We start from the raw sequence: 68,503 nt of genomic DNA on the forward strand, positions 1-68,503 counted from the left end.
AATATAGAACAAAGAAATACTTGTGTCTTAAATAATGAGGACAGTTAGCATGGATACATAGTGAGAAACTTAAAAAGTGATGAAGTAGTTTCTTAAAACCTGATAGAACATCGTTAAATAACTTTGTGACTCAATATTCGGAGATTCCTTTTCTTTTTTGGAGGGAATGGGCTTCTACGGTTAAACACTAGGTTACACAATTGGTGTACATGAAGGTGTTAAGGTGAGTCATTCATTCTTCACTATACCTATGTGTTTAACATTTAGGATGCGCTTAAATAGTAACTAAGCCTATTCAACACCCTGTGGATCCACACAGACAGACAGAGGGGACCTCCAGTGAGTGCAGGGCTGCAGGCTGAGCTGCGGGAGGAAAGGGTTAACGAAAGATGCAAGAAGTGCGTGAGTCTGTCTGAGCATGTGCTGCTGCTGCTGGTGCTGCTGCAGTGAAGTAAAATGTGTCAATTTCCACCGGACAGCAGAGACACGGTGAAGGAAGGAAAAGTCGGGGACACCAGACGAGCTGCAGACCAACACCGCGACATCTTGGACTATCTCCCCCGGTGGATGTGTATGATCCGCCGGCTTGAATTCTGAGGGAGACACCGTACAACTCAAAGGTAAAAAAATAACCTGCACTGAAGATGACTCATGTCCGTCTGCAGAGCCGACGTGAAGCCAACATGTTATCATGGCTTTGAATGATTTTGATATGTTGGTGTAGCTTTTAAAGTGATCAAATGTGTTCTCATTTGATCTGTATAGGAAATATTGTTCGGTTATCCTTAATGAGGGTTTGTTTGCAAGTTGGCGGCTTTAAAAGCATTTTTTAACTGTAACCAAAACTAACACAATGAATGCATTGCTAATATTTGGATGTAGTTTTTAAAAACGGGATGCATATCTCTTCATTCGGTGTGTTTTCCATGCACAGTTGGGCTGTTACACCTGTTCAAATATGGATGGGACAGGCGAAATAAGCTCACTAAGAGGACGCAAGCAATAACCTGGGTGTGTGTACTTGTGTTTGTATATGTTAACTGATGCCTTTTAAAGAAACACCTGTTTTAGATAACCTTTGGTCACATTTCAGAGGGCTGTTTTGAATGTTTTTTAGTGGATAATCGAACCGCACTGCTCAGTGGGAAGGAGTGTGATGCTGCAGCGGAGTCCCAGCAGCCGAGCATGCGCACTGGCCCCTAGTTTCCAGGGACAAAATATGATGACTTTGGCCATCCAGTGTAATTACAACCGTCTGCAGTCTTATTTACAGAGCCGGTTTATTCCCATGATGATTTCCTTTCTTGCTCACATTTATGAATGTTAAAACAAATGGTGCTATATGTGGGTGGGGGTTGGATTTTGAAATCCTTCATTGATTTATCCCATATAAGGCCTGCAGTTCACTTTCACTTGGTGTGAGATAATCCCTGCTGCTGCTGCTGCTGCTGCTGCTTTAGGCCTATATTCCCCCTCAGCTTTACACTCACTGTATCGACATGTTTGACCTATTTATAACCTAAGCTCCAGCGTTAACATCGAAGAATCCCAGATGAATCCCTATGACAGAGGCACTGGTTTAAAAAAACAAAACATTCAGCCCACCTCAGCTGTGTGGACACTTGGTCTGAGTTACTGTAGTATTACGTATGCCTGTCCTAATGCACTCATGCATGTTTTTCAGTTCCTGCTTCTCATTGTCACAGACCTTATAAGGTGTGTTGGGAAAGCCTTTTTGCACAGCAAGTTAAAGGCACATAAAAGTTCATGGTCGAAGCAGAGGAGAGATTCTAATCCAAAACGGTCCAGCTGATAATTCCAATTTGGAAGTATGGAAATGCTGAATATATGTCCGATGTAATTTGGAAACAGGCTGATATTAACTTTCTTCAAAAGAGGACTGAAAAGTTCAATTAAAACTGAGAAATTGTTATTCTAAGTACATATTGTTCACATTTCTGCCATAACCAAATAACATTTTATCACCCACATTGCACATCCTACACAAAACTCGTAATCTAAATATTAGTCATAGTAATTCTATTCTTTTCACTTTGATCATCATTTCTATCCTGTATTTGACTTTTTCCAGTGCTTTTCTTGTATTTTCTGTATTTAATTCCTCTTAAAACGTCTTTTTTAAATTATTGTATGCAACAAAACACCAATGCGTATTCCAGAAAAAACCTACTAGACAATAAACCTAACTCTGATTCAGAAATGTAGATTTTACTATATTGGACTTCAACATCCACTAACCGTCTGGCTTTAAAGATCTTTTTGTGTGTGATACAATTAGATTTTTCTCCTTTCTTCTGCACCTTTTAGGTACACACAAACACACCATTATGCTATTTACAAACCTTTTGTTTTCCAAAGATTTGTTTCCTGAATCTTTACACAGCATACTGTATAAATTATGCACTGAAAACATTGATTATAAAGCCTTTGTGTGTGATACCAGATTAACGATCACATGCATCCCTCCATTAGAGGCATTACTCTCCGCTGCACTATGATGACCATGTCAGTAAATCTCATGCTTTCTCTGTAGCTGCTCCAAGATTTTGTAATCTATGGGGCATGACCCGCGTGCTATTAGCGACAGAGGGCTTAGCTCCCATGTCTTAGGGTCTTTCATTAAACTGGAAAGAGCTCAAGAGCTGTAATGAGTGGGTCACGGAGTAAAAGAGCGTGAGGGAAAGAGAAGAGACTTTCCGAGAAGGTTTGAGACTGTAAAGGTCATTCTCTTTAAAGGTAATTTTGTGAGTACTTGTGGGTGATAAACAGGCTTGTAAAAAAAGCAGGCAGAAAGACAGAAAATGACAGAGAAGAAAGGAACAACACAATACCTCCCCACCCAAGCAGCTTAGATAACTCAGATAGATTAAAAGTCAGAGTTGATTGCGCCATCATGTGCACCTGCTCTCGTAGATAAGACAACATACGGACATCTCTCTGTTCCCTCAGTGTGTGCGATGTGAAGGTTGCAGTGACAGAGGGACTTTGTTGCAGCATCAGCAGAAAGTGATGCTTCATCAGAAATGCACGTCTCTTTTGAACAGCTTCAACACGCAGCACATTTTTATGTTAAATCTGCTTTAGTTTGAGGTTAACCAGTTCTTTTTCTTCTCCATCCCAGCACCTGTAATAGCCAGGAGTATATTGGATGATACTGAGTTCCCCTGTGAAACCATACTGGAGTTTTCTTTGTATTTGATTCGTTTTTCATCCTCTTTATTGATACACCAGCCAACCAAGTCACATGCTATTTATGTTATTTTCGTTTTCATTTTTCTGTCCTGAGAGAAAATATAAAAAGATACTTACATGTTAAACTCAAATAAATCATTTTATACTTAGTTATCTAATCGAGTATGATAGTTGTATATGTATATATGGGTTTTTTACCCAGTGGTGTTGCAGTTTGCCTGTTTTTAACAACACTAAATATAAAGTCTGATATGTTATATGTAGGATTAGCAATGTGCCATCTCTTTTTAAAGGTCATCAAGTAATATGAAAAACTCCCACATCTTGTATACAATGTTAGTGGCCAAAGTGTTATGAGTTTCAGTGGGGTATGCACTCTAGAGGGATGCCTCCTGTAAAGTCAAATGGGGCTCTGTGTGTTGGATGTGCTGTGTGCAGGCTTTTAGTCTCAGCCCTCACGGCGTCTCTCCAGCTCTATCAGGAGTTGTTCTTGTTTGTGACACTCAGATACTTTATGTGTCTCAGGGCGAGAGTCTGGATTCAGGATGGGGGCGTAGTGTGCTCTTTTGAAACCCTGCAAGGGCTGGGTGCTCGGAAATGGAATAAATACTTTATTATGAACTCCTTTTGTCTATCACACGTATATTTAAAATCACCTAACACTGAAGTTGTTGCAAGATGGCATTATACCATCTGACCAAATAACCATTTTGAAGACCTGTAACTGCTATTTTATTGAGCAAATTGTACAATTAACCCTTATTTTCATGTTGAGTAATCTGCTGATTATTTTCTCAATGAATCGTTTGGTCTAGATAATGTCAAATAATAATGATACGGGTAAATTCCAGTTTATCGAAAGTCCAACATGATGTCTTTTAAATATCTTATTTATCAGCTCAAAACCCAGAGATATTCAGATAATGTGATACAAACAGGAAAGCAGGAACATTTGAGAGGCAGAGATAATGGGCAGGTTCAGTTAGGAGACGAGACAAATTAGATTTTAGACTTGGCAAAAGTGCAGATATTTAAACAGTTATTGTGTCCCGTCTCTGTGAGGTCAGGCTTTTTGCCCTAACCTTAAAATTGTATTTCCTTCAGATGGAGAAGGAGACGTGATTCTATTTAAGATAAGAGCCAGGTGGCTGTTACTCTGCTTATTGACCCGTCTGCTGCGATTGATCGGCATCAGTTTATTTTGTGCTGCCTCTGAAAGTCCCCCTCCCCCTAACCTTCTTCCCTCCCCCTCACCTTACACTCACTTCTCCTCAATCACTAAATCAATTGCTCCTCACGCACCCAAAGGAAGCAAATTCAATCAGGATCAATTTGTGGTGACTCAGGAAGCCATAAACCTGTCTGTGCAGCACTAGGCTTTCAGGTTAGTAGTGCTGCTTGGAAGCTCATTTTTGGAATAACTGATTTGTAGATACAAAAGAAAAAAGCCAATTCCCGAGGCTAGAATGCACAAATATTTAGCATTTTTCCTTCAGAATCACTAAAACAATAAATATATTAGCAGATTTCTTGGTGTTCAGTCATCTGTCCGCCAACAAACGTATAAATCATCTCATATTTTCAACCACAGAAACATGGTTTCAGCTATCAGCTTCTGCTCATCCGTGTCCTGGCTTGTTTGTCAGGAAAATAAGGTACACAACATAAAAATAGCCCAGACAGATGTAACTGAACGGGCAGCGGCTGTTTTGTTTTCTAATCAAAGCTGACGAAGCAGTGGTTATGTCACCTTGGTCGCTGGTTACTATACGCCGCAGCGTCCCACAGCGACCTTCCAAAAGCCTGCATTGGCCTTGGATCTGTGCCACAGCCAGAGCCGGAGAGCTACAGTACATGAACAGGGATTATGGCGCATGTGAGGTCAGAAATGGGTTATGGGTGATTTAATCACAGAGTCAGAGTTCACAGCTGTCAGCTTGCCGGCGGCACAGTAGAGGCACCGCTTTGTTTCTGTTTGTTTTTTAATTTGACCTTGGCGGACTCACATGGTGTGTTTTCTCTATGCTTGTGTTTGTCTAACTGACAGACGGGTCAGCCTTATTTCCAACCTTAGTTCTTACACCTCTTACCTTTATCTGAATCTTACTCTTTATGTGCCATTTAACAAACACACTCAGTTGGTGTCTTCCCTCAGACAACCCTGCTCCTCCCCCTCAGTTCACCCTGCCTCTATCGTGTCTCCCCGTGGTTAACGTGAGGTTTACAAAGCAGCTCTGCCAAATTCACCACTCTTATGGCCCCCCCGCTGCGATGTCCCGTAGCGAGGTTCAATACAATGCGGTGGCGAGGCTGGTCGCCGCAGAAAAAGCTGCCAGGATCCTTGCCGGTCAATACATAAGAGCTGGGGGGTGCTGGGCGATATACTAAAACAGCTGCAACACCAACAACAGTATCAAACTGCACCCAGTGTGTGAACTGTGTCATGCTGAGACAACAGCTCGATAGATGTGCCTCAGTTCACACAGAAAGGGCAAGTGGGAGTAGGGTGGGGGCTTCGGGTTTAAGACACAGACCAAGTAATCACAGCAACACCACTTTGAGTCTGAGGAATTTTTGTTGTATCTTATCCACGTAAACATTCAATTAAGCAGTAAAGTTAAAGCAACCTATCAGAACACAGAATTAGAGTTTTTAAATTGATATATCTTTTTTTGTCACTGAGTTTTAAAATCACGTTTCAAATCTTATTCATATCAGAAGCAGAGAAGATGAACACTGGTTTCACTTCATTAAAGGTGAAATCCCTTTGCATGCTCTGTTACAACACGCTCACTTCCTGTTTACTGTGCATACCCTTTGCACAGTAAACAATGTGAGGGATTTCTAATGTAATCGGACCGGTTGTGTTGCTAATGTAAAGGGCAGTGTATAAAGACCGGGAGAGGTTTATCATATTACATCAGGATGACTCTGATACAAAGACAAGATGCTTTCTGGACAGGATTCATGTTTATTCAACATTTTTTTAAAAAAAAACGGCACTTTGTCAATTCTTGCAGTGCGAGAATACCAAAGAGAAGACCAAACATGAAAAGATTGACATTCTTGAAAGCATACAAAACACACACCTCTAAATCTCAAAAATTAACACATCTAATCTTGTGTATTCAATTTTTCCGCACAAAAAACGAAATGGTACTTCTGAGCCAAAACTTTGAAGTGTTTTTGTCCCTGTATTGAGCTGGTTAAACATAGTGGGAGAACAAGTATTTGATACACTGCCGATTTGGCAGGTTTTCCCACTTACAAAGTATGTAAAAGTCTGTAATTTGCATCATAGGTACTCTTCAACTGTGAGAGAAGGAATCTAAAGTCAGAAAAAATCCAGAAAATCACATTGTCTGATTTTTAAATAATTAATTTGCATTTTATTGCATGACATAAGTATTTGATACATCAGAAAAACAGAACTTCATATTTGGTACAGAAACCTTTGTTTGCAATTACAGAGAGCAGACGTTTCCTGTAGTTCTTGACCAGGTTTGCACACACTGCAGCAGGGATTTTGACCCACTCCTCCATACAGATCTTCTCCAGATCATTCAGGTTTTGGGGCTGTCGCTGGGCAATACGGACTTTCAGCTCCCTGCAAAGATTTTCAATTGGGTGGAGACTGGCTAGGCCACTCCAGGACCTTGAGATGCTTCTTACGGAGCCACTCCTTAGATGCCCTGGCTGTGTGTTTTGGGTCGTTGTCATGCTGGAAGACCCAGCCACGACCCATCTCCAATGCTCTTACTGAGGGAAGGAGGTTGTTGGCCAAGATCTCGCGATACATGGCCCCATCCAGCCTCCCCTCAATGCGGTGCAGTCGTCCTGTCCCCTTTGCAGAAAAGCATTCCCAAATAATGATGTTTCCACCTCCATGCTTCACGGTTGGGATGGTGTTCTTGGGGTTGTACTCATCCTTGTTCTTCCTCCAAACACGGCGAGTGGAGTTTAGACCAAAAAGCTCTATTTTTGTCTCATCAGACCACATGACCTTCTCCCATTCCTCCTCTGGATCATCCAGATAGTCACTGGCAAACTTCAGACGGGCCAGGATATGCGCTGGCTTGAGCAGGGGGACCTTGCGTGCGCTGCAGGATTTGAATCCATGACGGCGTAGTGTGTTACTAATGGTTTTCTTTGAGACTGTGGTCCCAGCTCTCTTCAGGTCATTGACCAGGTCCTGCCGTGTAGTTCTGGGCTGATCCCTCGCCTTCCTCATGATCATTGATGCCCCACGAGGTGAGATCTTGCATGGAGCCCCAGACCGAGGGAGATTGACCGTCATCTTGAACTTCTTCCATTTTCTAATAATTGCACCAACAGTTGTTGGCTTCTCACCAAGGTGCTTGCCTATTGTCCTGTAGCCCATCCCAGCCTTGTGCAGGTTTACAATTGTATCCCTCATGTCCTTACACAGCTCTCTAGTCTTGGCCATTGTGGAGAGGTTGGAGTCTGTTTGATTGAGTGTGTGGACAGGTATCTTCTATACAGGTAACGAGTTCAAACAGGTGCAGTTAATACAGGTAATGAGTGGAGAACAGGAGGGCTTCTTAAAGAAAAACTAACAGGTCTGTGAGAGCTGGAATTCTTACTGGTTGGTAGGTGATCAAATACATGCTTTGTAAGTGGGAAAACCTGCAAAATCAGCAGTGTATCAAATACTTGTTCTCCCCACTGTATTATGTGTGTAAGCATATTATATAGTGAGTTTAACAGGTGCTGTTACAGTCTACATGCCAGGCTAAGCTAACAGGTATCAATCTTCTCATTTAAATCAACATAAAAGGGAATAAGTGCATTTCTTAAAACAGTGAACTGTGGCTTTAAAGATCTTCATCGATACTAATGTGAGGTTCACAGCAAGTCAAAGGGAACAGTTTAGCATGCTTTACGTTGACTGGCCACTCATCTTAGATGTTCTGATGTAGTGAACCTATTTTACTGCTTGTAGTTCTCTCAAAAGAGTAAAGCATTGTGCTCAAAATATTCTGCAAAACACTGTTTGACCTGAGCGTTCTTTGATAGATGGGAGGGAGCGTTTCCCATGCCGGCAGTAGAAATATGGTGTGAGGGTTTACTGAGGTCAGCTGGGCCATCACTATGGCACAGATCCTCACATGAAACCCTTGTTCCTTGTTTTGGGAGAAATGTTCTAATCCCCATGGGCCCACTCTGCGCCCCAGCAGTTCTTTGAAGACAAAAAGATCCCCCCCCAAAAAATCAGCTTTTGTACTTCAAACACGCTTTTGTACTCCTAACCTCTCTCTCAGCTTTGTGTTTTACAGAGCGTTTATGATCCATTGTATAATGGTTGCTGTTATGACACAGTTTCCTCTGGAGGCATTGTATAGTAGAATATATACACTCTCAACCATGTGGTCTTTGAACTCCTCGGCATGATGCTGTTTGCCTCCAGTGTTTTTTATTAGACATGAGGCGTGATAAATACAGTTAGATGAAGGATCCAACCTTGCGTGGGCCTCCTGACACCAGATACCAAAGCCTGTGTGCGTCAAGCTGCGGGATTCGGAAAAAGAGCACATGATGTAGGCAGTCAGATGATAAAGCTATACCTTACATAAGAGACCCCCTCAGTCAGTCAGTAAATAGCATCAGGAGAGCCAAGGCCGTAGAGGTGAAGTCCTCTGAAGCCCCGCCGTCTCCAATTTCATCTTTGTGATGTCAATCAGGGCTTACTGCCTTGTCCTGAGTTCAACTTTGGTAACACACTGTTAACATTTCAATTTGTGGGGGTTAATTCTACAGCAAACAATCTTTAGGCAAGTACTTCTACAGGAAAGCAAATGTAGTATCCGTTTTCTGTGCAACCCATAAAACATATTTAATACAGGTCAATAATATGCTTTGTTCCTCGTTATCTCAACCGTGATGATCTCATTCTGTCCCGGCATAAGTTGTTTTCCACACAACAACACGCAAAGGGATTTTGTTACTAGTTGCGGAGTTGGAGATGTGCAGCTTTTCTACGCTCAACTAAACTGCTGTCATACTGTAAATACAGGGGTCTAGTTGTTGGATGCATTTTTGATGAACAAACATGGTTAGCAATTACAAAGATGACTTATTCTCGTTCTAAGTAAAAGTCACCCTAATGTGTTTCCATTGAAAGGCTTTAATGTGAAGCAGCAGCAGTAACTTAATACAGCTCTGACTGAGAGAGGGATGTGAATGAGATGAAATGACACTCGATTACATAGTACATCGTTTCTTGAAAAATACTTTATAGAGAGGACATTACCTAATGTAAAAACATAACATTTGTATAACAGAAAAAATACCCAAAATAGATTGCATTAAGAAATTGAAGGCAATTTTTAAAATTGGGGTCATTTTTCTTCAAATTTTAACAGATTAGTGGGAAAAAAGATCAAACATTTACCTTTATTTTAATTACTTTGTGTCTATTTTGCATCTAAATTCACCAGAAGAAAATGCCAAATTTGCGTATTTGAACAATTGAGAAGATTTGTAATACAAAAAGGAATGGTCTTAATATAAATAATACATTGGGAAAGTTTTGTGATGGTTTCCCTTGTTGAAATGCTGACACTATTCGCCTGCAATGTCTCCCCTAAAATGAAATTGGATGACATATTGTGTCCCTTTCTAAGAACCTTTCTTTTGCTCCTTTCTCCTCAGACCTGCCACGTGTTATAACAGATAGAACATCTGTGTGAAAGCAAGAGTAAGGATGGTGACCGTGGCGACCCCCGAGACTCCCGTCCCTCTCACAGCTCTGTCCCGCTGGTACCTCTACGCCATCCACGGCTACTTCTGCGAGGTCATGTTCACCGCCGCCTGGGAGTTTGTGGTCAACTGCAACTGGAAATTCCCGGGTGTGACCAGCGTGTGGGCGCTCTTCATTTACGGCACCTGCATCCTCATCGTGGAGCAGATGTACCTGCAGCTGCGCGGCCGCTGCCCTGTGCTGCTGCGCTGCATCATCTACACCTTATGGACGTACATGTGGGAGTTTGGCACGGGGCTGCTGCTGCGACAGTTCAACGCCTGCCCCTGGGACTACTCCGAGTTTCGCTACAACTTCAAGGGACTGATCACGGCCGAGTATGCCGTGCCCTGGTTCTGTGCCTCCTTCATAGTGGAGCGCTTTGTCATCCGCAAAACACTGCGGCTGCGATTCCACCAGGGGCCCGAGGACGGCTGGTCAGGTGGAGGTGGAGGGAGGAGGAGCAGAGGGACGGAAAATGACGCTAATGGGCACTTTAAAGGAGAGTGAATGAAGGACTTACAGAATCTGATCGCCTCGCCCATTAACTGTGAGGGGTGCAGACACACACACTGCTGTGTACTCTGGGCTGGTGTGCAGAGGTGTATCAGAACAGAAATACAACAAACTAACTCCTCATTCTCTCTGCTGTCTACAAGGACATGCTGCTGCTGCATCCCATAACCCACACACATATTTCCATGTGGGGGTGACCTTAAGGAGATCAAGGTCTTAAATGACCCAGATTACACACTTTCAATATCTCCTGTCCCACAGACTGCAAAGAACCTCTAAATAAAAAAAACACTGTTGCAAAGATTAGAGTTATCATCCGGCGAGGGAACACATTCAAGAACAATACTTTTGTCTTTCTAGGGCATATCAGTCTGAAAGCAGAACGCTTGCTGCATAGTATCCTAATAAAAAGTAGCTACGGCTGTAACACGTTCTTTTTAAAATGAACATATTGTACCTTTAGTATTATTCAAAGTACTGTAGTAATGTAGCTACATAAAGCTCTATAAGAACAAACCCTAGAGTGTCATGAAGAATGTTTTAGTGAATATCGACAATGCCTGGGGAGAAAATGCATGAAAAAAGTTGTCTTCCAATATAATATACATTTTTAGAATGTCATACTGTACCTCAGTCTGCTGTGTGTGTGTGTGGGAAGTAGAGCCGGTTGACCACAGATCAGTTCCTGGTTGTTTATGTCTTGAAAGCATGTTGGAATCTCCTCGAACAAGGCACTGAAACCCAAACTGTTCCCGGTGAGCAGCATCACGACCCTGCATGGCAGTATGAATGGGTGTGTGTTTAGGCTAATGTGAGGTATTTCTAGGCACTAAAATGATGCAGTCCATTCGCCATAATAGCAGGGGCGTTTTTTATTTTATTTGAAATGATTATGAGTCATGAGCAGCAGCATAAAGCACCAAAGAAAAGGTTTTCATGTCTGGATGTCCAATTGTCATTCTGTGAAACAATTGTGTTGTTTTTTTCTCATGCTGGCTGCCACCTTTAACAAAAGCGTTTGCCCATTGATGAAGTAGCAATAGTACATTTTGAGTGACACACTAAGACAATTTTTCACGGTTGCTAGATTTTAGTTTTTCCAATTTAAGAACAAATGTCCCATTCACAAGTTTTCCCCCTCAAAGTGTTGTTTACTACCCCCATTCTTTTTAATATTATTATATAATAGTTAGTTGGGTGAAAGACATGTGTGTGAGGAAATATGCAGCCGTGTGGTTTTTTCTTTTTTACTTAATTAATTGAAGAAAACCCTCTTTTTTTTGCATATATTCTAATTTGCTGCTCATGTATTTGTAACATAATGATCTGTGACTCTCAATCAATTTGGTTTCCTTGGTGAGCAAGGAACTTTGTGATATTTTACCTGAAACGACAACCCACAAATGCAACGGTTTATCCATGATATGATGAAAGTACTCTGAATGCTCCAAATAAACTCAACCACACAGAGATTATAAACATAAGATTATAAAAGCAACCCTAGATCAACTGTAACTGGATTTTTGACTTTAAAGTCAAACAAATAAAGTAAAACGGGTACTAAACTCTTTTCACATGGCATCCAAGATACCAAGGGATTGAAATTACACATTCATTTGAAATGTGTTTGCTTATTCACTATTTATATTACTGAGTCAAGCCTAACATTTAGTGTAGACAATAGTTACATAATTCAAATTCAGCTTTTCCCCGAATCCTCGCCTCCACAACACAACTGGACGTGGCTGGATGGTGGCTTAAGTGGATGGAGGGTTGTGGCTGCAGTGGCATGCAACGTTTTCCCCCCTCACTGTCTCCCCTGCAAGTCCAGAGGGTGCGTGGCAGGAGGCTGTAAACACGTGACAAAGTGCTGCCACCCTGTGGACACTCGAAAAGGCAGCTGTGTGAAGTATCCTTAATAGGTTAAAAAAAAAAAGGATTTCATTGTATAGTTGTGTTATTATTATTTATATATGTATATGATTTTGTTTGTCATACATTTATCAAAAGGCCTAAAAGCAATAAAGGGTTCTGACCCAGCTATGATTTCTTAGCTGCAGGCCCTTCACTTTTCTCTTAAAAAATCTAATAAACTACATTTTGATGACTGACTGATATGCAGCTAAAATCTCTATCTACTTGTACTGTATTTATGTATTCCTGCTTATAGTGGATGTGCATGTACCGTTATAAACTTCTGTTCTGGTATTTTTACCTTAAAGCTATGTGTCCAATTCTTCCTCCAAACTGGTATTATCAAAACACAAACAAATAATGCTCACAATTTGTTCTGTCTGTCTGTCTGTCTGTCTGTCTGTCTGTCTGTCTGTCTGTCTGTCTGTCTGTCTGTCTGACTGTCTGTCTGTTGTCTGTCTGTCATAAACATAGGTCTATTGATTTGCTCAGCTATTCTTCTGATCATTCATTTTCTTGCTCATCCAATAATGCGTTTTGCAACTTGTGACAGCAGGGGCTGGCAGCGAAGCCATAACCTTTCGATTGGTAGACAACCACGCTAATACACTTAAACATTCAGAATCAACACATTTGGAAACACATGGTTTACACTGAACAGAGTACGATATTCCCATTTGATGTTGTGGAGTAGAAGTACAATGAGGCAGAAAATGGAAATACTCAATTTAAGTACTGTAAGTAGGCCTACCTCAAATTTGATCCCAAAAATCCTAGTCTAGATTATAAATAATTGTTTTTCAAATAAACAAGGTTTTGGTGCTTCTGGAAATTAATCTATTTATGTTGTCTGCTGAGGTGTTAAAAAGTGCACTCAGTAGGTTAATAAGTGTCCCCCCCGCATTTGGTGCCAGTAAATCCCATATTTATTACTCTTAGTAGCCTATTGGGGTTTGGTGAAAGGGGACTTAAATGTATTACGACAATTATTATAATGCTAGGGCACTGTTTTATAAAAATAAAGGACAAAACATAAAAAAAAGTTTCAAGTTTGAATTAATAGTTTGAATTCGCCAAATCCCCATCATAACAAAGATGGCGGTCCAACGGCAGGAAATAGAACTGCAACTTTGGGATCTAAATATTTTTTTAACGGAATGGTTTTTCATCCAGAGGTTCCGAAAAGACTAAAAGGTATCTAAAAAGTTTCGTCAGCGCAGCAGTAAGTGTTTGTAAAATAACTCCTTTGTTATATTGGAAACAACCCAACAACTTTAGTTTGTCAACGTTAGCTTTCTAGCTAACATCTGTTGCGTAATAACTGTTGCTTAACCTGGCGCGAGTAGCTTCGTTAGCTTGGTAGTTAATTGGCCTAGCATAACACTTAGAGAAAGACAACGGTATTTTATTTTATATCTGATCATTTGATGATGAACTTGACAAACACAAACTCGAAATTAAAAGTCTGCTGGTGTAACAAGGGTTTTTGTTTACCATAATTGTTAAAATAGTACTTAGCAGCAGACACATGCTAATAAGACTAACGTTTGACTGACATTGACATCTATAGACCAATGCAGCATAACTAAAAACAATAAGATGTAATTCTGATGTGGGGGCAACTAATAGTTAAACATTCTAAACATATCTTGTCGTCTTTCAATTTATGTGTGAGTTGTTGTTCAAATGTGTCATTACAGCAAGAGGTTTTTGTGATTTCAAAATCTTTATGTGACATTTCCATGATTGATTTGATGACATTTTCAGGTTTTAACTCATGAATTCTGTATATAAAATAATACTTTTGTCATTTTCATCCATTAGCTTTCGAAAGGACATAACTAAAACACAGCTCCTATACCTCAACACATAGGCAGTAATAACTTAAGCTGCAGGACCTTCTTTTGGCCACTTGATGGCTCTTTTTCACCAGAAAAGACAAACCAGCTGGATTCATTCAGCATGAGGACACAGGTTGATCCTGAGTCATCAGTCTTCATTTACAGGATAGTTTGTTCAGTAGGCTGTTTTTATGACTGGGCTTACTAAGCAATGAGACACAGATTGGCTTACAATATAACATTGTATGTAGGACAGTTGTACCTCTTTATGTGAACTAACGTGCCTGCTCACTTCAGTCAATATGCAAATGTTACGTGTCAAGCATTTGACAGGTTATGAGTTCGCGAGCATAATAAAAAATCAATTCATTTAATTTCATTAATGCTTTTGATGACAGATATCCATTTGTTTTACAGTATAGGCCTCAAGCTAAAACTTCCACCTCCACCCACTCCTACTGCCACACCTTGTGTCGAGTAGTGAGAAACTGGGTTACGTGTCTTGGCAAATCCTTTAATTGGCTCAGAGTCCCCTGTGGCCCTGGAACCTTCCTCTAAAGCAATGCCTACCTACAGTACCTGCGTGAGGGTGTGTTCACTTCACACACTCGGCTGCACTAATGGCATGAACCTGCTGTGGCCCTGCCTCATTTGGCACTGTCAACATGTGGCTTCATCACGCCTCCTCCAATCAGTCACTCGCACTCCAAATATGGAGATTCACAACCTGTAATCTGTTCTGTGGAAGTGTCCTCCCCGAGGCAGATTTTAGGGCCTGTTTTGTGGGAGTGTGTTGTGTACATGCTGTAATGTGTTTTTAGTTTCACCAGGCTTTTCTTGTGTGATTTCATTGTTCTCATTGTCAGGTTTTCAAGTTGCGTAACAGGAAGTGCAGATGGATAGATGTCTAGGGATTAATATAAAATGTGTTAAACAGTTTGACCTCATTCTGACTACATGTTGAGGTGAAAATCCAAACATTTTTAACACATTCACACATTTTTAGCTTCACGTTATGATGCCTAACGTTACATCACTTTCTTTAAACCTTTACAAACTGAACTAAAGTTACTTTTTAACCAAATATTCTCTGGTCTAGCTCAAAACACAAATACACTGAATCTGTTAGTTCCGTGTCAAACTGCCTGTTTGTTTATTCAAAGGCTACCAACGACATTATCTACAATTCACCTATTAATTTACTTTAGCAGTTTAGACCCTCTTCTGTCCTGCGTTATTACAGACCTGTGAACTAACCACGAACACTTTTGGATAGGAGTATAGCAAAAACACTGAAATGGATCTTTGGCAATATTTTGGGGGATCCTAGGCCTGTACAGTTATAGGGAAAATACTTTTATACAAATATATCCTCAGACTTAACATACTTGAATTGTGATATTAAATTTGAGTGTGCAGGTGTGACGGCACGATGATGTTTTTAAGTCTTTCGGACAGTTGAATGTCAGGTTGGCATTGGAGAGTGGTGGGGCGAGTGACGGCGTCATGGTGCATTTGTTGAGCGTCAGTGAGGATGTGTTGGTGGTGGTGGTGGTGGAGGGGGCGGTGTGCAGAGGTGGACTGTAAACTGACAAAATGAAAAGTTCCGTCAAATCAGGTCAAGACCTTAACATTTGCATTTCCACTGAATCAGAGCCGGCGAAGAAAGAACGCTCCATTGAGGGGAAACTTGTTTGACGTGTGAATGGGCGAATGCGTCAGGCCTTCGCCGAGCACATTAATGGCTTCACAGCTTTGGACAGAGTCTGGGTCTTTTGCTCAGATCCTGCTGGAAAACTCAGGCCTTTTTTAGTCACTTTTTCCCCATGTGTAGGCTGCTTGGCAGGCGGGCCCTCCTGCAGTCAGGGTTGGACTCGCAGTGGAGGGAGAATTGCTCGTTGATCACGCTCTCTTCTTCCTCTTGACCTTACTGTACTGTAAGTCTTTATGCTCTTCTGGGAGGCAAACAAATCTTCTGAAGAAGCCACCAACCACCAAATGGGTCATGACACTTCTTTGAACCGGCATGTCAAAGAAGACCCAAACCCACTTTTGGCCAGCTTTTTACAGTACGGAGTGCATACTTGTGTTGTAGTTGAATATTGTTCTTTTCATCATCAAATATGAGGCTTCTGTGGCCAACCAATATTGTGTTGATCATTCTCTCTTTGGGGAAACAAGAAAAGTTTTTGAACCCTTTTTTTATAAACTTTCATCTTTCAAGCATCCTTTTAGACATCTGTCTGCATGTGTTGTGACAACGTTTAACTCATTTGTGTATATTCCATAAAACCAGACCAACAGTTCTCATGTCCCTGTGGATCCCAAGAGGTTACTTTAAATCAGTCATTTCCATTTCCTGTCTCAAGACAAGTAAAATGTGGCAAAAAGATGCCATGAGATGACAGAAAATGTAAATTGTCCATATTTGGGATACCTCTCACTTATCTTCTCAACATGTCAGTTAGTAAAACGAAACATGATATGTGGAAGTGCTCCTAAACCCACAACAACAGGCAGCAGGTTTGTGCCCATTGGTTATTGACAGTTTGCAGATGTAGCGCTGCCGTTTGGTTAACGGTCACAGCTTATCTCCTGCGAGGCTTTTGCATATCGAGAAGGAGCAGCTCTTTCCCACGCTGCTTTACAAGCATTTGCTTCAGGAGTAATTGTTTCAGATGGAAGTGTGTTGAGTGGGAGTTATCACAGCTGCCTCTAATGTAGTATAAATCACTTAACCTGCGGAAGATAAAGTGCTATTACCAAAGCCTTAATTGAGATATTATTGAGTATAAGGTACATCTGACTCAGAGGAGTTAAGAGGGCTGCTGCAGTGATCTACAACATAAACAACTCCACAGCCTTATTTTCCTTCCAATATCAGTTTAAAGCTCTTGGAGAAAAAAAAGCGCTTTCATAATCTCGCAGCATTAAAGCACAACGGATCTAGGCCTGGGGTCAACACGGAGAGCCTGCCAAGAACAACAAATGTTCCCCCGCCCTTTGTGCTAGCTCCTTTCCATATTCAAACTTTGTTGGCAGTGTAAATAATTAACTTATAACATCCTGGATTTGAGTATATCAGATAAAAGGCAAATGTTTTTGATGCCTTGTTTCAGTTTGATTCTCTGGCGCCAGCTGTTTGTTTTGATGCAACCTACTGTTAATATTCACAGAACAGAACAGCATTTGTTTGAAAATGTGGTTAAACTTAGTGCTACATTTTGATGGAAACTTGGCCTGTGAGAGCAATCTAACCCTAGAGAGATTACTCCTCTAAACCTTTCAGATGGTTTTATTTAAACACGTTTGAAGTCCAGAGAGGTTTAATTATCCAATTGTTCAGAATATATATAGAGTCCAGGAAATTAGATGAGCGTTTGTACAGCAGGAGTGTTCTTTCTCCTTCCACGTTAAGCAGGACAAATATTTGTTATACACTTTGTAAACTTTGATTATAAAAAGTCCTCGACTTCTACTTCAACTGGATACACACGCATACAGTGTAGGAGTTTTTCTTGTAATTTATTAGTCTTTTACTTGAGTAAATCATCTGAGTCGTTCCACCACTTATTATCCATCCTGTCCACATTCTTGTGTTTTCCAGGATTATTAACAGCAGCTCTGCTCTCCAGGTACGCAACGTTGCGTGACTTATTGTAATAGCTGCTGGCAGGAGAGAAAATAAGAGCAGTTATTAAAATGAATGTGCTGCTGCTGCTCCTCCTGCAGTCCAGGAGGAGTTTGAACTGGGCTTTGACGCATTGGGACCAACATTTATCCTTATTCTCTGTCAGTGTGTGTGTGTGCGCTGTGTGTGTGCACGTGTCATCCCTGCTTAATCTCAAATCCAGCCTCCTTTCCATTCTGGCCTTTTCAGATGTTTCTTGTGTTGGGCACGGATCAGAGTGTCTTATTTGTCCAGTGCCAGCTTCCCCTCAGCCCATCAGGCCCGGCGGCCCCAGCCTGCGTTGTGTCTGAACATGGTTCTCTAAGCTTCAAACAGACGCCACACTGTACTGGAGCCCCATTCCCTACTTTGAAGTGGGAATCCTTGCACTTAGCACGTTCTAACGTCATCATAGTTTGGTTTTGATGGGATCCAAATGCCGAGGCTGGCTCTGTTATGCTGTCTCCTTCTGAACTACACGCTTTATTCCCGCTGTTTCTCTCCAGTAAACATGACCTTAGACACTGATTTGACCACCTAAGCTGCAGGAACTGGGTGGTGATGCTACCGATGTGTCCGTATGTCTGTCCGCATTAAGAGCAATTAGTCCCATTTAATAATCTCCGGGCTGGGGTAGGAAGTGAACATTTAACTGTACATAACTCAAACCTAGCCACCTTTCAGCAGTAACATTTTCTGGGAAATGATTTCAAATGTTTTTAAACTATTTTTCAATTAAATAAAGTTGAAAGAAATTGGATAAATGAACGTAATGTTTGTGTTAAATGGTTAAATGGTTCTGTTGGTTTTTGTGTGTTTTCATAGCAGCTCAGGATTTAAAAGGTCGTTGGAAGTCTTGGCAGAGGTAGATTAGTATAACAGTTTCCAGATTTACTTGATGGATCAGCCTAGAATTGGGTACAGACATTCATATTTCCCAGACAAACCATCCTACTGCCTTTTATGATACAAACTTTTCATCTAGGGCCTCAGTGAGGTTGATATTTCGCCGATTATGGATTACCTGCCTTGTTGAATCTGCAGTCACGAAGGAAACTAAATAACACTAGTTTATTTCTGTGTGAGTGCGTGTAAGTTTGGAAGGTTCAAGCATAAGGAAACACAAAGCGATGAGTCACATGTTGCTGTTTTGGATGGTTTAAGTCCAGGCACATTTGTCAAAAAAGTTGGAAAATAACATTCATCACGGCTGTATTTGATTGAAATTACAGACTGAATCGAATGTAAGCGAAGCAGGAAGTGGTGGGTGTATTTTCCCGCTCATTCCTGCCTCTGTGTAACTAAGGTCTGTCAGTATCTCTGTGAACAAATTTGTTTCGGGTTCAAATGTTCATCTCTGAGTTTGTGCCTAACCGCATTTAACGGATTACTGTTGCACCAGCTTTCTGTTTACACTCTGGAGAGCTTCGGTTGCTCTCACCTAAGTGTCTGCAAACAATATTTCATAATTCCAACAAGCAAAGATAAGAATCCAACAGTATTACTCACGCCCTTGAGCTAAACTGCAAACGCTTCTTGTTGCATAAGCCTCCCCAGGCATGATCTGCCTGTCATGTTTTCCGACTGTGGGAGAAAGGCTCTCCTGTAGAGGGAAGTGTTTGGGTTTTCCACGAGAAGCTTCCAAGCCTCCCGCAGCAGTGTGGTGGCCGAGGCTGACACAGGCCTCTTGAAGAACTCCAGGATGCCATTAGTTTGAGTGACTGGCTGCGGCTGCGAATGTGTTTGGGTCTCTGTACCTTCCACTCTGAGCAGCAGTGGGCTTTTTTTCCCTACCTGATGGGGGTTTAATATAGAAATAGACCAACAGCTGTGTTACTTCAGCTGTGGAGAAAGTATAAGCACAGTGGCGGGGGGGGGGGGGGTAGCTTTAACTAATTCTGCAATAGCTGATTTGATTGGCTACTTGGGGGCAGCTGAAACAAATTGTGGGCACAACAATGGCCTATTATCTCCCTTTAAGTTTATATATGAGTTCTTACTGCTGTCGCCTTGGTTCTGAAATAACTCACGGACATTTGTTGCATGTCATCACCTCTCTTTCCCATTTATTGACTGTCTTTAAAGGTCCCCTATTATGCAAAATGCACTTTTTGGTGTGTTTTATACATAAATGTGTGTCCCCGGTATGTAAGGAGACTCACAAAGTATCAGAAAATACAACCCTCTTTCTTTTCCTCCTTACTCACATCTCTAAAAACGGGGTACAAACGAGATGATCCAGAATTTCTGCCGATATGACGTCATATCCGAAATGTGGGCCGGCTTTACTTTGAACTCCTGGCAACGTCCCCTCCACGTGACACGTCCCAACCTATCGTCCGCAATATACAGTCGTGAGCTGAATCCCCTCCACAGCACCTCTGTGTCTCTGTGCAGGATGTCTGCAGGAGGGACTGAGAGTTGTTGTTTATATAATACAGATAATGTCTCTGTTCTAGTGGTAAACACTGAGAAGTGTTTCAGAAATAATGCTTGATGTGGTTTGAACATAATATGGGGTTTAATCACAGCAGCGTTTAGCTCAGTATCTCCTTAGAAACTTCTCTCTTCACAGAGAGCTGCATGACATCCAAAGGGGCGTGGCCAGCTTCAGCTCAGCTCAGATTTAAAGCGACAGTCACAGAATCAGCACTTCAGGAACAGGGCTGAAATAGAGGGGGATGAGGCATGGCCACAATGCGTGATCTGTTTGGTATTTTGAGCAAAACACTTCACACATGCATTTTATAGATATCGCCCTACAATATATTGTTGAAATATAGCATAATAGAAGACCGTTAAAGAAAATTACAGCATTTGTATTATATAACAAAGAGAAAATACCCCAATAAAGTGTTTCTGTTTTTAGAGCTTATTTCCTGAAACCAATTGCCTGGTGGGGACAAAGAGTGCTAGGAAATCTCTGAGCGTGAACTAAGAGTGTAAAGACAGATAAACAATGAGCTGAAAGTCAATTAAAAGCTCTGAACCGTTGGGGATTGTGGGATAATTCATTGTTAATTAATCACAACAAGCGGCTGTGCATGTCATTTGATATTGTTATAGTGAGCACCAGCTTTCAATCCTTCCATACTTTTAATGGAGAGCTGTTCTCCTGAAATGTATTGGTACTTTTACAAGCAGAACCCCATCTTCTTCTTCTACGCCATTTCATAGCTTTTATCTCGGTGGGCGAGCACTGCAGTTTCAGAGCTCGGCAAACAGCTTTTTCTCTTTCTCAGTGTTTAGATTTCAGTTTTATATGCAAAACGTGCGCTAGGTCAAGCATGGTGCGTCCTGAAGCGCCGAGGGGCTTGTTGCTGTGGGGATGGCGAGCTGCTGTACAGGGGGCTACAGTGCGGCGGCTGTTTGTGCAGGTGTGCTGCAGTATGACGTCTTATTATGAAATATATAGGCCTTCATAGAGCTTTTGTTTTTTCAACCATTTGGTGTGTTCAAAAAAGCCCCCATTTGAGAGTCATGGAAAACAGTGATTTCCGGCTCGGGGCTCTTCTGTGGTTCTGCCCCCACCTCCATCACCCTCGCTAACTGGTGAAGCTGAAAGCAGAGGGGGCACGGTCAGCGTTTATTTATAGAGAGGCTACTTTGATGTGTGGACTGACAGCTGATATTTCCAACCTCTGAGCTCTGCAGAGTCCCACCTTTGAGCGCTGCCCGGGTTCTGCTCCTCTCAGCGAGGGACAGCTCCTACTGTAGCCGCCACATGTTCATCATCGAGGCAGATGTCTTTATTTGGGTTATAATACTTTGTATCATCAAATCCCTATAGGTAAACCACTAAAGACTGGATACTGATTCACTTTGTTCTTGAATAGTAAAGTAGAAGAGTTTATTTGAATCCCCCACTTTGACTATAACGTTTGACAAAATACGTTTGAAAATAATCATTTATCAGTCCCAGCCCAAGTTGTAGACATATCAAATATGTGTTTGTTATAGAAATATAAAGAGTATTAGTTAAATGTGTTTTATAAATGATCCTTTACTGTCATGACAACAAAGCCATCTCCGTCTGCTGATGAAGTTCAGAGGAATCCCTCGAGCTCTCATGATGGGTTTTTAAAATATTTATTCAAGGTGCATTAAAATGCAAGGTTGGACATGTTTCCTCGTCTACAAAAAGGGTCAAGTAGCAAATAAGCGTAATTTGGCAGCAACAAAAACAACATCTGCTCGGTGCATTCATGTTGATTTTGGCGCAGAGCTCAGAGGGGTTTGTGTAGTCCGACTGTGGCCCTCATGGGAGCTTCTCCTTCCTCTTACCCCCTCCTCCCTTCTCCTCTTTTGCACTTTATGAAGCAGTTAAGTTATTTTACATCATGTCTGCTCCCCACAACAACCCTCCCCCTTTCTACAAATCTCTCTTGTCATTATGAAATAGTCCCGTGCTGCAGTGTTGCACGCCAGCGTCTGGAGGCAGAAAGGCCCCTCTGTGGATGTGGTGTTTGGTGCGGCGTGTTCAAAAGTGTGTGTAAAGGTGTGTGTTTCATGGAATAGGAGAAGGGTGATTGCTCGCAGGTGACTTCAGCACAAGTCGCTGGATAGGAGTCGTTTTGAGTGTGACAGGAAAAGTTTCCAACGTCAGGTGTAATTATGACAAACGGCCGGGGTCACAGCGCAGGTGTTTGTGTAAAAGGCCTGAAAGGAGTACAGATCAATACCAATGCAGGTAGACTATAATGTGTACTCTCATGTCCGTACTCTACCAGAAGAAGGAACGTCTATATCAAAACCAGCAGCTCAGCTTGGCAGTTTTATCAATAAACACTGGCTATTTTATTCTCTATGATACTCCCTTCAACCAACACGACTGAAACAAAGAGTATGAAAAATCACAATTTGTCTCTCTTGCAACTCATTAACAATATTTTTAAAAACCATCGCACGTGTATTTTATTTTCCACTTTAATCTGCAACAAGTGGTCACGATTATATACACTGATTAATCCACACCGCTGTCATCATAAACATAAATATTGGAACAAAAGAAAAAGTCTATAGCCACGACAACAGGCCTGTGTTTAGTAGACTATAGAACTGCTCTGTGGTTTAGTTACGATATAGAAAATTATAAATGAAGTTTGTCATAAACCTCTTTTTCATGACTAGGACGAGAAAGGCTTGACGTCATTAAACCCTGACAATATTGATATGATATTGTCGACAAAAGACAACACGGAAATATAGCTACACTAATTAGTGTCAAAGCAAAAATGAGTATAATTGAATGGCTTTTTGATATTGATGAATAATTGTATCGTCAGGCCTCTTTTATTTTTGTTGGATACTTTCATGAAGCAACATGGTATAACCGCAATATCATCCTCTTTGTTACACGAGTAAAACATTTGATTGATTGATTCAGGAAATTTGAACTTTGCTTGTAAGTATTTCCTCTCCAGTTAAAACTATGAAACACTTTGAAGTTGTCCATGTCAAAGGTATGCAATGGTGGCATTAAATCAGAATGGTATTACTTTAAATGTTAGGTTGACATATTTTACACAAAACATACTTGAAGATAAGGAAACTCTTTACTATTGCTGCTGCCAGTAAATCATTTGAAGCCTGGTTTAGTACATTTTATCTGTAACACTTCCTCTCATGCGGTGCATTAGGCCTACGTCACAAAATCTCTAAGCTCTCACTAGACAGGAATTGCAGAGGCATGATGCGACCTGTAAGGTGAGCATGTGTGTGCGCGATGTGTTTTTTCCTTTTTTCTTAATTGATTCCAGTTCCTAATCGTCTTTAATCCCTATCCATCATCTTGGCAGGCCCTTCCCTTAATCCCCTCTGTGATTGGCTGAGAGCCAGTGGCCAGACAGTGCTCGGAGTTCACAGCCATTGTGATGTAACAGTGGGAACTCACCTGAGGGCTCCCCTTTGTCTCACCGGGGCTGCTTTTGAACTGTTTGAGTCAGCATGCTCTGCTTACTGATTGATATCTTCGGCACACACACAAACACACACCCTTCAACCTTTCATTAGCGCTCACAAGCCTGCTTTAATGTTTGCTTGGGCTGTTCTGACTTGTCAATCACACAAGCTGGCAGGCATTCTCACACAGACAAACAGCACACACACGCACACATGCACACACACACACACACACACACACACACACACACACACACACACACACACACACACACACACACACACACACACACACACACCGACTTTGACAAGTGACAGAGGTGGAAAAATAGGTTGTGCAAACTGGTATTGCAGGTTTTGTGGCGTTCAGCTTGCAGCAGTGAGTGTGAGAATGGCTGTCCAATGGTTGGATGAGTAAGCTGGTCCATTGTCTGTGAGTTCATCACTGACCTCATTCTTTAATTTCCCTGAAAAACAACTTGGTCAGGCTCATATCGAGCCAAGATTAGCAGGTCTAGACAATGACTGTGAAACCAGCAGGATCAAGTGGTGCTGCAGATTACATAGAAGCCATTAATTTGATTTAAAGAAATGAAAAGATTGAGTTGAGCTTCTGTGGAATATAAACTTTTAGTGCAAGCCCACAGCAGTGAGTAAGATCCATATTGGCCTCAGTTGTTTTCCTATTAAGTTGTTCCATTCCCTCTCGTTAAGTATTTAAAGATAATCAGGACTTCAAAAATGGCTGAAAGTTTCAGTGAAACCAAAAAACCCTAAGTCCAATGTTTTGTTTAAAAATCCAATTGAAATGATGGAATAAAAGAAGAGAAAGCTGTGATAGGACTTTGTTGGTTAGCTTGCGTTTCCTGATCATTTCTACACTTGAAAACAAGTCGGAATTTCTGTGTTAGTTTAACAAAATCTTTAAAGTTAGTTTTTGTGTTACCCTCCAACCACAACAGCTCAGAAATGTAAATATGTAATTGATTTACAGCTAACTGGAGTTAGCTTGGAAGATTTGAATTGATTTGAATAACTGTGGTCTACTAAAACCTCTGTTTAAGTAGAAGCTATGGATTTAAATTACCATCTTTTTGCTAAAAAATGTAGAAACAGTTACACCAAAAAAAAGTGATCTTTTGTGAGTTTGACTTATTTATCATTATTAGACCTTGGATGAAGACGTGGCTGGTCCCTGTTTCTGTTGAAGGACAGAGCTACACTGGTGTTACAAAGGTCATAGGGTCACAGGGTTAGGGGTTCACACACACTCCCAACTGCCCCTCACCCTCCCTCCCTCGTAGTGCTGTCCAGTAGGTGCCACGATGTGACCTTGACTGGGGAATCTGGGATGCTAGGAATGTGAGTGTACGAGCACTGGTCCTCCGGGGACGGTGTGAGGCGGATCTGTGACAGTGCGGCTGTGATCTCAGCGGGTCGGGGCTACTGAGGGTGACAGACTGAGCCAGACTGGACCTCGGGTCACTTTCCACCACACGCCCGACACCCTTTGATGTCTGCTCATCCCTCTCACTGACAGTTGGTGCCTTTCTACATCCCACACTGGCAGACCACCCATATCTGAAAAAATGTGGTGGCAGGTTTAAGTTCTCTCAAGAATGTGGCCCATCTGAGCGTCCTCCGGCCCATCTGGACCCCTCTAAACCTGGGAAAACCCTGCAATGATCGCAGTCTTTGGTGTGTGTGGCCCCATCATTGGGGACAGTTGAGAGCCTCTGTAAACTAATTCCAAAGTCTCAATATCATCTAAAGAAATTCACATGTGCTCGCTTGTATGGAGTCGATAAATTCCACAGAGATTGATTTGCACTGTTCTGAGAAGGAATTTGTGCAACTGAAAATTCATTTTGGCTTTGATAAGTTCTTTTCTTTGCCTTGTTTCATACTTGGCAAATACTTGGAACCATCAGCTAAATAACGGGTTGATTGATTTGTTTGTTATAGGTACTTTCCCTTGATTTTTCCTGGTACGTGGATTGGACTACTTAAACTGCTATTCACCGTTACTCATAGGACAAAGTCTTCTTGCACTGTTGTTTATTCAGACCAACGGCAGGTGATTGGCATTGATATGTAAAGCATTCGATAGTGTTTATGAGAGTTTGTCGGAGCAGATGTGAAATGTTAAGGGCTGTTAAAGAAGTAGATAAAGGCAAAGGGCCTGTCGGAGCAGATAAGGCAGGGAGAAGGGTGGGGAAGACGGTTATCTCAAACAATCAACCCGACTGTTTGGGTCATGCACCTGTCTGAGTCAGTGTGACGTTCTGAATCAGTGTGTGTATGTGGGTTTGTAATTTTTTTCTAGATTAACCTGATACGACAGTTTTTGGCCAAGTTTTCATTATTGATGTTTCTTTTACCGTAACTGTCGCTACATAAGGTCCGATTTGTATGAGCCCAAGACTTGTAGAAGCTACACATGGTGTCGAGATCGCTGCATTGTTGTGAAAACTAATCTTGTGAGACACGTTATGTGTTGGTTAAAGTTTGCTTCTCATTAAAAAAAGCTGTGAAGATGTCAAAAGGCGCTGATATTCCAGTCTTATATCTGCCCAAAAGAGACTTTAATCAGTGCGATTTGATCATTTTGGATAATGGATGTCACCAGGGTGCGATTTGTAGGGGGGGATGGTGAGGATTTCCCCCCCTCTGGTTTTCCTATCCCTACCTCTGCTAAATTATTTTTATCTCCGGTGGGGACAAGGATTTCCCCCCCTTGATAGCGATGAATGCAACTTAACTGCTAGCCTACTTAAACTCTTGAAATCTAACGATCTTCAGTGTCTTTACATCAGAGTAGGCTATTCAGCAGCCTTCTGGCAGACGGTGCATATTTCTGAACGTCATCGAACACAAAAACATTGTAACATTTTTGTGCGGGAACTTCGCAGGAAAAACAGCGCTGAACCAAACATGAAACGCGTTCAGAGCAGCATATCATCTTACTTTACAGGACCCATTTGCAGAATTGTGGATAGAAGAGGGCCGAAATGCTGCAGACAATGCCCCGATAGGAAAAACGAAAAAGCCACCACAAATTTGTCACCAGAGCCGACTGTTTACTTTGTCTAGTTTTCCAGACCTGTCCCTGAGTGTTGACAGCACGTTGTGCTATTTAGTGAATTATTTTGAGTGTTTGATTTAAGTTAATTGGAGGGTCTTTTCATGGAGAGCATTGATGCTTTTCTATGGTGCTTTCTGCCTGTTAGTGCGTACGCATGTTTTTGTGACGTTGAATAGAAACATGTATGGGTTATTAAAAGTTTTGCCATGTTGTGATGGGGACTAATCCACGGACCCGAAAAAAGGGCCTGTCTACTTTTTGCGTTTTTTTCTCCCTAGTTATGCAAGTTAAAAGTCCAATGTTCTTGTCTATGAATAAATTAAAAAAAACATCCCCCCCTCTGTTTTTTTGTCAAATCGCACCCTGGATGTCACAAGAACCACTGTTTTGATTCCAAGTCGGTGACAAAATTACAAAACGCCACATTTCAAAACTACCTGGTTAGGCCTAGCAAAAGATTGTGGTTGTGGTTAAAATAAGTTATAAGTCATTCACCTAATAAAGAGTGAAAACCTGGCAACTTAAAATGTGTAATCAGTAATGTAGGTCTAAAAAAAGCATCAGTAAATGATTGTTCAACCACTAGTACAGCAACAAGTAACACCTTAATATGAGTGACTTGTTTAAAATTGGTAGCGTTTGATGTTGGGCTTTACGCTTTGACACCTGCCAGCCAATCAGAAACAATTATTTTCCTTGATATAACAAATGTGTACCCATATGCTTACAGTTTCCTTTACTTAGTTGCTTGTCACTGTATCTTGGAGTCTTTTGTTGTTCTGAAATATGTCTTTTTGGTCAAAACACATGTTTAAATACCCCAAATAATTGCCCTGCTGCCAAACCCATTCATGTTGATTATAGGAAGAACAGGTGTATTATCTCAAACACATAAACTACTGTACTAGACAGGTAATGAGTGGATTATGGTGTGAGTCAGAGGTCATTGTCTGTGACTTTTATTGCCACCGTTGTTTTGTTGTGGCTGTGCCTTTGGTTCTTAATGTGCGTTTCATGTGGTAAAGACGGTTTTCGCATTATCACTGGCCCTTGTAAGCCTTCAGGTGGAGCGTAGGTACCGACAAAATGTTTCAGGCAGCAGTAAGACAATGAAACACAATCCATGATTTGTGATGAACAGACTTATCGAGCACCAAAACACAGCAGTAGTTTATAATATCATGAGGCGGGATTTCACAAACCCTGGAAAGTTATGCAACAGTTTTATCTTTCATTGAGGTGACTCCCAGGGGAACGATGGAAACATGGCATTTGCCTAACTAGGTAATCTAGCAGGAATGTGTTATTGGATGTATTTTATTGGCCATTGATGTATCTGCCAGGAGACTTTGCACTGCTTTATGGCAAACGTTGATCCAGGATGTGCAGACCATTTGAAATAAATAAATAAATCATTTGAGTAGGTATCGTTGTTTCAGGTACTTGTTGAAAGGGTAAAACATCTAGGAAGTCTAATTTAGGTAATAGTTTCAAGGCTTATCAGATGGAAAACACTGAACAGCTGGGATTTTATTACTGTTGCGAGTTATAAAGAGGCCCATCATTTCATCTTTCTTTGATGTCTCTGAAGTTAACATGAGAGATACAGCCTTTGTAAGCCATAGAAATAATCTACCAGGAGTGTGAGCTTGCACATACTGTAGAATTGCCTTGCTCTTTGCCTGAACTAGGGCACTTCTGCATTGAATCAATTTAAGACAGTATTTCACGTTTAGAGCTGATACATTGCTTATCGCTGCCAGCTTGATCATCTCTTTACCCGCCAAAACAGCTGTTTTTAAGCATTCAAAAAATCCCTAGATGGCTAACCAGCTAGTTGGCTAGCACGGTCAGTTGAATTCAGTCTTCAGGTGGACTAATTGACACATATTTTTACAGCTGTTGTTTATTGTTTAAAAGGATCCCCTTTAGCTGTCACCAAAGTGGGACAAGCTAGTCTTCCTGGGGTCCAAACACAAAACATAACAACACACAAGATACACATCGTAATTCACTTAACAATGATAATCTAAAAGCAGTAAATCATTACAAACATCATCGGAAATTATTCAGAAAATGATTGCATTCATGGGTATCACATTCATTATTGGATTCATGTTCATTCATATTGTCTTTCCGACAAAAGTCGTGAGATGATGCAAAGCTTTCGATCAGACCAGCTAGCTCTTTGCGTGATGGATCAGGGGGCGGCGCACACTCTTTATAATTCATACACTGTTATTGTCGCTACATGAAGTCTCAGCGAGGGATACAATTAGTTGTCATTTATTTGCTTTCTTAATCATAGTCATCTAAACTACACCCCTTTTTAATTACAACGTGCTACAACATGTTTGCTAAACTAACCTGTATTAATTGCTTGTCAGTGTCTGTACTGTATATTACTTGTGACCATGCAGCGACAGAATCAATACATTAAAATGCATTACAAGGATCTGCGTAGCTCCGAGAGTTACAGTATATTTCCTTTAAGCCTGTAAGCTAAATAGTTGTGTGTCTTGGTTTTATAAGTGAATTACCCCACACACTGTATATGTTGTTTAGAGTGTGTAAAAACTACCCTCCTGCGTAAAACCAACCCTCCTGTACAAATCCCACATCACCACCACACACACTCGTACACACACCCTAATGTGGCTTAATAGCGGTTTTAAAAGCCTTTTTACAATAATGCTCACTCCGCAGCTTGCTCACAAAGCTGGCAGGTCCGAGCTTGTGATTGAGTCAATGAAAGCATTATGTTCCCAGACTGCAGCCAGAGCCCATAACCTGCTCAACCCACAGTGCTTATGGGCCCATAGGAAAAGCAGAGGAAGCACACACACTTGTTTAAATAAGCACACCAACATTGGCACCTACAACGTACACCTACTTAGACGAAAAACACTTTACATTACAAATAGAAAAAAGTTTCAGGGTTGTGTGGAGTCAAGTTCAGGCCCTCTGAGGTTGTTGATTATCGCTACGGACCAGATTTTCTTTTGGGTTAGATAAGAAATATAAAAAACAGCCTTATTTTAAGTGAGATTGTTATTAATCATAGGGAAACAAATGTACTGCCTGGCCTGAGGGTGGCACCAGGGTAAAAAACGGGTCTTCTGCTTGTAATGACCCACTGCATGGGAGACCATCCCGTTTTCCTATTAAAATGTTCAAATTGAAATACTGTGCTATGCTTTTTATCTGAGCTAGGGAAGAGAGTTCTGCTTATTGATATCGGTTTAGCGATTCTTGATCTTGTGTTTATGAACACTTTTACACAAATAGTATTTATTCATAATCATTTCATAGAGTTTCTGGAGGTTCAACATTAAATTCAGCTTCATTTGGTTGCTGTTAAATAATAATATTCAACCCCATTTATGTTTTTGTCACACAGTGTCCAACATACGACGGGCCAGTAAAATCAGCTTGGTGCTCTATTAGGCTATTGCTCAAAGGAAAAAGAAACATACGTACCTGACTGGACAATCCTATCAATCTCCCCACAGTGATTTCAGCTGACAAAAACAACATTTGCACAGCGACATACAGAAACAACAATAAGGTGTAGTTTGTTTAGGAAACAACCAGTCCAGGAACCTAGGTACCTGATACGTGGCATTCTGATCTCTGTTCTAATTTGAAATCAAGTTTCGGTTCCCAACCCTATATATTAGTATGTTCTCATGCCAATATTTGGACAACCAACGCAACGATAGAACAATGGCTGTCGGATGAGTTTTCAATTGGCATGTTTTGGTTTTGCAAGACTGATGATAACTAACTGAGTGGTTTGGCAAACGAACATGGTGGACCTTTCTACCTCAGATAAACATATTTACTAGGATTAAGAATTATAAGTTAATTGTAAGACTTGGATAACACCACCACTTCTTCCATGCTACCATGCTAATGTTAGCTAGTTAATGATAGCAGCAGATCAACGTTAAGATTAACCTCTAGGCAGTATGAATGTCGATAGTTGAACAAATATTTAACAAAGCGTCGGGCTACATTGCTTTCTCTATAGCTATATCACTATCCTGCAGCTAAATGATTAAGTATTCAAAGCTAAAGGTTTGCTAACAGGCTATGGATAAGTTACAGTTTGATTAGCTCTGTGCAGAGTATCTGGAATATTACCATGGATCTAGAGCCGTAGGATTCCCAGGTCTTAATTCCCGCCAAATATTGTTTGGTTCTGCCACAGGTAAAAGGTATAAGATTCAGGTTTGGACAGACAAAGACTGTTCTTGAATAGCAGATTCAATGCCCAGTGGTAATCCTCATTATAATGTAAGTAACGCTGATTAGAATACACCACTATGAGTAACTGTCACATATTTACATACAAGACAGACGCTCCAATGGCAGTAGGATACACACAACCATGGCACAAAGGCAGGCCCCAGGGTGCGGGAGCAGTCTCAGGTAGATCATATGTCATTGCATGCTTTAATCAGGTCATAACCTAGTTAATGTCTTTATGATATCATCTGCTGCACTGCAGGCGAGTACATGTGAAGAGTATAGAGTGGCAGGGTGTCGTCGTCACACGGGGGGAACCCGGCAGCTCCTCCGACTCGAACCTGAGCGTGGGCGAGCTATCCTTTTATGTAAAGTATACACATTAGCGTCTATGTAATTACAGAACGAGTGTGGCGTATAATTTGAGTCATCACAGAGAGTGAATGAAGGAGAGCCTGGTGTCAGTGCAGTGTGGGAAAGAGGTGTGTATTGATGGGAGGTTTGTGTAGGACACCAGCAGGGGGCAGTAGAATAGTTCCCACAGGACTGTCAGGATGCAGGTCACACTTATCTCCCCGGTTTCCTTCTCTTCCTTCATCTATCTTTGCTTTTCTTCCTCTCATCTTGTTTCCTTTTCTCCTACTCAGCCTCCCCTTCTTCTTCACTCGCTGCCTTCTCATTTTTGTATCTCTAAGGTCACACAATTGAAATATTTTCAGTACAAACACCTCAACTGCTAACCAGATTACTGTACATGTGTGCAGGCCCCCTCACAGAGAGATGTTTCGTAGGCGGAGGATGGAAGAAGTGAGTAGACTACAGTTTAAATGGAGGCATAAAACAGACGTGGGGGTGAAAGATACACCAGAGAGGATATGCTGTGTTTGGTGGGAGAGTGTGTGGGCTGTAGTTGAAGTGGTCCCGTTCACGTTGTGTTGACTTTGAAACACAAGATCACATGCTGAGGGTGGATGGCCAGAAGCGGTGTCTGGCCAAAGCCTCCGTTTTCTCCATGATCGCTGCTGCGGTCTAGGGGAAGCTGAAAAGTGTGATGGGGGAGGAATTTGTCTCTGTTCAGTTGTGGTCATTTATGAGGAGAAGGGTGTGAGTGTTTGTGGCTTTTTGTATGTGTGGGTATTGTGCACTATTAACCTTGAGATTTAGTTTAAGCAGTATAAATCAGATGCTTTACTTAAGTAAAAGTACCAATTAAACAATGTGAAAATACTTGTATATCGTAAAAGTCATACTTCAATAAAGGTGCATAATTTAGCAAACAGTGCTACGGATTTTAGACGTAAAACTATTAAAGGTCATGTATCATCAGTGACTATTCGATTTTTTAACAATGATGCAGCAATTGGTTTGTGACATTTTACTTTACTTCCATATGTTTAAGCTAGTTTCTACTCTTTATACAGGTAGCCTAGTGCAGTGGTTCCAAAACTATGGGTCAGGCCCATATAAAGGGTCACAATATAAATCAGAAGGGTCATGAACTAATAGAAGGACAAGGAAGGTATGCTACACACATTTGAATTCATGCGTTCTTCTTATCCTGTGCTTTTGATGGAACTTCTGAAACAACGAAATACACATTTTAGTTGTTAAAGCCATAAACCAAACCAGTTTGACCCCCCCCCCCCCCACTGTTAACAATATGTTGTGTTTCACATGATTGTCATGCATTTTTTCATACAAGTAACTGGTAGTTACAGCTGTCAGATAGATGTGGCTGAGCAAGGAGCACAGCATTCCCTCGGAGTCGTAGTGAAGTATGAGTAGTGCAGCCGTGTAAATTGAATACATGTACTTCGTTACTTTCCACGACTGAGTGCAAGTCAGTCTGGAGGCACGTACTGTAGGCCTGTCAAAGTTTGGAGTGCAATTTCTCAAAAGCGAGTGGTGGTGCGTTTGTGTCTGAGTCGGTGGGTGGGTGCGGGTGATTTTTTTGGGGGGTGCTTGCATCCATTCCCTGCTGGATGGTGAAAAGTGCAGCGCAGCAGAAATGCATTCCAAGGTGGGGGGAGAGCTGCATGGGTTCCACGACTATCAGGTTCTTTGGCTGGGCTGCGGGTTTGGCTCCATCGCAGCTTAATGGCAGGAAAAGAGGGGAGAGTGTATAGATGATTAGTAGTGAAGGGGCCAAACCAGAGAAAAATGTTTTAGCCCCAACCTTTTATTGTTTATAGATAAAACGCTTTGCCAAAGCCATTAAAAAGGCGAGCAAAGGGGAGAAAAATAACAGCATTGGACCATTAAGAACAAAAACTGATTCACTTTCAGAAGAAAAAAGTGCCTGTTATGTGATGTTCAGTGTGTCTTTGCATGCTGATACATGTGTGTGTGTGTGTTTAATGCGTAGCTGTGGAGAAGCCTGCAGCAGGCCCTGTAGCCGGTCTGACTGCTAATGAACTTGGATCGGGGTCCGTGAGCGTTGGGGCTGAAAGGGCTCTTTCTCCCGCTCTGCCACAGCCACTCAGCTGTCACTAGCTGACCTACAGCTCTCTGATTATGTCACTGTCGCTTAGAAGGCTCCGCATTCATCCATCATTAGGCTACAAGTCTGCACACCCCAATCAAACGGCCCATTAAAACCTTCTACTGGTCCCTTTCAGTTTTTCCCCCGCTCGCAGCTGCTGCTCTGCACCAAGAAAAACCAGTGTGCCAAAATAATCCTATTTTTTAAATCTTATTCTTGGATCAAATAAAGATGAGGTGTAGAAATGTACATAGGAAGTGTTAAATATTGCTAAAACTTAAAGCTCAATGTCACATTTCTGCTCGCTCGTACACCAGAGATCAGCACGTTGCCATTGATTCCGTCAGAACATTTATTCACTACCATACTTTGTCTTCTACTCCATCACCGTATAGAGGCACACATTGAACTGCGTTTACGAGACAGCTTTAATTGCTAGGGACTTTGCAGAATCAGATTCATCGCAAAGATAATTTGGCTAGTGGTTTCCAGTAATTTTTGGCTTGTGAACCCTTCAGCCAAGTTAACACTACACCATTTTCAAAGTGTTGAAATTGATTTACTGTTTACTCTACACAGCTTTCTGTCTTGTAATCGGAGGTCTTAAAGTCATTGTGGGTTTTCAAACTGCATCACTGACCGACAACATGGGGTCACACTCTCACCAGGCAGAATCTCCAATGAGTACATCTGGTCTCTAAACTACATTTTGTCACGAAGACGCTCGCGATAAAGTGACTCGGGTGCAGTCAGGGTTGGTGTTGGAACACACAGTTCACAAAAAAGATACTTTTACTATTTCCTGGTTGTAGATTAGTCACTATGTTGTTGTCGTTCATCCAAACAAGTGCTATACTGTAGATTATTAACCTATATTCATATAAAGACACAGCAAGATCAGGCTTTTGGTCAAAGTAAAACATTTTGTACTTCATGAATCATCTCACGACCTTCCCGATTTACTTTGTGAGTCTTTTGAAGGGGGCTCAACCCATAGTTTGGGAAACGCTGTACTATGCTAAGGATCTACAATAATAAAATGCTGCTGATGCATTAATACAACAAATGTAATAACCTAATAATGCAACATACATCAAAACATCAATCATAACAGTTATTTTGCTCCTAAAGATAAAGTTATCTTGAATACTTTAGTACATTCTAAAAGTATTACTCATTTACATTTACTCAAGTAAGATTTAAAACCCAGCGGAGTGTTTTGACAAGGTTGTGTCAGTTCTTGTTGTTTGAATTGGATCTTAATACCCTGCCCTGCATGCTGTGCGTGTTCGGCCTCCTGGATTCGGAGGAATCCATTGAACGGCGGTCGTCAGGAGCAACAGGCCTTCGGGAGGAGGAGGAGGAGGGGTCTGGTGTCCACCCGTCCACACCTCCTTCTCTCTGTCTCTGCCATCCTCCCCTCCCTCCTCTCACATGGGCTTTGCCTTTGGCTGAACGCTGGGATTCTTTCACAGAGGCTGGCGGTTGCCAAGAGAGAAAGAGCCCCAGAAAAGCTGGGCAAATGTATGTGGGTCACTGCGAGTCAGAAGGGGGCTTTTCATTCTCCTCTTCCCTCCTTTTTTCTTCTCCTTTTTGTTCCTTTGTTCTTTTCGGGCTCTTTGGCTCGCTCCTTGCACCCCAACGAGTGAAAAGTACTTTGATTTGTGTCAATCCCGTTCGTTTTTTCCCCCAACAGGCCGCTAAGACAAGGCCCAATAAGATATGGAGATGTGTCCTATTGACTTATTAACTTCTCTGTGAGTGCACACATCTCTGAGCCTCTCTTTGTGTGTTTGGCTTGTCTTCCTGACCCATGGACAAACAAAACGGCCCACGAGAAGGGGACGGACTCCACTAAAAAGGATCTGGAGCAGATGTTACGCTGGCCTCACTCTCACTTCCTTTTACCAGCTTTCCACTTCTTCTTTCCCTTCCTCTTTCTCGCTGATGGATGCTGAGTGGTTTGAGCTGTTTTTGTGGAAGCCGATTGGTCAGGCCGACTGCAGAGACGCGGGAAAGTAATCCAGTCTTTTGACACGCCGGGGACAGATCAGAAAGACAGCTTGTGCTGTTGGCTTTACATTAATGTGTCTCTGCCTGCCATATGCGCTCCCCCCCCCCCCTCTCTATCTGGCTGTCAACCACTATATTGGCTATTATCGTACAATCAGAAAAACAGCTCCCAGGGAGAGATGTATTTATATTGAAAGACTCAAAGGTTATATTGTCATATGTAAAATAGAGTTGTTGTTGGCAAAGAAATTCCCAGGCTCGGCCAACATACAAAATACTTAGGACATAAAAGAAGAGAAATAGTGCAATATAAAATGGTGCAAGAGACAGCAATAGGTGTTGTTTCTGTAGAATATAAAGAGAATAAATCAGACGACAGTGCAAGTGAAATGCAGGAATAAGTAAATAAGGTAAAACTGAATATAAATGTCTGTACGAGAGAACAAATACTGCATGCTGTAATGATTTATAAATGTGTAGAATAAACACATGCTGAGCTCAGGTGATTGACAGTCTTACGGCCTGTAGAAAGTGTCCCTGAGTGTGGCCCGTGATGTTCATCAGTGCCACTTCAGTCAGAACTTTGAAAGCTCTTCCTGCCGTCACATCGACAGAAGTTTCAGGTTCTTGTTTTTTATGTGACATGTGTCCTCTCATTTTTTCGAGGCAGTGAAAGTGAGTTTGTGCACAGGAGTTCACCGCCTCAGTTCACTGTTTCACCCTCTTTGTGTCTGTAGGCTTCCCAAGGTCGAGAAAGACTTTTATCAATGGGGTTAAAAGTCTAGATATCCCAGATATCCACATCAGAGCGCTTGCTATTATTTCATTAGATTGATATCAGGTTGTGTGACACCACCCTCTTTCTCCCCCGTTCGCCCTTCTGCGGCAGAGTTTCTAATTTCAGCAAAGACAATGGCCTGTCTATCCCGTGGTACTAAGTAAATGTCAGGTACTGTCTACCCTCCTCCTCATCTATTCACTGAAATGCTCTAGGGGCTGAGGGCTAGATATCCATCTACCAGGGTCTGTATGTGTGCTACATGGTATAACTCGAGTCAAGTCAGTGGATCAAGTTTCCCTACATGTATATGGTTTACAACAACTTACACAAGCTCAAGGGTGGATTTCAGATGTCTTTTATTGAATTTGATCAGTGTGTTTCATCTTGTGCGAGCTAAATAAGCAGGGATGTAGGCAGGAATTATGGAGGCTTTTACAGAGCCCATTGGTAAATTATCAGACAAAACCCTGCAATGAAATGATGAGCTTTATGAGCCAGGCGAGCTACCCGAGCACCCCATGTACGCAAACCCGTTGCCATTTGCTGCATGAAGTCTGCTCTGTCTCGCCTTTTCCGCACTATCTGTAGTGTCCATCTATTCAGAGCGAAGAGGCCAGAAAGCTATCTTTTGAAATGAAAATATGAGCTCCAGGCTCTGACCTAAAAGTAAATGTTCACCTCAGTAGAGCTGAAATGATAGTGGAGTAGTAACTCAGTTCTTTTTACATTCCATCATTTCGTGCCACATCACTAATGGCTATTTGATTGAATTGTATTGTATAGTTTGCAGCACATCGCTATGAAAATCTACTAATTCATCTCCTGCACTAGCAATGTATAGTATTTACAGTATTACCACACGGGTATACCTTATGTCAGATCAAGACTGACATTTCTCTTGCATTACAGCAGCTCAATTTGCCACATGATACAAGGAATCAGACATTTAACATTACATTACAATCACTGAAGACAATCTGTTCAATACCGTTTAACTCACATTTTACCTGGGAATCGACAAGTATAATCAGAAGGCGGATTCATGAGAGTTTCTCACAGGGTTGACCTACGATCTCTGAGCAGATTTTCAATTGGTGGAGCAGTTTTGACTTTAAAATAGTAGACAAACACTTCTGTACTCGCTCTGAAAGACCTAAAGCGGCGTGGAAAGTACTCACTGTACCCGTCATAATATTTCCATTTTTGTGAAATATAGTGCACTTATCGTTGAGAATACTACTTTGTGAATGGAAAACAAGATCGTGATGTGATCTTTTTGTACTTTCAGGTACAGCCCAGCGGTCTATAAGTCCCGGATGGAAAAAGAAAATCCTTGTCATCATCTTCCTCCTCCTGCTCCCCCCCCAAAAAAGGTCAGTTAAATGAAAGAGACGTGGCTCTAATATAGATCGGGGTTTGTTTCTCCTGGAGGGACTGACGGCATGTGTTATGTTATATCATTAGGATAATAATTCCTCCGATATAAGACACCTCTGGCACTCTTCAGCCCTTTCATATGCCCCCCCTCTCTGGACATCTGGCAGACATACGCCTCGGGCTCATGGTGAAGGGAGGATGTGGGGGCAGGGATCGATTCCATAACTCTATGGACTCAAAATGTCAGTGTAGTGAGAAATATGGCTCGTTCAGGTGTGAGGGTATTTGTGCCATTTTGTCTGGAGCTTATAACTTGTTTCTTAGCCAGAACTTTTTCCTCCGTAACACTATGAGGGGGAACAAAACAATAAAACTCCAGTCACCTGATTTCCTGCCTCTCATGTGAGCTTTTTCATACTCACTTCCTGCTCGGCTGGTTTCCACTAGATATTTCTAGAAGCCCTGTCTTAGTGGTGATGACAACAGCATGTGTGCCGCAAAGTAGTTTCATGCTTCAGTGTGATACGAACAATAGGTCATACGTATTGTGACTGACTTGTTTATGGAGTCCTCCGATGCCTAATTGGTATCAGACATCATCCGGGGGTCTGCTTGCAAGGATATAGAGACAAAGGAGGGTGGGGGGTGGAGGAGTTATGAAAGAGATATGGGATTAGGAATTCCTGCATGATTTATCAGATGACAGAAATGTTATTGAAAGCACCAGGAGGAAACTTAGAGAGCCACATCACACGCAAAATATGGAACAGCGAAGAGAAGTTTTAGATATCAGAGGAATGATTATCTCCCCAGCTATAGTAAAATGCAGAAACAGCCATACTTTATCACAACTGTGCATTATCTTATCCTTCCTCTCAGCATCCCTCTGTGGCCCTGGCAGGAAGCTGGGCCACCTCCACTGGAGCTCGATTCACATCCCCGGTTATTTTCTTTCCAGTGCTAGTGTCCAGGGAGAGCTTTGCGAATGACCTAGTTTTATCAAGACTCAATAGGGGAACGCGGTGCCAGACAGGTGCGGGGACAGGACACGGCACATAGCGTGAGAGTGGAGAATCCCTCAGTTTCCAGAACCTTTAAAATGAAATAAAAGTACTCTACCATACTGTAAAATACTCCTCTCAAAGGTAAAGCCATGCATCAAGAATGTGATGAGTATTGAAAGGGAAAGCACTCAATGCCCGAAAATGCTCCCTTTGAGGGTTGGGGCACACATGTACAGTAGCGGGAAATAAAGAATTTCAAATAAAGGCAAATTTGTACTTAAGTTCAGGACTGTACATTTATTTGGTAACGTTCCAGCACTGTGTGCGTCTCAGCACGTGATTTGGAAGTGTGGTGGTAACCAGAGATCGATAAATAAAGAAATTCACGAACAAATTCATGTTTGATCGTTACTCCCAGCATTTAAAGCCTTGTTAAGCCAACAGCTCTAGATTTCCGGCTCTGTATCAAGCCCTTTGACAGATAAATTAGAAGTTTATGGTGCATATAAACTAGGGGGGAAAAACGAGATCTGCGGATCATAGCGGGGTCTATTTTGGTCGTTTTGGTATTTTAATGTTACCATTCTCATCAGTGATGTTCTGTTTAATGCTGCAGGCTACACAGCAACCTACCTCATGGAAAATGTGCATCATTACCACACTCGGCACAACAAACATGCCGGCGCACAAGGACACACATTCAAGCAAACACACACACACACACACACACACACACACGCAGGATCCGTTAGTCGAGCCTGACATAAAATAGCAACTTTGTTCAATGCTAGCATACCATTTTTCAAATGTCTGATCCATCACTTCCTGTTTTAGTAAGAGTGGAGGCGATGGGTGCTGGGGGTGAGGCGGGGAGGCGGGCGTTTTTTCTGGGCAGCTCCGTCTAATGAGCAACTCTTTCACCAAACCAGACAGTTTATGGGGTGGCTGCCAGCCTCATTAAGAGCAGCTCTTAATTGCCCTTTTCTAGCCAAAACCCAAAAGCTGAAACATCTGCTGGCCCATGAACCCTGCTCCTCCTCCCCTGTACCCTCTTCCGCCCTTCATTCTGCTATGGCACTTGTTGATCGCTCGCTACCAACACCGCTGACTTCCATAACAACAACAGCATTTAGGCAGCAAGTCCCCCTACAGAGCTGAACAATACACTTACAGTGCCCCATTCTGCGGTATATAACGTGTGCAGCAGGATAGCCATTTAAAAACAAGACGTTAAATAATAAAAACAATAATGTATGACCAATTAAAAAATGAAGTTTTGATTATTCTACTTTAATGGAATTATATTCTGCTGTTGGGAAACAAACAGTTCTATATCACTGTTATGTTCACATATATTTAGTGACCTTTTTATTATGTATACATCTACGCTCTAATGCAGTCCCAAACAACAGTTCTGCCATAAAATGTAGCTTCAGAAAATCACATATCAGTATAGGTAATGGTAATACTTAACATAAATATGTGTATTCAACTATATTTGCTTATTCTTGATGTAGTAGTTAAAGTAGGAGTTGACCTGGACTGCATCCAGTCCTTACTTTTACTTGGTGTTAACATACATGAGGGTTTCTGAGAATTGGAAACACCTCTAAATACAATGCAGTCCACTCCAACCACACCAATAACTATGACCTCAGTGCTAAAGTATACTCCTGAATAAACACCTATATGACAGTAAAACTGAATATTATAGTTACCATAAAAGCAGACTTTATAGCAGAACTGTTGTATTGGGTTGCATTAGACTGTACAGGTGTACCAAATAAAAGTGTTTCTCGCCAAAATTGCGTTTCCCGCGGGCATAATAAAGCTCATGAATGCATTGCTACATTTCATGATGTGTTTTCGTCACCAACTTTGTCAAAAAGCTCAAATAAATCCACTGTACACAAAGTCAGACACTAGCTGGTGAACACAGTGGACAATTTAGAAGCTAAAAAGCCAGACGTTCCACTGAGGGATCGGTGGAGCCCGAAATAAGGTTGAATGTGATCTAATGTTCACCAGGGGGACACAAACCCGATCCATGAATGATTATGTTGCTTTTTGTTGGCTAATTGTGTACTAACTAGGCATTTTCTGTTGCTAACACGTTAGCCTAAACAACTTTTTAAGCTAATAAAATGTCTGAGTTGTGTAAGCTTTCTGTCCTTCCCCCAACGATGACAAAAAAGAATAAATGCATGTTTGAACTCTGTCTGAATGTGGCCTGCACCTCTGCGATGTTTAGTTTTCTGAGAAGTACAGGCTGTACTGCGCTAGCACAAAATACAATCTGTATTTAGAGGAAGAAAAAAGAGTAAAGTTTCAAGTAATTCTTTGTCTTATGTGAAAAATGTTGTAAGATAAATAGCGTAACACAAATAGAAGCGATGATTCTGATCTATGGCACCATGAACTCACGTAGCCATGGTTACTCATATTTTCCTGTATCTGAGCTGAGTGGGAGGCTGTGGGAGGTTTAGCTTGTTGATAAGTGTCCCAGATAGAGAGATCACTAGACTGCCAAAGGAGACTGATAAGACAGTTCCTCATTGTCCGGTGCCCAAGGTCAGTAATTCCCTGTGTGTGACAGGAACGTTGATAATGAGTCACTGTGCGGTCAGAGCGGCCTTCCTTCCTCTTGCGCGAGATACACAAGAGAAAAGAAAAAGAAAGGGTTTCCAGCAGACCATGATCCCTGTTAAATAAAGCAGAGACAGTCATGATTAAATTTGTGCAGCGGCTGAAACTTCAGGGTCATAATTAACAGGAGTAGGGACTTTTGAAACGTTATTAGTTACAAGGCTCCTTCATAGCAGTGGTCTGCTTTTGGTCTGACCCTTTTTTAACAATCATTCAATGGTGAACCCAATGTACAAAACAGGAACCACAACAGAAAAGGTTTGAAATCAGTCCCAAACTGTCCCTATTTCAAACACTCAATTCTTCACTTTTTTATTGTATTGTATACGTTGGATTCAGACTGAGAGTCTATGTTAAATGAGCTATATGGGAAAGCTCGACAATATATCATCTTTTGAAATCATTAAATGTTTGTGTTCTCTCCCACTGGAGCAGTGATGTTACTGAACGAGTAGGTACCTCAGTTTGCTGGAAAACAACCTTTAAATGCTTTTTCATTTTTGACCTCCTATCAGTGTTTTCCCGCTTTTGAACAAGCAGTCGAGCATAAAAACATACAGCTGGGAACATGGTTACCCGGCCCTGTGACAGGTTTGTTTGTGGGGCCTACATGTCACAACAGCGTGTCCTGCTCCCTGTCTCAGCCGTGTTGTGTTTGGGTGTGCGTTTCCCATTCATGACCTGGCTGGGAGAGATGAGACAGGAGGGGAAGTGTGGGAGTGGGTCTGGGTCTGGGAGAGCGTGTGCGGCGGAGGTTTTTGCAACTTTGGCAGGCTGTGGACAGCTGGACCATCGGTTCGAGTTTCTCCTCACAGTGAGGCTGAAATTTCAACCCTTGAAAATCGAGGGTAATAAACGATTGGGGCTCTCAAAACAACCTCTCCGTGTGGTTTCTTTTCCCGCCCTTCCTTATTTTTCCTGTCCCGGTGCCTTCGCCCCGGCCTCTGCTCGGCTCCGACGGGCGCTGGTATGATAGCAAATATGATTATGTCAAAATATTTGACTCCAAACACAGTCGAACGGTAAAAAATCCCTCCGCAGCATTAGTATTATGTTGAATCAGCAGGGATCACAGCTGTTCTGGGCACAGCGCAGTTCACGTGGTTAGGATTATTCCCTGACCACAGAGGCTGTGTTCTTCCTGATCTGAAGTCAGCCATCCCAAAGTGTTTTTCAAAGCTTTTGGGGAAGTGAGAAGTGCTGATGAGACAGTTGTGTGTAGCAGCGCTGGTGCAACTGAAGTGAGTAACAGGATGAAGCAAGGCTCTGGCATGGCCTAGGACATGACTGGGGAAGTGGGAGCAGTTTTGAGATGCATCTCAGTTTGAATCATATTGACAGTTCATACGGTCATTAAGTCACTCCACTTATAGACAGTTTACTTTGTGTGTTTTGTCACCATATAGCAACCGCCCGTTTTCAACATACCATGATGACTCCTTTGTTATGATAAAAGCTGTAAAAGAGACTGTCAAGAAGCCTGCATGCTTCCCATCAGTACCCAGATGGTACGTGTATGTCTTCACATTAGCATGACTCCGCATCCAGACGTTAGTCAGGACTCAGGTTCCGGTTTTTGTTGATTCTGCTGCAGTCTTTCAAGGACAGCTAAAGACGTGTCCTTCAACATTAGAGCTTTAGTTGGTGCTGAAAAGTCTAGTTCTGTTAGCGAACTGGGAAAGTGTAAAAGACATTTCAACACTTTTTAACAGTTAAAGCTGGAGTGAGTAATCTGGAGAAGCATTGTTGATTTTAAATTTGACAGCACCCAAACAGGCGTACTGTCGGTTTCACTCCCAGTGCCTTTCTCTTTATACATCCATGGCATTTCCCCTGTCCTATGCGCAAGCATTATGGCTCCCTGTTGCTGATTGGCTAAAATATTTCTTCCATTTAGAGAGCCAGGGCTGTTTATGAATACTGTGTTGTTTTGGATCGCACACAGCTTGGACAGCTAGCGTATTGTGAGGACAACCACTACATTTGACAAAAAGTGTTTTGGATGACTATTGCTTTCTCCAACCTTTTTTAATTAAATGGAGGATAATTATCGGATAATGCAATAATATATATTAGATTAAAACAAGACGAAAGGGCAAGTTTCTAATGAAACAACAGTGCTTTGATTCAAAACAATAATAGAACATTTTTGGGAAATTCGTAACTTCTCCTAAGAGTTGCGTGGCAACCACACGTACTGACACTCCAGGAAGTCACGGCATCCAAACTGTACTCCTCCCTAAACCACAAAATGTTTTCTGTTTACATAAGGATTAGCCATCATTAATAATGTGATTATATTAAAGAGCTTAAAATGTGTTGGTGTGTGTTGTGTCTGATCCAAGCTAGCTGTTTCCCCTGCTTCCAGTCTTTGTGCTATGCTAAGCTAAGCTAATCACTTTTTAGTCAAATTTTGGGCGTGGACTCAATCTTCCAACCTAATTCTAAGAAAACAACTTGACGTATTTCCTGAAATGTTGTATTCAAAGGAGCCTAAATGTTGTTGTATGTGCCATGTGACTCACGCTCCAGTGTCCTCACTGTGAAAAACGGCACATCCCTCAGTGAGAGCGTACAACTGAAATGGCTCTTAACCCCGCTGCTGCAGATGTAAGGTGTACAAAACGGCCCCGGTGAACGAGGCAGGAGCAGTCAATCAGTGGAGCAGAGGTTTCACAGCCCAGCTGTCAGAAAGCTGAGCTTACCTCTCTCCTTACTCAGCGGAGCAGAAAAAAGCACACACTCTTGTCTCTTCATTTCCTCGCTCTTTCTTTTCCCTCCACCTCCTTCCCCCCGCTCCCTCTGTGATGAATGGAAGGTATGAATTCTCCGCGGCCTCCCCGGGTTTCTTTCTGAGGCCCTCAGCAGCTGAACAAACAACACGCTCCCGACTTAAAGGCACAATCAGGAATTTATTTGAACCATGTACATTTGGGTTATATTTGTGTATGGCCCTGAAGCGCTCAAGAAGGAACATGGAAACTAAGATTTTTGTAGAGATGTCATAACTCAAGCCTTCATTTTTTTCCCTCTGTAACTGTAAACAAACCTTTTCAGGCTCAGACGAAGCGGCTCATTTATCAAAAGTCTGTTAATGAATTTTAATGAATGCAAAACCTAAATAAATCACTGCATAAACAAAGTCAGTAATGGGAAAAACGTCTCTCTGCTCCGTCTCTGAAACATGTGGGACCAGACTCAGAGAGGTGGTGGTGGAGGTGGTGGTGGTGGTGGTGGTGGAGGAGATGGAGTTTTGTTGGTCAGGTCTGGAGGGGTGGTCCTGGTCAGGAGTCAGACCCAGCTGTTGTGGCCTTCTTATCCATTCCACAGCACCAGAGGTTGTGGTGGAGGCTTGGATGAGTTAGAGAGAGTCTGTATGACAGGGGTGGGGGGTGGAAAGGGAGATGGATGAGGATGATGAGAAGCAGATGGAGGGTGTGTTTTTTATATATTTTTTTTCTTGCTATCTGCCTGTGACGCAGGTTCAGCACTCCAGGTGCATTGTGGGTAACTCGTATGAATACATGCCCAGCTTCTTGTGGCCCCGATTGGATCTGAGGATGGGCTGCGGCGGTGCAGCTGTATGCAGATCATTTTCCTAAATTAAAGTACCAAATTACTCCTTAAGGAGAAGTACAGATGTATTATCTGTGAATGTACTTAAAGTACAGCAAGAAAAAAAGTTACCCTAATTCAGGTCAATGTGTAATTGTGATGAAATATTAATATTTACAGCATTTTTAATAAGGATTCATCAATATGTAAGTTGCCTTTCACTTTTGTAGCTTTCTAAAGTTAGAGCTAGTTTAACTACTTTACAAACAATTCATTAGTTTAGTTCAGTGGTTCCCAAACGTACAGTTCTGGTCCCCTCCCAATCTTAGGGTAAAGGAAAAAGTTTGGGGCATTTTTCAGGCATTGTTTACTACTTGTTGTTTTGACCAATCTAGGCCACTAACAGTTATATGAAACCAAAACTCATAAACATCTGTAGACAAAAAAGGAAGTAGACACTGCTTTTTGTAGGAGATCACAGCCCTAACATCTGAAAACACTCAGATTCATCTGTAACAATGTGCTCATACGTTTTATGCTAAATCTCACTTAAACTCATTGTAGAGGGAAAGCATAGTTGCTTGATCAGGGATAGTTGTGCTTTGAGCTAAATGCTAATGTTGCCATGCTAAGATGCACACAGTGACAACGTTAGCATGCTGATGTTCAACAGGTATGATGAACACCATGTTTGCTATTGTGGTTCCTGAGTGTTACCATGCTCACATTTGCTAATTGACAGCTGGGGCTGATGGGAAGGCCATTAGTTGTGCAGGTATGTGGTTGTTAAACTATTTGACCATGTCAGCCTCATGGTGAAACTTGAGGAAAGTCTGTGGAAAATCTTCAGGAGTCGTCCTCTAGGGACCATGACTGTCGGTACCAAACTTCAGCTTACTCCATTCAATAGTTGTTGAGATCGTTTAGCCAAATTGCCACCCTTAGAAGCACACATGCAGAGTTGAAAAGTACAATATTTCCTCCTAAAATCCAGTAAATTAAAATGAAATGGATACTTAAGTACAGTACAAGTAAAAGTGCTTGGTTTCTTTCCACTCTGCTTCCAGGCAGCAAGGTGAGGCTGTAGCTGCTCGGCGAGATGATGTGAAATACACAGTGGAGCGCTGGAGGCCTGACAGCTCTTTAACGATCTGCAGGCTGTGTTATTTGACTGGTCTTCACTCCCCCCACCCACCCATCCATCCACCCACCTCTGCACGCTGCGGCAGCCAGAACATTCCTCACACATCTGGCCCCGAGTCTTTCCCAAACGCTCCCTCTCCTACCACTCTGCGCCGTAATTACCCACAAGCCCTGTGTTCTCCTTTTCTCTTTTCTTTTTATGATCCACAGCCCCCTCCTCGGCTGAAATCATAAAAGCATGGAGCACACAAACGTCATTTATAGTCATGATTTAGAAGGAAAGAGGCTTTCTGGTGTCCACAGAGATGTGCCATCCAGAAATATGTTTTTTTCTCCAGCCAAGAGAGCGTTGCCAGAACTTATAAAAGCAAGACAGACATAATGAATCAGTTACCCAGTTTGAACCGTAATTTCTTCTCTAGATTGTTGTTTGCCCCTCGGAGATGTTTGTGCTGTTTTCAAGCAGCTGAGTCAGGCAGGATCCAATGAGTGGGAGTGGGAATAAACAACATTTTCAATGATATTGATTTCTTATGGGACTGCTGGTGTGCGTGTTCTCCAGCTGTGGAAAGTAACTTAGTACGGTAACTCAAGTACAAACTGTTCATACTTGTACTTGTCAATTTTATGCTTCCTTCTAATTCTTTTCTTATTACTTTCCAAAGGGAAATATTGCACTTTGTACTACACAATATTTTACAACTTACTTGTTGTCAAGTTCAGATTTATTATTAAAAAGCTTAAAAAGCCATGGCTAACTGGGGCTTCTAAAGGCCTTTACATTTTTAGTAGCTAAAGAAAAATATTCCCTCCATCTGGTTTAATTTAAATAACTTTTGAGGCCCAGAGTAAAATCATCCCACCATTCACATAAAAGCAAGATTCACAGAAAATCAAGTGAGTGTTTTTATTCTGTAATCTCAAGCTATTTTGTTGATTAAACCCTGATCAGGATTTTTGAATGACAAACTCTTGCTGTAATGGAGTACTTTTCCACTAAGCATCTGATCACTTCTTCCACCAGTGTAGTGTGAGAGTGAGCGGCGGGGGGATTAAAAGGTTGACGGCACGTGGGGTCGGTCAGCGCTGATGCGTCTGCGGTGAGCCACATGTCTGAGCGTCCACAGGAAGCAAGGGCGCATGCGAGGGGGCTTGCATACAGGAAGGCGCTTTGTTGTCGCTCCCTGCCAGGAAAGAACTATTGTTAAAAGTACCCGGTCTTGTTTTTTTATCTGAAGGCACTGTTTACTCCTGCTTTGTCTATAATCTCAGGCCCCTCGCTCCTGTACCTCCCCCCGCTGGCATCCCGCCAAACATTTGTCTTGTAGCCCTTGTGTTTTCCAGATAGTGGCTTACTTTCACACTGTGGGAACAATTGTTGCGACACTTGAGTGCCTGCTATCTGAATTGGATTAAAGGTTTGTTTGGAGCTTGATAACACCCACTAGAACTGATATGGTGGGAATACATATGAGTAAAAGCGACCTGTGACAATACCTGTACATGTAAAGGTGAAAAGAGAGGGAGACAATAAAGGAAGGATTGAAAGTAAAAGTGCCTTCAATAAAGAGTTCTCAGATCCCTAAAAGCTGTATTTAAAGCTGAGACCTTGGCATTGAAGTTGAACGTATATCTTGTTTTGGTTCTGATTAACCAAATCGTCCTGTAATAAAAGAAATCAGACACTTTTTATTGTCCTTTACCAAGAAGCACAACAACCCTCTCTACACTTAGCAAACAAAGTGAACCGGCAAACTGGTGCTAAACAGATTTATGACACAACAACTGAAGGAGTGGTTCAACACCTACATGGTTCATTGGCTTTATTTGTGGAACATTTCATTGTTGCATGTGTCTCCTGTTAGTCTGATATGTTTAACTCCAAAAGACTTCTCACAGGTTGGTGTTGTAGTGATTCAAGTGTGTGTCTGTAGCTAGCATCCTGTCTATAAGATAGCATGCTAACAGCTCAATATGATCAGAAGTCCTTTATTTGTGATGCTCTAATACGTCAAATTCATGACTTTTGATATGTTTTGTCACAGTTCTTCATTCCTGTTTATTATTAGAGTCATTTCACTGTGTCTTTAGGCAAAAAAACGGAAAGTTTATTCCATGAGTTTATTAAACAAGTATATCTATTATAGAAATGACAAAGACCGTTTAGAGCTAACAGTGCGTCTCCCCCCTGATATCCTCCCCGGTGACATTCTTTCTCTTCACCGTCGGACTGTACGCTCAGCGGCCCTGCTCTTCATGCTTAAATCCCCCCTCAGTCTGCATTCAATAGAAATGGAAATTTGAGGCCCTCCCCTCCCGCGGCTCCTCCGTCTCCTTGCTCCACTCCCCCAGAATGAGCCAGGATGTTTTGAGAAGTGGGATATTATTGCTCCTAATGGATTCCAAACACCACAAAAGTTTATTAGGAAGCAGGGCATCGTAAAAAAAAGTAGGAGGTGGGGGTGGAGGGAAAGTAGGAGGAGGAGGAGAGAGAGGGGTAACGTGTGGGAGTGGGGATAGTTTCTGTTTTGTTTTTGAAGAACATTAATTTTTCCTCCTCTCTGCTGCAGGAAATTAACATTAACACGGTTAGTCTAAATGCCTGGAGTTGTATTTTTAGTTCAGCCACGCGCTTTCTGCTCTTGTGTCTACCACAGTCTCATTGGCATGACGGATGCAAATCAAATAACGACATCTGCCTTAATATACTTAGATCTCTAAAATAGCTGACATACTAACCGTGGGAAGTGGACCTAGGGTCTGTTTCACTGACCACATAATGTAGCAATGTCCTCGATTTCAAAAAAGGACAATTTCCAAAACAAATTGGAGGGAGCTTTGGAACAAAACTCCTTAAAAGATCAAACCAGAGACACTTCTTCTTGTTGGCTGCAAATCCTGAGAAAAGACCAAATCTAACAATGAACTGAACCACAGTTTGATATTAAACTATAGCCTTTTCCTCTCTTCCATAGAGCTACTGTCAATACTCAAATGTGTATCCATCCTCTACTGAATGTAGTCCCAAAACCCATGCACCAACAACTCGTGTTTGATCAACTTTTGCTAAAACCGAAATTGCCAGATGATTCAGGAAATATCTGAGCTATTTTGAAAGAATCCCTGAACACATGGAGTTGATTGGTGTTTGTTTCCGGCTCTAAATACCAATGGTGACCTCATCAGACAGCACACATGGCTGCCATATCCTTAACATGACTCTCCATGGAAAAATACTTGCATTTTAGACAACAAAGAAAGTGCTGTGTGAAAGTCAAGCCAAGATAAGGTCATAGATTGGCCTTTTGGGACTTTGTGACTGTACTGCTTTTTGCTGAGAGGGGATAATATGTTGATTTCGTAATTCCCAAATGCTGAGTATTCCTTTAACATGGTTATTTATCGCATTCTGCATCTTTTAGACTATCAGTATAGGAGTAAACTGGTGTTTTAGTGCCTGTATATTCGTGCCTGTAGACTCCCAGTGAAAGCAAACGGAAAATGTGGAATTAGATTCAATGTCTTTGCAGTGTGTTGGCTCGTGTGCTGAAGCAGTTTCCCTTGATGTGTGTATGTGATTGTGTGTATTCATGGCCTTCTCTTGGCCGGGTCCATCCTTGCGTCAGAGGCCCTAATCTGGTCCTCTCTGCACAAAGCCTCCCTTTGATGTGCTTCTGCTGCTTCCTGCCATGTTCCAATAAAGCTTCACAATCAAATTGAGTCTGCTTCCACTGAATGCATTAGTGTTTAATAGCGTTATTGATCAGTCTAGAATAACTCTACAAGACCCTCTCTCAATTCTTCCCAGTTCTTCTTATGCCCCCCAGCCTCAGCCTCAGAAGTGAAGCAGTGAGTTGAGGAGTCCTGAGGAACAAGTACCCTCCAATGACTCTCAATGGGTGATACAAGGCTCTTTAGAGAAAGGATGGGATTGCATTTGTGATTTCCTGCCTGATCCTTTAATCCTTTAGTCTCTTTTCTGAGGCAACAAAACCTAATTTCACTCCTCAAATCCTCATTTCGCCCAGCCAGTAGTATGAAGTCACTTGTTGCTTTGCAGAAGGCCCCTTTAATGAGGCGGTTTCATGTCTGGTCTGACATTTTGGGGAATACTCTTTACTGCTTTTTCAAGATTTTGATGGGAAAATTGGTACTCTTCTCCTCTCAGCAAATATGCAGCTGGATGGTTAGCTTAGCTTAGCATAAAGGCTAACAACTGAATATTTTAAGTACACTTCAGGACAGTACAGTACACTTACTGCTAGCCTTGGTCCGTCCAAAGATAACAAAACCAGCACCAGCACATGAGAAGTTAACCAAAACACAAAGTTATATCTTGTTTGTTTGGTGTAAAGTGTTAAAATAAGGGGCATGTTGATAGGCTCTTTCTCTGCCTGCATCAGTCACTTGGTAGAGTCTCTGCAAATCATTTTGATAGCATAAACTTAAGTCTACTTGTCAGCATAGAAAGCACGTATATCATACAACTTTTGGTCTTCACCTTGCTCTTCTTTATTCAGATGATCCTTTAGTTTCATTTAGTTTGACAGGTCCCAGACTTCACATGTATGGTGTATGGTAACAGCTAACACAATAAGAGTATGCATTTAAGTGTCTTAAACCAAAGGTTGCAGTTGCATTTAGCAAAAGATTCCTAGTCAGGTCATGGTATATGGTTTGAACTGACACATAAACCTCTGTAAATATACAAGTTGTCATATTTACTGCTTGAACATTCTGGGAAATGTGCTCAGAGATGCAGAAAATTGATGCTACTCTTATATCTGTCCAACATGTAAGGACAGTTAGCTTAACATATCAAAGCATAGCATAAAGACAGGGCAAAGTCTTTGCAACGTTTTTCTTACTGATTAAACAAACGGCATATCATTTTAGCTAGCAGTTTCCATCTGTTTACAGTCTTTACGCAGAGCTCACTGTCATCTTCTTCCAGCTACATATTTACTGTACATACACGAAGAGTAACATCAGAGCTCTCGTGTAACTCTAAGCTAGAGAGCGAAGAAGCATATTTCACAAGAACGTCAAACTGCTGCTCTAAGTAATTCTCCCCTCGACGGATCATTCGCCATGTGTCTACAGAACCGTGCGCTGAGAGAGCTGGCGTCTCTGTTCCTCATCAGTGGACTCCTGACAGACATGCTCTCCAGCCCCGATAATCAACCCCCCAAATATGAGGGGAGATGTTTTCTCTCTGCTGCTCAGCGAGAACAGAAAAGCTCAGTGGGAAGGTTGAGAGGGGAAGAAGAGGAGGGAGGGGGGGGGGAGTCAGCTGAAGATTGGAATTCTCTGAGACGTGCCCCCGCCTCCACGGGCCTTTCCCGGGCCAAGTTAGCCGTTAAATCCCCCCTTTCTTCTTACTGATGACCCGTGAGTGATGTGGGGGAGGGGTCACAGGGTCAGTGTGGTGGAGCGGAGTGATGGTGATGGTGGTAGTGGAAAACGGGGTAAAAAATGAAGACCAGGCGAGGAAGCACACTTGTCTTTCCACTCCTGTAATCCCTCCAATTTGGATTATTAAACCTAAATCTGGTTCCCGGACTCATCAGAGCCCACATTGCTCACAAATGACTCCCAGGTGTGTCGGAGGCATCACTGCCCACAGAGATGGAGCAGCAGCATGGATGCAATCCCTCACTGCGGTGCAGCTTGAAGTTAGTTATGAGTAACACAACGTTGCTGTAAGGGCAGAACTCCAGTTAGAATTTCTCTCCCCCTAGGATTGAGAAACTTCAGGGTTGGGCTGTGTTTGTGAAACCTTTTTAGATGAGCTGATAAAACAAAACAAACATTTCGATAAACTCATAAATGTGTCATCCAGTTGTCAAGCAGCTGTCAGCACTTGAGAAGTTGACCGTTGATCAGACAAAACAGAAAGACATAACAATAAAATAATAAATCAATGGCTTTGAAGCTGAATTTTAAACTGTTGTTCAGTAAACAGTTGATGGTTTTTTGCAGCAGAAACGGATCAACACTATCATGAATTTGAGTCGTGTTTCTGTCCACCTAAAAGACAAAGGTCAAACATTAACTCTCTTTTTGCTCAGTTTTTGGTCTCCACAAGTTAACTGTGGCTTCACTTTAACATAAATCAAGTCATTTTATTCATTGTTATTACAAAAGTATTGATTCTAACTGATTTAAACCTGACATTTTTGGCCTTTTGGAGGCATTTTATAAAATGGTTGTGATATATTTGGTAGCTAGTGGTTACCTCTTGACATCAGCAAACATGAACCAACTTTAGGAATGGTACGAGCTGTGTTTCTTGACTCCTGTTAAACATGGGTCCTATATTAACTCGACTTTTAGCTCTGTTAGAGTGAAGTTGAACACAAAAAAATCAAAACAAGGAGCTAAAACGATCTGTAGAGCTGAGAGCAACTGCTGAGTTGGATCATCTGCTGCTGATCATTTGTTCCTGTTTGTTCAAATATTTGATCCATGGTTGGTTTAGAAATTGACCAATCATCACATTTTCAACTTTTACTTACACATATATTAATTTAGCTATGGATTGTTCATATTATTTCTTGATTTAGACATTTCATTTCCATTATCAGGTGCATTTAGGTCAAAATAAATAATATTCTTATAATTATTACTTAGGAAAAACAATAAATAAGTGTGTGTGTTCAAAGGTATTGCACAATATGTCTCTTCCACCACCCTTGCACTTATATCACATTTAAAAAACCGGCCAAACTCCTCGAGCAACAATTCACCGCAAGACTTGAGAGATGCTGCCAGCTACCATTACCTCTCAACAACAATAAGAGCCTGCCGTGTTAAACCCGTGCACACTGAACAGTAATGAGTTCTGTGTCTTTTGGTGTCTGATTGGTCTTTATTAAGCTTTGTGTGAAAGCCACTCTTGCTTATCAAAATAACTGCACATAGAGTCCACCCTTCACAAGGCCTAACGTTGGGTTGTCATGCTAACTGTTCATGCTTTTGATAATATGGGTTTTAAGAACTCAGTTTGTTTCTGCATATGTTCCTCCAATGATTTGATTTCTAACGTTCGTGCTTTTATTGCATCAACGCCTGCCCTGTGAGAATGATCCTTTCTGGCTGACTTAACTTTGGCACCTTTTCCATAAAGTTAATTATATGCACTGTCAAAGCAATACTCTAAACTAATTGAGGGAGGAGTGAATCAGAAGTCTGGCATACCTTGTGTATGTGCGCACTGAATCCACCCTTCTTGTCTGAACTCGTACGATCCAGGGGATTGGTACGACGCAGCCAATGGGATCAACACCAAGCTGCAAAAGGGGCACACCCAGAATGCCCTCTTGTATTTATTGAGATGAGTGTCTATTATTAGATGCTTTTTAGCACCTGAGCGAAAATGCATGTACTCTTGTTGCTCTTCAAACTTTCGAGATGGGTCCCATAAGAATCGCTGAAAAGATTCATGATTCACGTCCATCTGAGCTTTTTCCGCAATAAAAGGCAAAAGGCTCTTTTTTCTTTATGAAAGAGGACTTTTGGTGTATTCATCCAAACTTAAGAAGAAGGAATAAACAACAGCTTTGGGTTATAAAGGTGTTTGGCTTATGGTTAATCCTTCACTGCACTCCATTTTACATTTGTCCAACGGACTGAATTAGTCAGGCAGATAAACAACAACAATAAAACTGTTTTTTATTTTAGAGACCAGACTTCCAGGTCATTTCGGGTCGTTTTCACCTTGTGTCCTACCCCTTTGGTGTGGTTAACAGTTCTGATGGAAACATTACATGCACACACTGTAGGTCTTTCTAATCAGGTATTATAAACAAGGAAAATACATTCAGTTTTTAAACTTTTCCAGATTATGACGAAGATTGACTGCCGCATAAACTCTGCCAAGTAACAACTGCACCTTGATTGAGTTGAAGAGAGTGTTTTTGCCCAGAATGCTCCCTGGAAAGAAGTCAAAAAGGATGCCAACCAACTCACTTCAGCATGAGCAATAGCTGAGAATTGACTGTCAAGACTGAGACAAAGGACAGAAAGGGAAGTGGGGGGGAGATAAATACGAAGAGGACAGAGAAGTCTTGTACACAGCGGGGTGTTTCATATTTTAGGGCCCTGTTGAATTGAGCGCAGTGTCTTGATTGCTAGCGCAGCGCTGCCGGGGTCAACACTTCTCCAGTGTGACTGAAGGAGCGTGAAATCTGGACGAGTGCAGCCGTATCTCCCAAATCTTGCTTTTGTCTAAACAGAGAGGTGGTTGTGGGGGTCTTTGAATGTGTGTGTTGTGCTCTTATACATTTTGTGAGGAGTTTTAGGATTTAAAATGAATACTGAAACTAAAATGAAATATTTAAAAACCTAGCTTAACTTGTGTTTTTCAAAGTTTCCTGCTATTACTCCCAATAAGTCGGCTAACTTTATTGTCCACAATGTGGAAAATTGACTTTTTACCCAACAGTATACATTAAAAAGCCTCATAACTTAACCTCAACAAACATTGCTTAAAAAAACTGATTCAGGCAAAAATCTAGTTTGAGCTAGAGCTAAATGTAGTGACGAGTGCATAATGAGGCTAAGCAGTAGGTGGCAGAGCATCAAAGATTATGCTCTATGTCACGGCCAGGTTTGTTTGTTTTGGTATATTCTTGGTGATGAAATGCATTAACTAATTAAATACATGCATGCTCATACCCTGCGAAATGAGCCGGTACGGTAGTGTCGTGCTGATCAGCTGCTTCCCTTGCCAGTATTAAGGTGGAGGACAATAACAACAACATCATTGGACGATGAGGTTTGCAATTTGGCTCTAAGCCACTACGCCGTTAGACATTAAATAAACATTAAATAAACATTGGCTCTCTCCTAGCAACACATGCACATACACACAGCATATTGTGTTAGTTTGAGTTGACTTTAAGAAGGGCGAGAGAAGCCCTGATGCGTCGAGTATCGTGTGTAAAACTTCACTAGGTTGGACTAAATTGTTGTTGTTGATTACTTATCGCACCACAGGTTAAAAATATCCACTAATCTGCTTTATTTTTTAAATCACAAAATCTTAGATGCGTTCAACTAACTGCTTTACTCATCATGTTCATCGGAAACCTGCTTTTTGGCCATCTTATGAACTTTTCATGAGGTTTTGACAAAAGTGTATCACTCTTTTATATCAATTTGTCTTATCTCTCTCTGCGTTCATCTTTCTTTTTCTATTTTGACAATCGCGCTCTCCTTTCTGTCATCTCCCGTGCGTCTCTTTCCGACCACATCCCACTAGCCGACCACAGCGCACTCTACCTGACACATCACGGCTTCTCTGGCCCTTCTCATAGTCTTTCAGAGGAAGTCCTTTGAAGGTCCGATCACCAGTCGTGGGTATGGAAACGTCTGTTCCCCACTTGTGGTTTGACCTTTTTTTAGACGAGCCCGACACTTCTGCTTCACCCACAGCTTACAGGCCGGATTTCGGTGATGTGTGGGAGGCCCGTGACACAAGTAAACAGATAAAGATGTGTTCGGAAAAAAATCTGCAAATTCAAGAGGAAACTTGACTATTGGTAGCCTTCTTTGCTTACATTTGAAAGGTATATTATTGGTAAAAACTCAACCCCCTTAAGTGGATTTAAGTGCCATACTACCTTAAGGATTCATGGCTCCAGACTCAGACACAACTTATTTTCAGCCCCATATTGAAAATAATTAAACACCTCAAAGTCTAAGTGTTCACTTTACTTTAGTGTCATCTAGATTGGTTATTGGCAAGAAAACTTACAATTCGATTGGTTGTGTTTCTTAAGATTTTTTAAGTATCTAAAGGAAACATTTCAGCACTTAAGAAGGATTTTAAGGCAAACGTGCATGAACAATTCAGAGATGGAATCAAGCCCTGAATTAATGGTCATAAAGTTTTATAAATAACTGTATAATTGACATTATTTGGTTTGTGAAATATACATATTTCTTCCCCTGTGGGCCAACGTTAGATGGGACTGTGGCCAGGAGATTGTTCTGAGAGCATTTTGACCCAGAAAAATGAAGCAGATTTTGATCAGAAAACCCATGAGCATGCAACTAAACCCGTAGAAAACTCTGGCACCAAGCAGCTGGCTGTGGAGGAAAAAAACACCAGCAACAGCCACAGAAACCACTGCAACAACAAAAACAAAACAAACAATATCAGCAAAAAAAATCACATGTTAAGAATATTTTCCAGTAAACAAGCATATTTATACTTTTATAGCCTCATATTGATTTGTTATGGCTGTCGTGTTTTATATTTGAATATATATTGTTGTTAGAGCCTCCTGTATGGAGGACTGAAGGTGTTGTGGTTGCCATTGAGATCAGGTTTGTTGGGTTACGCCCGTCTATCTGACAATGCCAATACCATTTAACTTTTTCACAGCAATACGTTTGTGATTAACTACATGGGCAGTTGGTGATGACATACTGTGGCAACATTTTAAAACTCTTTTTTTTCTCTTATAATCCTTCCTTCTCACCTTATTGTTTTGCCTTGAATCGCTGATGTGAAGGCTGCAATTCCAAATGGAGTTGACTTGTCTCGTGAATTGTTCTTAACTAGTGTACTATGAACAAAACTACTTATGGAACAGGCTCTGTTGACACTGAATATTATCCATCAAGATCTGGATCTGTTGGTACAGAAGGAATCATTTATTAACAATATAAACAAGTTTTTAAACAATGACCTTAAACATTAGCCTTTAACAGCAATGGGACGCTCTACCCTGTCACTGTGGCACTTTAGCTAAATGCTGACATCAGCATGCTAACAAGCTAACACTGACAATGCTATCATAATGATCTTCATCTGGTATAATCTTTACAACATTTACCATCTTAGGTTAGCATTTTAGCATGCTTACATTTGCTAAGTTGCACTTAAAAGTTCATGGGACTTTCACATAAGTAATCAACCAAAGTAATTGACGAATTGAAATGTCATCAAAAGTAGTGGCAAAATACATTTTAATTCATTTTAGGGGGAATATATTTGTAGAAATGTTGTCATAAAGAAAGTAAGATGTATTTTGGCCAAACCTAACCATGTTATTTCATTTGAAGTCGTTGTTTCTTTCAAAATAAAAGCCCTAGACATAAACTGTAGATTTGGGAGTATTTTGCACATTCGTTTTGTTCACTTATCAAACCCTGTATGTGAAGGCCATAAACTCCATACACCGATTAAACACACACACAGCTCGGTGTTTGGTTAAAGAAAGCTGGATGCATATTATATGTGATGGCAAGCTTCTGCTCTGCTGAGGTTCCCTTGAGCAAGTCCCTGCTGGGCACGGAGAGGCTGCTCTGTGGCTGAACTTGACCTTTGACTTTGTTGGAGAACGCAAGCAAGAATAAATCATCGTTAACTATTGTATTACACCCAACGGATAGTGGTCGTACAGTTACTGGCCGCTTCAACATGGGAGGGACGTCAGGAGGTGAGGGAGGAGGGCGACGTGGGGGCAAGAGGTCTGGACGGGTTACAGTCGGGGTGGGTGGGGTAATGTGGATTGATGACAATAGTCCTGCTGTGTTAGTGGAGGAGAAAGGTGTGGGTGGGAGAGTGGTTGGTGGTTGGCGGAGAGGTTTGGGAGGATAAGGAAGGTGGAGGGGGAGGTGGGGGGGAGGCAGGCAGGAGGAGCCCATGGAAATGCAGATTGCCTCTTTGAATGTATTGCCAGGCTCAGCTTTGATGTAAAGGAAAAAAAGAGGGATTTCATAGAGACTAACTTTCACCATGCCTCCCTCCCCTCCTGCCTCCTCCCGCCTTTAGTCTCCCACTGCTCCTCTCTCCCTCAATCTCTTCTTTCCCTTCAACTGACAAAACAGACCCTCGGGCACACTGAGCCGCCTCCTAAAAACTTGTCCAGCTCTTTTCTGCTTTTCACTTTCTTTGCACTCCAGCTCTCTTTTGACCGTAATCCCCTCAAACCTCAGCAGAGTTTCAGAGTTTGTTGGAATAGTTCTAAACAAAATCCATGCTAATAAGTGTTGTTTAGATTTAAAATGAACATTTAACGGCACATATTAAAGGTTTTCTGTAGAAAAAAATACCATATTTTATGTTTGTGAGAAAATCCTTACAAGCGCCACCATGTGACCATAAAGGTACAATCTGTCAGAAGCAACGTTAAAGGGAGATGATGTTATTTTTGGGTCAAGTTTTGGTAGGCTCGAGTAACATATCCATGAGTTTTCATCAGATGCTCCTTAAGCTTATTAGGGACGTTAGACTTGGCTGTAATGAAAAGCACACGAATAAATCTGTGAAACAACTGTATTGCTCTTCTAGCGACATAGCTAGCAGAGCTGTTGTTTTCAGTTAACTATCTTGTTAGCTTGAAAGCTGTAAGACCCCATTCTGTTCTGTAAGTAAGATAAGATAAGATGTACCTTTATTTGTGTATGTACCTTTAAGTCTTTTATTTACAGTGTGTAGGACTCTGAGAATACATTGCAAGATGGGAGAGAATGGCCCCGTATAAAGACAAAGAAAGTTGGCTGGTTAGCACTTAGCGTGTTAGCTGTTAGCTTATAAGCTGCAGTAATTTACCACCATTACTCATTCAAGTAGTTACAATATGTCTTGTTTTGTTGTATATATTGGACAACTTATTTGCTTTCTATGCACCTCGTACTTTCCATCATAATTTAACTTTGACACGTTAATGCCAAAACTATAAATTGGGCTTTACTTCAAATTGTACTTCTGGGCTTGTGCAAGCTATTGAGCCAGAGGTTTTACAGCTCATCACTTGTAAAACGAAACCTGTCAGCAAGTCAGTCATAGAACTCCACAGATTTGGTATTGCCCATTTGTAACTTTGTCTGATTCACGAAGGTCCAAAGAAGGATCAAAATCGATGCAACAAAACCAGAGATAATGTCTTTTTCCAAAATTCTCAAATGTAATCACACTGGATGGCATGCTTGAATAAACATCCACTTTTAGTGGCCAAAAACAGTTGTGGATACTATAGAATATAAAGAAAACAGATTCAGTTTCCAATATATCAACATCACTCGGGCACACCCAAGTGACACATTTGTACAAACTTGCACACACATTTGTTTGGTCGCCACACACATAAGCTGCCCATGTGCTTCCTCATGAACTTCAGACCTGTTGATTGGGAGCTGAATCCAGTCTGAATTTAAAACCTTGAATTGTTTTTGATGAACAATATACTGTAACACCCCTCAGCCTCTTTCCCGAGTGGAAATGCTTTCCCTCCTCACTCATCTCAACCCTTCAGCCCTTCCTTTCACCACAGACCTGCATTTCTGATCAGGGAAAAGAAAAGCACTCACAAAAAAAACAACAGTTCAGGTTTTGAGGTGGTCTGGAAAATGCAGAGTGGGCATATTGAAATACAGATAAAAGGAAAAAAGCTGAGTGAATAGTGAGCCAGGCAGGAACGGTTGGCTAATTAAATCTTTATACCTCCTTTCTGAGGAGAAGCTAATCTGGTGGGTGGGAGCCGGCCTGTCCTGCTTTTTAAAAGAGGTTTCAGAAAACTTTTCTTTTCGTGTTTCATGCATTCTACATTTGTGAGCCCACCCTTGGGTTTCCTTTGGGCTCAGTGAAATATATTTCTTTTTTCACTGCATTTGATGGAAGATTGAGTGCGAGGTAGACAATGCCGGACCTCATTACTGGAACGAGGTCTGAGCAGAGACGTCGAGGGAGAAAGGGGAAGGGAAGAAATAAATCACACAGCAAGAAGGAGGATTTAGAGCAGAGAGAGAGAGAAATGTGAGGAGTTTTATCTTACAGTTGAATGTAGGAATACAGTGGGTGGTATCTGGGGGGAGAAGGGTGAGGAGTGGAATAACAAAAAAGGGAAAGGAAGTGTGCTGTAAAAGAAGCAGTTAGTGGCCAATCTCATGTAAGGAGGACACACTGAGACTGCACTTTTATCTCCGTCCCAAGGAGAGGGAGGAGGGGGGCCGATGATCTGAGATCAGATGCTTCCTCCTGATAACAAGCAGCTGTGATGATCACTTCCAGACACACCAGGTTTTTTTAAGCAGCGAGGCCAGAGGTTGGCGGTTCACGTGCCCTGACCCCGGCCAGTTCCTCCACATCGCTGCTCCCCCCCTCCCCCCCCACCTTTCGTTCCACCTCTGCAGCAGTCCTTTTCGGAAAGTTGGCAAGAAAAGGCCTTGGCAAGTCTTTGAAGCCCAAATGTTATTTGCTAAATTAGAGAATGAAGGCGGTCCACAATGTGTAACGGCACGGTATTTGGTAAACAGTGCAATGGAGCAGGAGTTGTTGTTGTTTTTCAGCTGTTTTGATGGTCTGTGTCTTCTTACCTATGTCATCATTTCTGTATTCAACCCCTTATAGCTACTCCTCCTTATGTTAACAATGAGACAAATGACATTTTGTTCAATCAATCCAGTCCAAATCTGCAGTTCCACTCAGCTCTGTTAAGCGTTTTAGCATCTGTAAGCTCATTGTTTTGGTATTCTGGCCTGCAACTTTACAGTTTCTGTTCAGTCATATCGCTTTGATGTACCTGTATTCATCTGTTTCTGCAGAAAAACTTTAAAACCCTCTTATTGCTGCAGCACCAAACAGCAGACAGTTAGCAACTAGATTGTGAACAAAGTGAAGCTTTTAACGGCTAAAGAAAGAGGTATATCCTTAGCACATTGTAGGAGATTGGACCGACTGGAAGAGACAAACATAAAGCTAATGTTGCTCCATGTCTAAAACTGTAGCAGTTTTTTGTGCAAAGTTTGCAAATATGTTACATTTGTTTGATTACAACAATACACAGATTGTGTTATGGTGATTATAGGGCACCTATAAGTAGCTGTAAGGCACTCGAGCGATGTGAAATATCAAATTGGTAATCCATGTTTTTTAGTAGGCTTCACTATTCAATCAGGTGGAAATAGTCTACCTATGTCTTATACAGATTATACTAGAGTTTGTAATAATGTTTTGTGAGTTTTAACCATGTTTGGCTGCACTGACAGAGTGTGTAATCATTGACAGGTCAGCGAGCTGAACTGCACACAGATGAACAGTACAGTTCACATTCTCAAAAAGCAACAAAAGACCCACATACAACTCATTAAAACACTGACACAATCACGTGAGAGTGAGAGCAGAGGCAGGTAGAGAGTGAGGGAATGCGAGGAGAGGGAAGAGTTAAGTCCATTTCCTGAGTGTAAATTAAAAGCGTCTTGTAATCACATTGCAGGAATGCAGTCGGTGTACACTGTTAAACACTCCCTAAGCTCTGGCTCCACTTCACTCTCTCAGCACTGCTCACAAAGGAGCCTTTGTTCTCCCTGCTCTTGAAAAGCAATGCTCAGTCACTCCCTCCTCCTCCTCTTCCTCCTCCCCCTCCTCCCCCTCCTCCTCCTCCTCTCCCCTCTCTCTGCTCTCTCGCTCTTGTGCTGTTTCTGTCATTCCCCTTTCTTTCTCCCACTCTTCTTCTCTATCTGTTTCTTTCATTCACAGCCTCCTTTTTGGCCCTCTATTCGCCCTCCCACTCCCTCTCTATCCCTCTTTCTTTTGTCCCAGAAGAACAGAGGTTGACTTTTGACTGCTGAGCTTTTGTATAGCCAGAGGTAAAGCTCAAATGCACGAACTGAATCGTAATAATCATTAAGTCATGGGCTCGGTCTAAACAAATCCACAATACCCTCAACATTACCAAAAAAAAAAAAAAAGATTTCTCAAAGTGCTCTTCCCTCAAGATTTGCTCTGCCCCCACCAACAGCTTTTTCTGGTTAACCACACATTTACGGTAAGAAACTGGAATTGAGGTGGGAGGGGGGGTCCTGGTCTTTCTCTGTCTGCGCCGAACCCCTCCGCCCTGAGTGAAAATATCCAGATAGATACGCACACTACCTACCAGATGTAGCTTACACACCTGGTACAATGGGAGCCCTTGGGCGTGGAAACTGTTATTTTGTTTAGCAATCAGGTCACATGTGACAAGCTTATAAAGTGTCCCAGTCGGAACACGTTCAGCCGGGAGAAACCCTCGAAGGCTCCTCCTCTGCTTCGAAAAACTTGGCAGCCTTCACCTAGTGATTGATTTTTCTATTATGTCAAAAATAAAGGAAGCGTACACAGGCTTGTTCTTGCACTAAAGCAGCCCGGGTAATGGATTGAAAAGTGCAACGCCCACTAAGCAATACATGAAACAAAGATCACTCTGTAAATCTGCAGCCTTACATATAATCGCTTAGGCCCAGCTTTCACCACTGTGTTCATAATCGTTGTTATTTTGAGATTCAGTGAACATGGTGTCCTTTTCTAATTCAAATATACTTCACGTTACAGTGCTGAATACATAGTAAAAAGCTGAGGGTAACACACCTGAGGCAAATAGATCGATTTCCGCTGGTGTGCACTTAAACTCAGCATTGAACTTCTTCAGACGGCTGCAATGTTAGATGACCCAGTTTTCAAACATCTCAAAATAAATCTGTTTTTTTATTTCAAAGAATCCATCCAGTGGGTATACTGGAATAATTATGGTGCTCCTTTTCTTTAGGGTTCTGCAAGTCTGGTCCTGCCTGACTTTAACCCCCGACTCAGTGAGAGGATCTGAGGCTTCAAGTGCAATCACGTCCATCAACTCTTATCAAAGCTGTCAGGGAGTCTGATGCAACATTGCCTTGCACAATCTCCTCCTGACATATGTGTACAGGAAAGTTTAACCCTGCAAGCATATCATTATTATACGGTTATTTACGGACATTCACATGAATCCCTTCTGACATTTTAAGGATTTGTTTTTGAGCACTCATGGCCCCACAATCTGGATCTTCTTTTCATTCATGGTTTAACAGTAAAAAAGGTGTTAGGGACTGATGTCAGGCTCACCGAGCACGGATATGAGCTGCTCCTCGAATGACTAGGATGCCTCGTGAGTATTTCTGCTTTAGAGATGAGCACAGATAGAGAAAAGAATGAACTGATTATATTTCTAGAAGTTTAAGTATTGTTACTACTTTGTCCAGTTGTCTTGGGATTGTAGACTTGATCAGACAATGACGACTTTGTTGTGAAATTGAAACTCCAGCAAAGCTACCAATGGAACATAAGATCAGTTGCCAAATGGACATTCAACGTTCATTAACTAACTTTTAATCCAAAATATAAGACATTACGTCTGTAAAAGTGCTCAGAAAAATGGAAATTTGAACATTTCTTAAGGCAAACTACCAAGGGGGTCACACGATAGTTGAACGCTCTGGCAGATCTACTCACATCACATCAGTGAGTCATCCTGCTGGTGTTGAGAGGAGTTCTTCACTAGCTTTAACTGATAAGTTCAACAAAGAAACACACCTCTAGCTTTGAAGCTTTTGACAGTGATTTCTCCAGATTCCCTTGTTTGTAAATCACCTCCTCTTAACTACTGTCATTTACTGTATTCCTGTCAGAGCTCTTTGGCCTCGAGCACACACTACAAACAATCAGGAAACCTTTCTACTTGAGAAGAGTTTACCAAGACTTTGCTCATGACTTACAAAATATCCTGGGTCTGCTTCTTGGATACATTTCTGACCTTTTAGCCCTTTTATGAGCTGAGCTAAGCTCTAGTCCTTGGACCTTTTAGGCCGGGTATTACCGGCAAATAAAACTACAACATTTTGCAATTAGTGGATAAACTTTTGTTGGCAAAGTAAATCTGTGTCAATTGTATTTGTGCAAAGTTCAACTTTGGTAACCTTGGACCTGCAAATGTGTGCAGTTGACCAATAGCAAGCTGTCCCTAAAGTGCATGCAGCGGGTAGCATGTTATTAGCGTTCATTTATTTTCTATTGGAGTCAAATCTGCAACTAGAAAGAGATATGGTTTGCATACATCTGCTAGTTCAGATACATCTTATAATAAATATATTGCCTTTTCAGTGACAGAGGAAGCTAGCTTGTTAGCTTGAGAGCTGTAGTTCCCCCCTCTGTACGTTTTTTAAAATATAAAGGGTGTGGAATACAGGGTGGGAGTAAAAGACCCCGTATTATTTAAACAGAAAAGACCCACCGGGTGTGTTAGCTGTTAGCTTACTAGCTTCAGTATTTTACCAACTAGTCCTAAAAGTAGCTACAACACGTTTTAATAGATGGTTTGGAGGTGTGTATTAACTTCCCCAGTGTTTGTTATGTATATGATTTTGGTTTTATTTCATTTTTTGTGTATCATTATCCAATCATTTTTGTATTTAATTTCTATGAATGCATTTTTTTGTTGTATGTTAAACATGTTTCTGTTTGAAAGGTGTTATATAGAGATTATATTACAGTATTACACTCTGAACTGAACACAGCAACTGCATGCAGCAACCCGTCTGGCTTTTCTAGCAAATCTGTCTTACTCTCTGCAAACAGACACACACACACACACACACACACACACACACACACACACACACACACACACACACACACACACACACACACACACACACACACACACACACACACACACACACAAGACAGACACACAGGCAGGAGTCCTGATCGCAGATGCAGGCCTGTAGCAGCCTGTCTGAAACCAAACCACCTTTACAGGGCACGAGAAATACCTCAGGGTGTATAAATGCACTGCAGGCGGGGCTGGGCCAATCTGCAGCTCCCAACCCAACAGCTCTGGTGTCTTTGACGGCAGCTCGACAGATCAGAAGAGTGAAAGGAGACACTGATCTGAGGTGTTGTCGAGGAGAACACCCCACAGGCAGGTTCAACCTTGCAGCTACTTCCTGTTATACTATTTCCCAGGGCAGAATGTTTGTGTACAAAAACCACTGTGTCACAGCACATCAGCGGTGTCAAGGCTTGAAACACACACACACACACACACACACACACACACACACACACACACACACACACACACACACACACACACACACACACACACACACACACACCGATTGCAGCCTTGACTCACAGCCTGGATGGTAGTCCTGGACACAATGTTCTTCTGAGAACACACACATACAGATATATATATACACACACACTCCTACATCCCTCACAATGTGCGTTCAAACCTGGATCTCTCCTAAAGTCAGTCCGTCTAGTCTCAAAGTTGTTTACACGTCTTCGTACATAAGAACGGATGTCAAGTTGAATTGTGTTTGTGTATCTCTTCTGGCGTCTTCTTTTGAATTTACTCTTTGCTTTTGATTTGCTTACATTCTACTCAGAGAGTTTGTTTTGAGACGGGATTTAGTGGGGAAGAAACAGAGGTGCAAAGCATCGTCCGCCTGGAGAAGAACACTTTGAAAGCTGTATTTATTCAGTTAATCAAAATTGAATAACTGTATTAACTCAGGTAGGATTAAAGTATCTGTGCCTAAGGTCAATCGCAGTTCAGATACAATGTAATGTGCATTAGACGCAATGGTTGCAACATGAGTTAACATAGAGTTCAGATCTAACTTTTACACGTATAAGGTCTATGGAGGTAAAAATATCCAAGTATGCAAGAATGTGCTTTTTTCTTTCTCATACCTCAAATGACATGCTGTTCTACTAAGAATCTGATTCAACAACTGATAAACTCTTTCAGATACTATGATAAAGGTCAATTAACATTTACAGTTTAGCAAGTTTAGACACTGGCCATGACCCCTTCCTCTGTTTTGCAGTCATTACTTCCAGTAAAACATCACATGTAGTCTCATGATGACACATGCTCCCTTTTGTATAATCATTTCTAAAAATCGAATTAGTGGTGTGATCCACTTAGAGTGTCGGTTCTCTTTGTCCTGTTTATTCTCTGACGGTTAATGGTGTCCCGTTCTGTCCTGCCCCACCTGCTCCACGCCCTGTCTTCCTGTGAAGTCTGTCGACATATGGCTTCTTGATTAATCCATGTAATAATAATCCTTTAAGCCTGGGTGAATCCCCCTTTTTTGGCCTTTTAACCACATTGCAGTGCTGCAGGGATAGAGGATGCAGTGAAACCAAAAGTGACAACTCTTCCCCTCTCGTTCCATTTATTGGACAATCACTGCATGACCTCTAAACCCCAGGTTCACACTGTGAGCCTCTTGGTTGTCTGGTTGCTATGTTGTGAACATATGTGGAAGAGAGGCTCCATCTTTGCATCTCTGGAGCTACATAGTTAGCTACAGGTAGCAAATTAGCACTCATCTGTGCTTTGATGAACTATTGATTGTTCTTCCCCTCCTAAACGTTGTTATTGACCAATGCAATTACAGATTACTGTTAATAATTCTGTAAATATTCATCTTGACAGAAGCAGTGAGATATAACTTGAGTAAAATTAAGAACAGCTCTGGCAGGTTTAATAATTTAATCTTGGCCACAGGTGTAAAGGGGTTAAACCAAGCCCCCAGGAAGTGTTCCAGACTTTGAGAAATGTTTGTAGTGGCCAAACAGCGGGTACTACAACTTCCGTATCAGTCCGTGACGTCACCTGGCCTAGAAAGACTTTTTCCCATTGACTTACATTGGGAAAGAGACGTCTGTAATCGGTGGATGTTTCTTTAAACCAAATAAACTACCCAGTATGAACCCTTTTATAGCTCTTATTAAAAACATTAGGTCCTTAAAGTTGTAAAATGCACTAAAAAAGGAATCCAGATTTATTTTCTCTCCATTCATTCTACTGAGCCGAAGCGGGAGATCGGGGGCGGGGCTTAAGGGGAAACTCAATGGCGCATGCTCTATGCTCTCGACCGCCAGGCATGATGGGTAATTGTGACGTTTTGCTCTCTAGAATCTCAGGGCATTTCGTCTTCATGTGCCAATGAGCAGCTCTCATAGGGATAAACGAGGTCCCGCCTCCAACGCTGTATCCAGTTCTTATTATACATCCATGGGTTAAACGCACCTAAGAGTTGCAGTTTGTTTGTATAGATTTTCTTCTTTGAGAGATGATCTTAGCGTTTGTGGGTTGTAAAATAACATTTGACAAGCATTTAATGCATTTCCCAATGTTGGAAGATTGCTTGGCCCTCTATGTCTCCGCACCAGTCATGGGACACAAACTTTAGTGATACATTTACTGACCGTATTGAAGAAGTATTAACCAGGCTTCCAGGGACTTTCTTAAACTGTTCACTGTGCAGTTACACCATGTGTTTGCAAACAGACATACTGCATGCCTGTAAGCGTGCCTCGAAATCCACTTTGCTGTAACAGTTTACGTGTTAAAATGGTTACACGTGCAGAAACCCAAGATGTGTACCAGGAAGTGGAAGAGGTGAAGAGGGGACAAGAGCAAAGACCTTATAAAAGCTAATACTCCTGCGGACCCCTCTGGACATCATTGACTCCCAGCATGTCTCCTCATCCCTCAGGGTAGGAGGTTAGGGGTCATGGGTCGGGGAGGTTATGACTGATCCTCCCAGTTCCCCGGAGGGACAGGCACAACATAACACGTCTCTATTTATAACTCTTTATAACCCTCTTGCAAGGGTGTTGTGTATTACCGCACCTCTCTGGAATTGTTGGCTAGTAAGAGAGAAAGTTGGGCTGCGAATTGTGTTTCTGTGTGTCCCTAATGACGGATAATAGCCGTTTTGAGTTTGGCGCTGTGTTTGTGAGTGATTACACCTTTGTGTGTTTGTTTGGGTGTGTGTGTGTGAGAGAGAGAGAAATGGAAAGAGAAGTTTGCAGTGTGATAAAGTGTCTAATTGCAGAGAGCCTCGCTGTGTGGCATGTCAGATTGTTCTCCCCCTGTGGCCTGAGCTCTCCTGCAGGGCGAATCTGTGTGTGTGACTGTGTGTGTGTGCTGGGTTTCCACTGCTTGCTTCAAGTCTTGGCTTGCTGCCTGTCAGAGCACCAGAGACCCAGTCAACCATATTTCATGCTTACTAAAAAAAAAAAACACTATACATTTTTACCTTTATGTGGTTGGTTCAGTTCTGAAGACCATTGCTCCACTTTGGTGTGCGAGTGTGTGCTGAATAAGAGCATTTGAGAGAGATGATGGAGAAAACTGCAGAGACCGCGCCACAATCACTTGCATTGTTCTCGTTGCTATACAGAGCGGACATGGAACTTGGCCTGGAGACCAAGAGGTCTCTGCAGCCCTGGACACAGGTGCTGGAGCTCAGATTCAAACCGAATCCTGGCTGAAGAGGGAACCCAGGGGGTGGAGGTGGTGTAGGGTTTAATGATTATTTTTTCAGTGTGAGCTGGAGTTTGGTCTCAAGCCAAACCTGGTATTAGCTCACCCAAATTACGTTAAAAAAAACACATTTTCTCTATCCCCCGAAGTTTTGAGATATGTCTTTGAGAATCCTGGCTGCCCCCCCTCTCAGTCTATTACTCAATACATTGGTTCATTTAGTTTTCAGTCTACTCAGATTTCTCATGTCATTT

General features: G+C 41.8%; 1 protein-coding gene and 1 long non-coding RNA gene across 4 annotated transcripts; both read left to right on the top strand.

The window, feature by feature from the left end:
* The first annotated feature begins 318 nt into the window (after window positions 1-318).
* Window positions 319-12,802, top strand: tmem229b (transmembrane protein 229B). 2 transcript variants are annotated; one of them, XM_063909294.1, is made up of 3 exons: window positions 319-398; window positions 483-620; window positions 9,886-12,802. In XM_063909294.1, the coding sequence occupies exon 3, from the start codon at window positions 9,938-9,940 to the stop codon at window positions 10,481-10,483; it is 546 nt and encodes a 181-aa protein (XP_063765364.1). In that variant the 5' UTR covers window positions 319-398; window positions 483-620; window positions 9,886-9,937; the 3' UTR covers window positions 10,484-12,802. The 2 variants fall into 2 exon arrangements, with proteins under 2 accessions (XP_063765364.1, XP_063765363.1); XM_063909293.1 differs by having other exon boundaries at window positions 392-620.
* A 690-nt stretch (window positions 12,803-13,492) lies between these two features.
* On the top strand, window positions 13,493-38,774 carry LOC134881088 (uncharacterized). 2 transcript variants are annotated; one of them, XR_010167995.1, is made up of 3 exons: window positions 13,493-13,597; window positions 37,716-37,800; window positions 38,684-38,774. It is a non-coding gene; the product is annotated as an uncharacterized LOC134881088 (long non-coding RNA). The 2 variants fall into 2 exon arrangements; XR_010167996.1 differs by having other exon boundaries at window positions 13,532-13,625.
* Window positions 38,775-68,503: the final 29,729 nt, after the last annotated feature.

Source organism: Eleginops maclovinus, chromosome 19 (genome assembly GCF_036324505.1).
Source record: "Eleginops maclovinus isolate JMC-PN-2008 ecotype Puerto Natales chromosome 19, JC_Emac_rtc_rv5, whole genome shotgun sequence".
NCBI lineage: Eukaryota > Metazoa > Chordata > Actinopteri > Perciformes > Eleginopidae > Eleginops > Eleginops maclovinus.

Coding starts and splice junctions, on each gene's coding strand:
- tmem229b (XM_063909294.1), top strand. CDS start 9,938: ATGGTGACCGTGGCGACCCCCGAGACTCCCGTCCCTCTCACAGCTCTG.